Below are 72,089 nucleotides of genomic sequence, written 5' to 3' on the forward strand. Positions count from 1 at the left end.
CATGGTTGTCACTTTGTGGAGTTACACATTCTTTATGTCATGCAACAAAGAAACATTGTGCCACATGTCTATATGGGTCTGAGTTCCTTTGGTGGGTCATCCTTTTGACTGTGTTGACATGTCGATGTCATATTGTGTGGGTCGTAGGGTGCCAGGGTGATGAGTTAGATTGAGCTAGCATATGACATCGACATGTCAACACAATCAGAAGGATATGCTCATCCAGCCTCTGACATGTCTAGGTTGTGGGCTACATGTTCTTGGTTCTACGTTCTACTATCCAATGCAAATAGATCAAGAGTGGTCGCTTTGCTGCTTTGTAGAGTTGCTTGATCTTTAATCATAGTGAGAAAGTGATGAGTTGGCATGCAGTATGGTGGGCCCTTTCCTCTGTGGGCCGTAGTGATGTGGATGAAGTATCAAATAAGTTGGAAAAGAACCATGTTTTTATTGGTTGCTATACTGACTGGTCGGGTATACCTTTGGGGCCCTCAGATGGAGGAAGATCGATGCCTCTCACATTTTTACTATAGGGAGTTGCTCAATCTTTAGTCATAGCGACATAGTGAGGTCTTGCCACGTGTCTTGGCAGCCCAAGTATGATGTTGGCATCGCAGTTAAGGTTGAAAGTACTGTAAACCATCATGGTTAAGTTTAAAGGTGGTGCAGTTAGTTAAACATGATATGGTCAAATGCGTGAAGACTACACGAGGTGGCAAAAGGAAATGATATGGTTGGTGCACATGCAAGTTTTTGTTTGCATGACCAAGTTGACCTATTGACTTTGCTAATTCACGAGTCATAAATAGGGAAAGATTGGGTTTTATTGCACAATCTAATCTTTTTGATCGATTTCAACCACTCCGGAGTTAATGCTAAGTTTTAATAGTACAGAGGACACTCTTCCCACTATCTGGTCATCCATTTTAAGGAGTTTTAGCATTGATTGGTGTTTCTTTTTCACTTCAGGGTTTTCTCTTGTCAGTGTTTCATAATTTTTATGCCTCTATAAGTGTACCAGATCAAATCTTTTAGATCACCTTGATTCTTCGCTGAGCACTTAATGTGGGTAGTTGTGGAGTCACTTCACTTGGAATATCTTAGTTATGCTTGAGCTATAAAGGCAAAATTTTGTAATCCTTGTAGTGTTGATCTTTCTCTTTTTCTCTAGTATCACTCCTATGCATGCTACTATAATTTCTCATGCCTCTAAACCATTGTAATCCTTTTCTAAGTCTCTTTTAGCCATTAACACATTGTGCAAGTTCTCTTTGCCTTTGGTTAATATTTTTGTCTATATTCTCCAATTTTCATGTTTGTATCTACTTTTAACATTTGAATGATATTAAGTGAAGACTCTTCCTATACCATTCTTTTTTTGTCGGATCTACATGTGGTTGTTGAATTAAGCAAAGTCAAAATCTTTATTCTTTGAGGTTATAACTAGTTAACTGTGCATTTATGGGCATAGATAAGGTCAAGCACTCTATTTTGGAGCATCACCCCTTAGGTTAGAATAGGTAGATTTTCTTTCATGCATTCCTTGTCCCTTTTCCTTTCCAAGTGTAGTTAGTTGCACCCTAATAGTAAAGGGCCTGGAGACTCAACCTCACAATTCAAGTCCCACAACTTGGAGGTTGTTTCCATGTTTCACAAGGTTGTCCTTAGGTAAAAACTTTGGACAAGGGTGCAAAGTTTTGTGACAACAAATACCTTTTGGATTAGAGTAGATATTGGTGCAATTGAGGTACAACAAACTTACAAGGAATTATACTTGGTAGGATAAGTTATTGTTGGATAGTTGTTTATTTGCAGTTGTATTATTTAGTGAGGATAGTATTGAAGTTGTTTGGAAAATAGGTACACATGTCTTCCTTTCAACTCCCAATAGGGTCGACACAACTCCTAATAGGGATTCAAAGTCTCCTAACATGGACTCATATGTACTACTTGTATTTCATTGACTCCTAATAGTGTCCTTCTTTTGACAAGGAACATTTATTTTAGTACATCAACTTGTGGGTGGGTGATCCCACAATAATGGGTTCCACTTTTTGACCAATTTTGACACTGAAATCAATATTTTTGCAATAAACGTCACGTTCAAGTGACTATATCTCCAAAACTATAAATAATTTCAAGATGACATAAACTAGTGATTTTGAGTACTTTGTTCCTACTTTGTAACCATATTTTTTAATCTAAAAAAAACAATTATTTATGTCAATTTTTTTATCTCCTCCAAAAAGTGGTACATAATAAAATTCAATATTTTAAAAAGTGACAGTCCATTTGACACACATAACTTTTTTTCTAGAAATGATAATGAAGTAATTCTTTCGGCGTTGGATTTGTAACATCAATATCCAGTGTTTGCATTTGGTTTGATTTATTTTTGTTGAATATTGTATAGTTTATGAAGTTTTGAAGTGACATGAACCGTAATTCAGACATACATTCCGTTTGACATAGATAATCTGAAGTCAATTTATCATAAACCATTTTTTTTTTTTTTGAATAGAAAGGTATCTCAATAAGCCAATGCCTCCATATTTTTCAAAAAAAATTTGACCTAATTTACTAATTTTCCCAAGGTGTCAAAGTCGGTTGATCTTCAATCGGTAATGAACCTATAATGAGTTAAACTCATATTTGAAAGTCATAATGATTAAATTATGTAAAAAAATTATAGTCGTTGGAAAGCTTGCTCCGAGCAGCACATTTTGACAATTTTTATTTTACAGTAGGAGATCATTCTCCTGCAATTATGGTAGTCAAAAGAGCAAAAAAAAAGAAAAAAGAAAAAAAGGGTAAAATTTTTGTGATTTTGCATGTTTTTGTGAACATGGCGTTCGCACGAACATGTTTACCATGTTCGGGTGAACATATGTTCGCGTGAACATGCAAATCATGTTTTTGCGAACATATATATCACATATGTTTGCACAAACATACGAAATATGTTCACGTGAACATGATTAAAAAAAAAGTTCGCGCCAACACAATAAGTGTGTTCGCACGAACATATGGTAAACTCAATTTCTCATTTTGCAATTTTTTTCATTTTTGTTCGTCCCACTAAAGTGGAACCCATTATTGTGGGTTCACCCAGGTACCATCTCCACAAGGGTTTTCCCTCTAATCAAGAGCTTCCCTAGTTAACAAATTTGGTATTATTGTGTATGGTTATCATTTGTTGCATCTATTTTTTAGATGTATCAGAATGAAAGAAGATATTGAAAGATGTTTTAATTGTATAAATCACTACTATATTTGGGCTCAAATTACATCAGCAGGGCATTGCAATTGCAATGGCTAGCAATCACCCAAGTAACAGTAGCATGAATTGGCCCTCATTGGACAGGCTTTAGGTTTTTGCTTTTTCAAATTCTAATGGCAAGCCAGTCGGTGGCAATTAGGATTCCTAAAGCCATCACAATTTGGAAAAAAGACAGGTGAAGAGTACCTCTTCATGCCATCATAATTTGGATGATTAACTATCTCAATTATGATGGCCACAATCTTTAGTTTGTCATCTAACTTGCGATAGAATTGTTGTAGGACCAACAGGCATCCATCTGATTGGACATCACAACAAAGATGGAAACTATATACGTAAAATGTGGGCCTCTTATACTCACAGAAAATTTCACACGGTCTTTATATGTGAAACCATCCTTGAATAAACATTGGGTTATCCATCCAAAATAATTTGGAAAATTGACTTGTTGCCTCCTAACTAGATGGTTTTTGTCATTGCTCTCAGAATGAGAAGCTAGCAACTAGACCTCTAGTACGAAGGATTTAATAAGCTATATGAGAGTGCAATATTAATCTACATGAAATGCATATTAATCTAAGAAATAAAAGAGCATAGTAGACTATATGTATGCATTTTAAGCTAATATGAGATTGTAATGTAAGAAATTAAACTATGGATGTATGAAAATGAGTAAATATTCCAGCATTAATTCAATGCAAAATCAATTCAACTTCCTTAATGAGGAATTGAAGGCTCCTTAAATAGAATCCCAAGATCGATCAATTGTCAAGATCAATTGGAATGAACGGTCAAGATTGAAAATGAGACTTAGTCAGAATGGAAATTTCCCTGTGCAGGTGAGGTTAACTAATTCAAATATGAGTGTGATGAAGAGTTAACTAAGTTTCACCTAAGTGTGAGAACAAGTCAATTGAGTTAATTCCATTTCGAGAGATAGTTCACTCAAAATTCCTATTTTTGAACTGAAGAGAAGATTTGATGAGAATATTTAATCTAATAAAACATGATATGTCCTCGTAAATGCATAAACTTTAATTAATTGAATAATTAAACTTAATAATTAAAATAAGGACATTATCTTATTAAATTAAATATGTTTAATTCCTTTGCACATTAGCTAAAGTGGTAAGATTAACTTAATCAAAGTATGAAGACTTATAATTAAATTAAACTTAATTAGTAGGTTTAATGTAGCTAATTTGAGTCGATGCTTAGGAATTAAATAAAGAGTTGATTAATGCAGATTAAGGTTTTCTACATCTGACACTTAGGTCAAGTAGCGATAATTAGAATTGCCTAGTAAAATATGACTTAGGAATGATTGAATAGAATTGGTTAACATGGCAATGTGCCAATTTTGAGGTATTACATTTGCCCCTCTTTGAATGAATATGCAAGAAACACATTCAATTCAAAGAAATTAGAAGTATGATGCATAGATCAAGAAATGAGATTGTTTCCAAAATTGATGATACAAAGAACAATTGATAAGCTTTTTAAGATTATCTCCAGAACGAAGGTCAACCTTAGGGGATCTAGACAGAACACCTACATACTGAGATTGATAAGTTTTTAAAGGTTATCTCCAAAATGAATTTTAACCTTAAGGGATCTAGATAGAACACCTAGATACTGAAGTTGATAGCACAAAGATTGTCAAACTTTACAAAATTGTTCCCAAAACGAGACTCAATCCTCAAGAGTCAGGGTTTACACTATCCCAATACCAATTTAATAGAAGATGCCAAGATTAATCAAGATTCAAAGAATTATCCCTAGAATGAGGCTTAATCCTCAGGAATCAGGGTTTAGACTATCTCAATACCTGTCCATTAAATAATGATCAAAAGAAAGAGCTTAGAATTATCCCCAAAACAAGGCTTAATTCGAAGCAAGAGTTAGGATTATCTCCAAAAACGAAGCTTAATCCTTAGCACAAATTTGGAATTATCTCCATAATGAAGCTCAATTCCCTAGAGTCCATATATAACATCTGAATATTGGTCCATAAAAGATAACAAGAACCAATCATGAGTCATAGAATCATCCCTAGAATGAGGCTTGATTCTTAGGAGTCAGGGTTTAGACTTTCCTAATACTTGTCCATCAAACTCTGATAAGGACTGCTATAAGAATAATTAGTTGATCAAAAGATAAGACATATGATGACAGATAGAGGGGAACAAATGTCGTAAGTGATGACATGCCTCAAGTGATGAGGACATAAGATTCAGATTGAGTTGCAACCAGTTTTGAAAGATCCAATGATATAATCATCCTACCCCCTCGAGAGAAAAATTGAAAGATGACACACCAGAATTGTGATGTAGACCAGTATGTGGGGACATATTGAAGAAATCAGAGATTTAGAAGAATATAGAAGAGATCATAATGATAAAAAGAAAATTTGGAGTCAATTTAGAGTGATTTTGAGGACCCAAAAGACCAAGTTTGACCAAATTTGACCAGAGTTGACTTTTTCTAGAAATTTTGAAAATTTTGAAGAAATTGTGATTTTAACATATTCCAAAATGCACAAAGTATTAGAAAGATAGATAGCACAAGTGTTCGATCGCGTCGATCCCAAAATTTTAAAATGTGGTTTTGAGTTGTTTAAGTGTGTCAGATTTCGAATTCGATCTTGAAAATGAGTTCATAGCAGCCAAATTAGTTAGGGGGTGATTTTCACACTAATCAAAGCACTTCCAAAAATTTAGGTCAAAACCTATATAAGGGCCCAAAGGGTCATTTTCAATTCATTTGTGCTTTTGTCTTATGTGGAGAAGAGAACTCTGAGGAGAAAGATGATGGTCCCCATGCATTCACATCGATTCGACCGCGCCTAACGACACAACCGACTGATGAAGTATGGACATCTGGTGAGTTATCAACAATCTTTCTTTGCATTTTACTTTTCACACATTTTGAGGTGTTTTTAGCATGTTTTAGGTAGTTTTTTAATTCTTGACATATCAATTTTTGTACAAGGACGTCTCTCCTCGCACGGGCCCAATTGCCCTTCGCACGAAGAAGTACCATGCTAGTACTTCTTCACTAGGTGTAATAGGTTTCCTTGCATGGAAGATGCTCATTTTTCACATGAGAAACCCTAAAAGTGGTAAATTTTTTGCCCATTATTTGATTGCTTTTCACACGATGAAGTGTCTTCTCGTGCGAAGATGTGAAATCTCACGCGATTGCAAAAAAATTTGCATGAAATTCTAGTGTACAATACAAGTTTAAATGTTTGAAATTTGATTTTTAGTTGTATTTTTGTGTCTTCATTCATCTTGTGCATTCAGCTAAGACTAATCGTTTGCTTGTTGTTTTTGTTTGTGCAGGTTACCTTTCCCGATGTCGGATTTAGGTCTCATTACCTGCCTTATAGAGCTTTGTTGCAGCAACTAGATGATGCTGACATGGTACACATTGATAGGCTTAGGTTATCATATCTTTTTTGGATCCTAGCATTACTGGTGAATCACAACCTTTTGAATGCATTGGTGGAGCATTTCCATCTGGAGATGAACACTTTCCATTTGCCTAAGGGAGAGATGACCATGACACCCGAGGATATCTACAGGATACTGGGCATCCCATTCCATGGGCCACGAGTTATTTATGACACAATACCATAGATAGGTATAGAGGCACTGAGGGCCATCTTCCAAGAGGACCTCATCTTGGGCAAAGCCATCAGCTGGGAGGAGCTAGTGTGTACCTATGGTCCCACACACAGGTTGCCATCAGTATTGGCTATATTCATCAGCTGCTTCCTGATGCTAGAAAAAGGGCATCATGGGTTAGAGTTTGGATGGGGTCAAATGTTATAGATGATATTGGATGCACCCAAGAGATATGGATGGTGTCAATGCATGATGTTGGATACACCCAAGAGATATCATGAGGGGAAGAGCATTGTCACTAGTGTCTATGTTCTTCAGGTATAGGAATGTGAGCATTTTTCCATAACCAGATCCATTTATGTAGATCAGAGGCAGCCCATGGAGCCATATATATGTCGATATAGAGGTCAGTTGACCTAGATAGCTCTAGGGAAGACTGAGCAGTGGAGAGCTCGATTTGATGACCTGGTAGCGGTGGTATGGCGATCATGGAGGGAGATAGAGGCATGGGATGATGAACCCACAGAGTTGAGTCACATGTTGACATCTCGACCACTAATAGGTTGCTCAGTATAGGTTGTTGAGAGATTTCCTCTAACATAGGTGTGGTGAGAATACGGTTGACCATGGGATATATCTCAAGAATATTGCTCATATGTGCGGCTCGCGATAGATGTAGATCGAGGGTGATCGACCATATTAGACCCTAGCAGGTCGATGATTGATGTACACATGTTGGTTGTGACATAGTGGGATTACTTGGTGCTAGTAGTAGATGGGGGGATGACTCCCACATATCAGGCCTATCTTGTGAGTCATCCCTTCCCTCGATTCATAGACCCAATAGGGATGGCTAGAACTATTCAGCCAATACAAGCACCATAGACACCACCATAGACCCCCTAACAAGAGAGGGAGAGATAGAAGAGAAAATAAGTTTAGATTCCTCTTAGGAAAATGGGATTAGACCTAGATGTTGGAGGTAGTGGGATGGGTCAAAGGTGACTTCAAGGTGAGATGGGTTCCCTAAGAGCCATAAGAGGAGATACATAGAGGCCTTGCATAGAGGAGCATCCAGCCGAGCAGCTAGAGCAGGGGCTGGGTGATGAGGAGATGCAGGATCAGCCTGTTGCAAGGGCCCACGATAGAGATATCCTAGCACAGACCTAGGAGGCTCTAAGGAGGTCAAGAGATAGGGTGCGGAATGCATAGTGGTAGTTGGGAGATCTGCACATATAGGTTGTAGTAAGGGACACCCAGATTGCAAAGTGGGATCGAGAGATCCACGATTTATGGGTCCAGCTAGAGTGAGAGGCTCGGAGGTCAAAGCAGCAGTAGGATAAGATCTGACTACAATCAATGAGAGTAGCTTACTATTTTGCAACATATGTAGCAGTAGTTCCAGATGAGGCCAATCAGGCGCCAATATTTTCCTAGTATGCATAAGAGTCAGGGGGAGCACAACCTTCAGTGAGACCATACATGCCTTCTTGTCCTCCTCTGTTGCCAGCAAGAGGTGAGGGGGAAGGAGAGAGTTAACTTCATTTTTCTTTGATTTTGGTTTGGTTGTGTATTGATTGGTGTGCTAGCACCATTTTGTACTATTTTTTAGATCAACAACGCTCAAGTAGCATCTTTTTTTGCATCGATGTACACTTTTGACTTGATGTATGTATATATATATATATGATATATACGAGATTTTTTGATTCATGTACCATTTGCACGTGTCATCTTTCCATCTTTTTAGTTTGTCAGATATGAGATGTTTATTCTTTTGATTATGAATGCAAATTTTTTGTGATGTATGAATGTAGTGTAGATGAGATGGATGATGAAATTATATATAACATGCAAAATGTGAATGAACTAACATCTCATGCAGTGTTCCATTTTTGTTGATAGTGACAAGTATTCCATGAAGATCGAGAGGACAAACCAAAGAACCAAATGCTTGTGCAATTGTGAAGAAGCATGATACTTTGAAGAAGCCAACAATCCCTCATCGCAAAGGATGCAAGTAGATCATCGATCAAACCATGTACTTATGCAATGCAACCCTATGCTAGATGTAACCCTAGGCTACATGCAACCTTAGGCTAGATGTAACCCTAGGTCTAGTTACCAAGCTTTGATAATTATCATCACTGAATGTTTAGCTAAATCTGACATGTCATACAATTCCAACGAATATTACAATCATAGAAGTATGAATATGACACATGTTCTATTTTTTTTTGGGATTAAATGTAAGCATTCGAGGCATGAGAAGCTAGAATGACTAGAACATTTGTCCCTTTTAATGTAGCAAGCTAACATGAGCATCAAAGCATAAACGCTAGGACGACCAGAATGTTTTTTTCATGCATACACACCAAACACATGAGAGATCCTTCTTATGTTAAGTAATTAGTAAGTATTTTGTTTGCAACAACCCTTGCGTTTGTAACCGGAGGTAGAAGTGAGATAGGCATACTCGCAGTGACCCATAAATTCACTTAGCAGGATGAGTATCAATATTTACTATAGCATAAAGAGTTCACTCCAACAAGCAAGGAGAAGAACCAACCTCAATAAAGAGTCCATACTAAATGAGTCGAGGTACACACGACCATCCAATATGAGATAAAAGCTCTTAAAGTGGACACCCCTTTTATATGAATGCTTAAGATCATTGGAACTAAACCAAAAAAATAAAGAAAAGAAAAGATCATGCCCCAAGTCCTCACTACTCTAGTCAAAAGTGACATCATCAAGTTTCTCAAAGAGACATGATAAAGAAAAAGCAAAGAAACAAAGAAAAGATCAACGTATCCAAACAAATTCATTGGTTTGAGTTCAGTTTTTTCTTTTTTTTTTGTTATAGGATTGATGTCAAGTGTCAATATTTAGAACATATATGGAATAAATCTCTTTAGTTTAGTGACAATAGTAGATAGCAATAGATAGGACAACTGGTGACTGAAGTCAAAGAGGAATCTTTAGTAAGAAGAACCTTGGTGAGAAACTGGGCGACGATAGATAGACATAGTGAGGACAACTAGTGATTGATGTGAGAGAAGTCTTCCATGAGACTAATCTCTAAAGTGACATGAGTGACAATAGGCAGATGCAGTTTGAACAACTGGTGGCTCAAGCAAGAGATCTTCCATGAGAGGAATCTTAAAAGTAACACAAGTGATAGTAGGCAGACACAGTTAGAACAACTGGTGATTATCGCAAGAGATATTCTGTGAAAGGAATCTCTAAAGTGACACTAGTGATAGTAGGCAGATGTAGTTAGAACAACTAGTGACTAACGTGACAGATTCCTATAACAATATAGAGTGTTGTCCCTATGTTATGATAAGATTCAATTCATGGATACATGAGCAAAAGTAGCAAACTAAAGTAGGAAAGCAAATGTATAGGAGCTAGAAGATGCACTACAAGATATAGCATTTGGAACAAGAGGCATCTGTTTACCAAGTTTTCAACTTCTTGGTAGAGATTCTTTTTCTGCTACCATGATGCCTATTTCCAAGTTTTCACAAAGGCACTTTTTTTTGTTTTTCAATATTTTTTGTATTTTTGTATTTTTCAAAATTTTCCATTATTTTGGTATTACCAAGGTGCCTATTGCTAATTTTTCACCAAGGTATTGATTTTTTCAAGACTTTTTGTAATTTTTAGATATTTTTTCAAGACATTTAAGTATATAGAGAGAGCTTCAGATTAGTTGTAGAACTGCTTAAAATGGAGAGTATTGATGGGCTCCTTGAGAACCTCTCCCTCGGATGTAGAAAGTTTGTAAGCACTAGATCCAAACATTGTCGTGACTATATAGGGACCAAACCAATTGGGTTTTAACTTCCTTTTTTGTAACTATTTTTGTTGATTCTTAGGGTTTACTCTTAGAACAAGATCACCCAGTTGGAAGTCACATGGCTTAACTTTTTTATTGTAGCTTCTAGACATATGATGCTTATAAGCTCGAAGATGATCACATGCCACTTGTTGATGTTCATCTAACAATTCTAGCTCTTGAAGCTGAGATATTCTATAGTCATCGTTAGTAAAGAGACCCTTCATGGAGATTCGCAAAGAAGGAATCTTAACCTCAATAAGAAGCACAACATCTAGCCCATATACTAAAGCAAAGGGTGTTGTACCCATTGGAGTTTTGATACTTGTTCTGTAAGCCCGTAAAACCAAACTAATCTAAAGGTGCTAGTCCCTTCTATATTTTTTAACTATGTGATTCAAGATCTTAAGGATCACCTTGTTTGATGCTTCCACTTGACCATTACCTTGGGGGTAATAAATAGAAGATCAATGTTGCATGATTCTAAACTTTTTTCACAACTCCTTAAGGTCCTTGTTTTTAAACTATCCTCCATTATCAGTAATGATGGAGGAAGGTACACCATACCTACATATGATGTAATTCATAATGAACAGAGCTATAGTTTTTCCATTTGCTATAGAGAGAGGTACTGCCTCTACCCAATTACTGAAGTAGTCTATAGCTATAATGATGAAATTGTGTCCATTCAAAGAGGACGGGTGAATCTGACCCACAAGATCAAAGGCCTATTGTTAGAATGGCCACAACATGATATATGGAATTAGCTCCTTGGCTGGAGCATGAATCAAATTCCCATGGAGTTGGCACTGTTTATAGGACTTGGTGTATTTGATTGCCACTTGCTCCATATTTGGCCAATAGTAACCAACTCTAATAAGTTTACAAGCTAGTGTCAAGTTGTTAGAGTGAGATCCATAAATGCCCTTGTGTATGTCGATTAATGCACAATTGGAATCATTAGGTTCTAGACACCTAAGGAGTATTCCATCAAGACCTCTCCTAAATAAGTCATCAGCAATAATAAAATACTATGAAGCATTGTAGTTAAGGTGATATTTTTTATTTTGGGTTAGACCATTTAAAATTGTTTGGTCATGCAGATAGGAGTATATGTGGTGGTAGCGGGATGAATCATGTCCTACAATAGAACAAATCATCCAAGATTCAAGGGAATTATAGGTAGGGTAGAGTAACATTTCCACTAGGAACTCATGTCGAAGATCATTCTGTGGCATCTGTAACAAGGAAGAAAGAGTAGCCATGGTATCGACCCTTTTGTTATTTACTAAAGGAACTCGTCGAAAGGTGATATGAGAAAAGTATTTCATTAGGTCATCCACCATGTGTTTATAAGGGATCAATGTTTGATCCTTTGTCTAATATGCATCATTGACCTAGTTGATTATAAGTTGGGCACCAAAGATGTTCAATTGATCCACTCTCCATTCAACTACAATCTTCATGCCATTAATGAGAGCTTCATATTCTGCAATATTGTTTGTACAAGGAAACATAATCTTGTACACCTTAGGCAGTGAATACCTTTGTGGTGTTATGAATAGTAGTGCAACACCGGATTATTGTTGTGTAAAGGAACCATCAAAGAACATCACCTAAGTTTGGTGTGTAAGCATTAGAATTGATTAATTAGAAAAGTCAACATTTAGTAGAAGAAGACTCTGCATTGGTGCCTTTGCTAACTGATCAGAAATCATTTGTCCTTTGATAGCCTTTCATTCAACATACTAAATGTCAAACTCACTTAGAATTAGGACCCACTTAGCTAACCTTCTTGTTAAAGCAGCCTTGCTGAGTAAGTACTTCAATGGATCAATTTTAGCTACCAGTCATGTAGTATGAGTGAGCATGTAGTGTATCAACTTTTGGGAAGCAAAGATGACTTCCAAGCAATATTTCTCAATGATAATATAATTCATTTCATAAGAAACCAGTGTGCAACTCAAATAGTAAATAGCTCTTTCCTTGTTCTCATTGTCTTCTTGAGCTAGCAAGATACCAAGAGATGTTTCTATTGCAGAGATTATAAAATGAGGGGCTTCCCATAGATAAAAGGCATCAAGATTGGTGGATTAGCAAAGTATTGGTTTATCTGTGTGAGACTTTGATCATAATCTTGGCTCTAGTTGTATTTCACACCTTTATGTAGAGTCTTGGTAAATGGTTATGACCTATCTACCAGCTCTGAGATGAATCTTTGAATGGATTGAGGTCTTCCTTATAAGCCTCTCATCTGACTAATATTACGTGGTGGAGGCATATCCATGGTTGCTTGAAATTTCTTTGGATCAACCTCGATTCCTTTTGCAGACACAATGTAGCAAAGTAGTTTCCTAGACGTTACACCAAATGCACATTTCTTGGGATTGAGTCTTAAACTAAATTTCTCCATGCAATCTAGACTAGGTCCCAAATCTTGAAGGTGAGCATTGAATTTTGTGCTCTTAACATGAGTATGATCCACATAGTCTTCCATTATTTTATGCATCATGTCATGAAAAATTATAGTAACTGGCCTCTGATATGTTGCACCAACATTTTTCAGACCAAATAGCATCACGTTCCAACAAAAAGTTCCCCATGAACAAGTGAAAGTAGTATTTTCCTAATCTTTTGGTACAATTTTGATTTGATTATAACTAGAAAACCCATCCATGTGTGAGTACATTTAATATCCTATTGTCATGTCTACTATCATATCAATGTTAGGGAGCAAAAAATCATCCTTCGAACATGCTAAGTTCAGATCTCAAAAATCTATATAGACTTTGATAGATTTTTTGTGCTTGGAGACTAGAACAATGTTAGAAATCCATTTAGCATAATCAATAGCACATATCAAACCAACTTTTTGAAGCTTTTCCAATTCAGCTTTGACAAGTAATGCAACATGAGGATGCATTTTCCTAAGTTTTTGTTTGATTGGTTTAACTCTTGGTGTAATAGATAAATGATGCATTATGAGGTCAAGATCCAAGGCTAGCATGTCTGAGTATGTCCACGCAAAATTTGTCCTTTTCTCTTAAAAGAAGGCAATGAATTCCTCTTTTTCTTCTGGAGATAGTGATTGTGCAAGATGTATCCTGTGAGGATGTTCTTCTATCCCCAAGTTGATCGACTATGTTGGTTCTATCAATATTGATGATGTTTCCTAAAAATGACTAGGAAATGCATGAAATATCTCATCCATAAGCACCTCAGAGAGGTTTTCACCTTTGGATATGTCTTTTATTTTTACTATTTTTGATTATGACACTACCACAATGTAGTTTTCACCAATAAACCTTCTATTTCTTTTCTTTTTGATTGTGTGACTGAGATATTTGATGTTAGCTTTAGTCATGTTGATGCTTTGTTCGCTGGTGGAAGGCGTTATAGGTTTGACATTGTTTAAGTAGTAGGCAAGAGAATAGTCATTTTGGAATATAGGGACTTCACTAGATGCATTGGAATTCTAGTCCATGATCTTGGGATAGGTGAGTGAAAGAGATGTGGCAGGTTTGATTGTGTTCATAGTATAATCATTAAATTCTTTGACAAGCAATTCGAGAGCTAGAGTGGCTTCATACACAAGTGTGTTTGAATGCCTTCAAGTATTAACATCATTAATTGAAGACTTGATGACACTAGTTGGATGAGACTCATATGACCTAACCCTAGATGATTCGCCCACTTTGAGCTAATTTTCATATACATTAACTTGATCTATGTCTTTTTCTAGAGTTGCTTCTGAAAGAGAGTCAAATTCATACTGTCCAGAATCTGTACTGCATGGAGATAGACCGTAGAATTCCCCAACAGTGATAGGAACAAATTCTCCTTCATCATCTAAATTTTTACAATAGTAATCAATGATCAAAGCATGACTAGACTCTCCTTGTTCTTGTTGGATACAAGGAGAATCAATGGTATCATTAGAAGAATCACTATAAGCATCTACGGTGGTGACACGTAGTACAAAGGCATCTGGTTCTGGAAAAAAATTAGCAAGATCATCAGGAATTGGATAAGAATAAGGAACCTCATCATTAGCATTGTCTTTATGGTCATCAAACTCATCTTGTGACTCATTTTTAGATGAATTTGCAGGTTCTAGTATACATATGTTAATCCCTAGATGGAATGGAGTCTTCTTAAATCCTAGACTAGATGTATCTTGATTCCTCCTAGCTATCACTTTTATAGGATCAAACAAGATATTTTTGTTGCATCCAATAGGACTAGTCCCCTTATAGCTAAAGCATTTCATGAGTTTAAGACCTGGACCATACTTTTCAGGACTAATTTCACAAGACTATTCTATGAGGTCAATTGGAGTGTCTTCTTTGTTTATCCATGCAACAATAGCTCTATTTTCATCTTCCTCCTCAATAGGTGCAATAGCTTTGAAAAAAATACCCTTGTACTTAGTTTGAGGTGTTAACACCAAAGGTCTCTTCACTTCAGATGGTCTCCCTTAATGACAGGGAGACTCAAGAAGAGATGTCAAAGATAGAATAGGTTCTATGTGATATTCACCCATTCTAGTTTCTTTTAGCTTGAGTGACTGCTTGATTCACTATAGCTTGTTGTCATGATGGTTTGTAAATTCCCCATTAGCAAGTGCAATTTTTTTAGCATGATGCATGTATAGCTAGTAGTTGCAGGTATGGTGACTTCAGAGCCATGAAATGGGAACTTTACGCATTGATGATGAATGGAGGGCATAGCTCATATCTCATGTATCCATGGTATTCCTAGCAGTATGCTGTAAGCTAAAGGAATATTGAGGACCTAAAAAGTGACATCCCTTTCTATAAGACCAACATGAAGAGGCAACATCACAAGACCTAAAGATTTTTGCTCAACTTTTTCATATGCTTTGATAGTTATCTTGCAATGGGGATTAATGGACTCTTTAGAATAGTCCAATTTTTTGATTAGAGCAACAAAGACAATGTTTAAACCAGCTCCATTATCAATGAGCACATGATAGAAATGTTTTTGGTGTATCATGACTTCATTGTACAAAGGTTCGTTATGTGGATGACTCAATGAATTATCATCCTCCTTAGAGAATGACATATAGTAAGGTGAGGTTAGATGACCTACCATAGATTGGAACCTCTCAAGATCAAGATCTTGAGGTACATTTTCCTCAGTGAGGGCTTTGGCAACAATCTTCCTTTAAGAAGGCAAGATTTTGAGTAGTTCAAAGATCATGATTTGAGCATTTGTTTTCTATAACTGATCGAGGATATTGTAGCTAGTAGCTATAGAAGTTGTTGCAAGTTTTTTTACTTTTCTAGGTGGACCAAAAAGAGGTTTGTCTTTATGTTGTTCTAGATCAGGAGAAGAAGGCTCAAGGCCTTTGAGCACTAACTTGGCACAGGAATGCATAACAACATTGGCACAAGATTGTGATGATTTTTTGTCAGATGTATTGGAAGTAGGGACACTTTAGACAAATGGTGTCTTAAGTTTAGTTTTCTCTTGTTTTCCCTTGATGGTGATAATGTCACAATACTCAACATCCACCATTTCAACCATATGGACTATCTCATCATCATTAGAGTATGTATAGTTGATCTTGTTATGAGATTTTAGTTTTGAGTTTTCTTCTTTTTCATAAGATGAGAATGGCTCCTTGCAAGCCTTGTGATTTGTGTTCTTGTTATGTCCATCCATGAAAATGTCACCATCGTTGATTAGATCTTGGACTTTGTGACGTAGGTTGATGTAATTGTTGGTTTTGTGACCTTTTTTCTGGTGCAGTTTCATTCCATTATGGTGGTCATGGTTGTTCTCATAAGGACGAGAGTTATCCAATAGAGAAATGAGCTTGTTTTTTAGCAAGGTCTTGTAGACCACATCCAAAGGTTCACTCAAAGGTGTATATTCTCATTTTAGGTGTGTGACCCAGGATGAGTTATTTGGTTTATTTGCAAACATCTTGTTGTCAGAAGGAGGTTTCTTAACATTCTTGGAAGGTTTGAGATTGTCTGTAAGATTGAAAGCTGCCTTAGCAGGTTTAGGAGTAATGTTGTCAACAACTCCATCATGCACAACCTCTTGGTTTATGTTCACATACTTAGACTTGTCCTTATTAGAGGTTGACTCTTATATAGTGTCCTTCTAAAGGGTAAGTTCACCCTTTTTGACCATGAATTCCTCAATTCAGATAGCTTGTGTGACCATGTCTTCAAAGGTGTGTGGACCTTGAAGTTGAGCTCTATACCCAAAATTAGGTAGGAGATTATCCGTAAAGATATCAAGTTTTTTCGTTTCAAGAATCTTTCATGAATATTTGGTGTAAATTTGTCTCCATCTCTAAAGGAATGTGAGGAAAGGTTCCCTGATGTTTTTTTTAAGGTTACATAGGTCTCGTATGTTAATAGGGTGTTGTATGTTTTGGGAGTACCATTGGACAAATAGGTTAGCAATCTCATCAAATGTTTTGATACTAGTAGACAAGCATGAAAGCCATTCCATAGCCTGACCACCAGACTTCTTGGGAATGTATGCTTGAGGTAGGTCTAATCATGCATAAATTCCATAGACAAGGCCTCGAATTCCTACAAATGATCTTGGGGATTAGAAGTTCCAAAGTATTTATCATACTTAGGTAACTCAACTCCTCTTGGAAAAGGAGGCATCTCTATACTCTTGTCAAAAGGAAATGGACAAAGAGCATCTAAGGTGTACCTTTTTTGTAGGTTTGTCCTTATCACACATCATTTGGGCTAACTATTCTTGCATGATCTTCAATTGTTTTTGCAATTTAGATGTTTCAGTTAACTCTTCTAGTGTAATGATAGTTTCAATGTTAAAGTGATGAGGTATCTTAGCTCCTTCTTGAGAAAGTTTGAGAAAGTATTTCTCTTTCTCTTCATTAAGCAAGATTTCCATGACTTTTTGGAAGTTTTTTTCCTTATGATTTTTTTTGATATGTTCAAGAAGTATTTATACTTCTTCCTCATTCTCATCAGTGAAAGGTTTCTTATGTCTTTCATTCCCATGTTGAACTTGGTCTCTACTATGTTCTCCATGTTCTAGTTCTTGATTAACCATTTTAGGATTGTGATAAGTTTCAGTATATGTTGGTTGGAAAGGTTGTTTGAATAAGAATTCAACTATGTTGTTTAGAGATGTATGACCTTTGCTAGTTTTAGGGTCCTCTTGATACAAGGATTTCCTGGTTTGTCATAAGTTTATGGAAAATTGTTAGGATTTAACTACAAACAAAAAGAAAAATTACATGCAATTATAAAAAATATCATAAAATAATAGATCACACAAAAAAGAACACAAGACACCAAGATTTAACATGGTTCACCCAAACCCTAGGCTACCTCCACCAAATAGCAAGTCCAATATTATTACAATCTAATGATGACAACCTAATTGCAATCTGTAATCTCTTACAACTCAATACTGCCACAAGAACCAATTTTTGCATCACACCTTATCAAATAATCCCTAACCCTAAGCCCTTTTATACACGTATTTTTTTTCTTTAGGGTTAAAATTAGTTACAACATGTCGGCCATAAACTGGTGAATATAAACAATAGCCAATTGGTGAATAGTAGCCCAAAATTTTGTGCTATTGATGAATGGCAAATAGTAGCCCAAATTTTTGTGCCATTGGTGAATAGTAGCCCAAAAAATGTTTGAAGCATGTATAGTACTTCCCTTATCCATCACCACAAACTAACAATCTCCCTCTTAGGGATTGATCAAACTCCACACTAGACAATAATCTCCCACTTGGAGACTAATCCTATAGCATTACTGCTATCACATGGGGCTCCCACTAGATCAAATGACCCTAGAATTTTTTGTTCTTTTATTCTATTTTGTCTAGAAGATTAACTAAAACTAAAGATGAATTCAACTTCTCCCTTGTCTCTACCTTTGTAAACATATCCACTGGATTGTCATCTATATGTATCTTATCCAACTTTAACTATCATATTCCAAAACTAACTGAATGAAATGGTACTGCAACTGTATGTGTTTTTTCTTTGAATATAGAGTTGAATTCTTTACAAGATGAATGACACTCTGGCTATCTGTAAACAAATATTTATCCCTCTAAGGATGTCCTAATTATTTTAAGAAGAACTGAAGCCATATCATCTCCTTGGTTGCCTCTGTAGCAGAAACATACTCTACCTTTGTAGTGGATACAACATTAGCCTTCTGTAACCTAGAAACCTAGCTCACAGTTGCCCCACCAACAATAAATACATAATCTGTAGTACTCCGCTTGGTATCAATATCCCCTACCAAATTTGAGTCAACATAGCCCTGTAAGTCAGTAGTAGAGCCCCCAAAGTGTAAAAACTTACTAGATGTTCTCAAATATCTGAGAATCCATTTGACTACATTCTAATGATCAATTCCTAGATGACTGATATAACTGCTAATGACTCCCACTGCATGTGCAATATCTGGCCTTGTACATACCATAGCATACACCAAGCTTCCTAAACCTGAAGCATAGGGTACTTTGGACATATTATCCTCCTCTTGTTGTGTCTTTGGACACATCTACTTAGTCAACTTCAAATGGCTAGGTAAAGGTGTACTGACAACTTTACCATTCTCCATAGAGAAACATTGCAACACCTTCTCAACATAATCAGCCGAAAATAGCATCAATTTCTTGTTCTTCCTATCTCTGCAAATCTTCATACCAGTGATTTGTTTTGTTGCCCCCAAATCCTTCATAGCAAATGCATGTGCTAATTGGCGTTTCAGCCCCTTAATGTGATCCATGTTAGACCCAGCTACAAGCATATCATCAACAAATAAACATAAAATAATGTAGTTGTCAGAATCCAACCTCTTAAATAAACACAATGATTTGAATGACAGTTACTACATCCATGCTTATACATAAAATTGTCAAGTTTTAGATACCATTGCTAAGGTGCTTGCTTCAAGCCATATAAACTTTTCTTCAATCTACACACTAAGTTCTCCTCACCTTTGACCTCAAATCCCTATGGTTGAGCCATATATATCTCTTCATCCAAATCACCATGAAGGAAGGTTGTTTTAACATCAAGCTACTCCAAATGCAAATCTTCAATAACCATAATATTTAAAATAGTGTGAATAGAAGTCATTTTAACAACACAGGAGAATATCTCATCAATTAATGTCTTTTTTCTATGCAAATCTTTTTACAACTAACTTGGCTTTAAATATTTTCTTACCTCCATCCTCCTCTTTCAACCTGTAAACCCACTTATTCTGTAAAGCCCTTTTACCTACAGGCAACTTGCATAAATCTCATGTCTTTTTTTTCAGCAAAGAGTCTATTTCATCTTTCATTGCAGACTCCCACTACATCTTTGTATCCACTTGCACAACTTCATCATAACATTTAGGTTCACTAGCATCTGTTAGTAAAATAGAATACAAAGAGGGAGAAAATCTTTCTGGAGCTCTAATTAGCCTTGTTTCCCATCTAACATTCACTAGTGTGTGTGATATTTGTTGTTGCAGTTGTTGCACATCATGAGGAATGGCTTGAACATCATCTTTTGGAGTATCATTCAGCACTATGTAATCATCTTCTTTTTTCTCATGTTGCTGCAATAGATCTTTGTACAACACTTTTTCATTGAATATGACATCCCTGCTTCTTCCAATTTTACAATTTTTAAAATCCCAAAGCCTATAACCAAATTTATTAATGCCATATCCAAAAAATACCCATTTCTTTGACTTAGCTTTCAGCTTGGTTTTATTTTTAGAATCTATATGAGAAAATGCTTCACAACCGAAGGTTTTGAGAAAAGAATAACTCACCTTCTTAACAGCCCATGCTTCCTTTGGAATACGATAACCTAAAGGAGTAGAGGGAACTGTATTAATCAAATATATAAAAATATTAATAGCCTCTTCCCACATGTGTAAGAACAACCTAGCATGCAACCTCATGCTCTTCGCATGCTCCATTATAGTCTTGTTCATGCGTTCAGCCACTCCATTTTTTTGTGGAGTCCTTAGAATAGTTTTCTGTCTCTGATTACCATTAGTGGAGCAATAATCTTCAAATTCATGACTACAATACTCACCACCATTATCAGATCTGAGACATTTTAATTTCTTACTAGTCTCATTTTCAAACAAACATTTCCATTTCTTAAAAGTTTGAAATACATTAGATTTATGTCTAAGGAAATAAATCCACACTTTTCTAGTTACATCATCAATAAATGTAACATAATAATGAGAGCCACCAAGGGAAGACACCTGAGCTAGTCCCCATACTTCTGTATGCACAAGCTCTAATTTCTCCCTTTTATTTTCCTTCCTAGTCTTCACAAAACTCACTCTCTTTTGTTTTCACTATACACAACTTTCAAAGAAATCCATATTAACACATTTCAGACCTAGTAAAACTTTCTTTGAATGAAGTAATTTCATACCTTTCTCACTTATGTGCCCAATTTTGTTGTGCCACAATGCTATATCAGAATCTATAGCAGCTATTTGTTCTCTTTGCTCAACTGCAACAATTCTTCCTTAACATTCATGTTTCTCTGAAACAATTAAAGTAGAAGTAACAATATGACCTATACAAAGATATAAGGTGCCTACTTTCACACCTTTTGCTACTACAAGGGAACCTTTTGAATCCTTTCAATTTTTATCATTAAAAGTAAAAACACAACCCTCATCACCAAGTTTCCCTACTGAAATTAAATTCCTAATCAGCCTTGGAACATGTCTTACCTCATCTAGTAGCCAATGATTCTCATTCTACAACATAATCTTAACTTTTCTCTTTCCAACAATCTAACAGGTTCATTATCCCCAAATAAACAAGCCCAAAATCCCCTTGGAGATAATCAATGAAATAACCTCTATGAGGTGTAGCATGAAATGAAGCACCATAATCTAAAACCCTTGAATCATCAACACTTTCTAAAGATAGAAGCAAAGTATCCTCTTTGGATTTGTTACTTACCACATTTGCCTCCTTGTCTCCATTTTGCTTTTCTCCTTCATTTTTATTTTGAGTTCATAAGTTTTTCTTATTATGCCCTATTTTACCACAGTACCAGTAGTCATTTGGCCATCTCGATTGAGACCTCCTCCCCTTTGAATTTTCTCTTGATTTCCCATGATTTTTGAAATTACTTCCTCTCTCAATCGTTCTGCCTCTAATTTGTGTATTCAAAGAATTTCCTGATGTAGATCCACCTAAGGATTTCCTGCAAGTTTCCTCACTCAAAATGACACTGATCACATCATCATATTTTAGGGTATTAAATCCAGAAGAAAAATTACTTATAGTCATTACCAAGCTATTCTAGCTTTCAGGAAAAGAACACAAAATCAAGAGAGCCCTAATTTCTTCATCAAAATTAATAGCCATAGAATATAACTGACTATTAATGGTATTAAACTCATTTAAACGATCTACAACAGATCCATCTTCTATTATTTTCATATTAAATAAATGCTTCATGAGAAATACCTTATTTGAAGCGAAGGGCTTTTCATAAAATTTCACTAGGCTTTCCATCAACTCTTCTATTGTCTTTGCTTTTATAATATTAAATGCCATTGATGGTGCCAAACATAATCAAATGCTTCTAAGTGTGTTTCTGTCTAAAAGATCCCATTCATCATTTGACATAGATCTTGAATTCTTGGTTTTGCCTTCCAATGGCTTCCATAAATCCTTTTGATAAAGAGAGTCTTCCATTTGTATCTTCCATAACTAAAGTTTTGACCATTAAATTTGTCAACCCTTATATTACCCTCATTTTCCATTGCTCCCACTCAACTGTGAGACTTTCCTGTAGAGGATAACTGGAAAACAACCTCACTCTAATACCACTTGTTAGGATTTAACCACAAACAAAAATAATAATTACATGCAAATATATACAACATCATAAAATAATAGATCACACAGAAAAGAACACAAGACACCAAGATTTAACATGGTTCGCCTCACCAAAAAACAAGTCCAATATTATTACGATCGAGTGATTAAAACTTAATTACAATCTGTAATCCCTTACAGCTCAATACCACTACAAGAACCATTTTTTTCATCATACCTTATCAAAAAATCCCTAACCCTAAGCTATTTTATATAATTATTTGTGCCTCTTTAGGGTTAAAATTAGTTACAACATGTCAGCCATAAATTGGCAATTATAAACAATAGCCAATTGGAGAATGGTAGCCCAAAATTTTGTGCCATTGGCGAATAGTAGCCCAAAAAACATTTTTGGGCTTATGCCTCGAACCTCAAAGAATTTATGAAGTATGTACAATACTTCTTTGATTAGTCACTACAAACTAACAAAAACATTCTTTGAACATGAGGTGATTTGACAGGTGAAGGAGATCGTGAAGATTCCTCACTAGACAAACTGGACATAGATCGTGTATAAACTGAGAAGCAACCTCTGCCATGATTATGATCCCTACCTCTACCTAATCTAAGTCTAAGGGGATAAAATATATTTCCACTTCTTGTTTCCATAGTCATAAACAAGGACAAAAGGAAAGAACCTAGACAAGGACCACACTAGAACGTAGTCTCAAAAAGCGAGATGAGAGTGTTGTATACTTAGGTAAAAGTTGTCTGAGTAATGGCTAGAACAACCAAAGATTATGACTATCATGACACAAAATATGACAACCATGAAAGGACAAAGACAAGATAGACAAGTGACGAGACTAGTTTGCATGTAGATCACAAGTTGTCAGCTAAGCAAGAAGTCATTGTTTGCAGATAGAGAAGTAGTAAAATGTTATAGATACATATCAAACTTAGAGCATAGATAGCTCTGACTGATAGTTCGATAGTTTTTAGGACAAGATTCTATGAGAAGATTCCTAAGGAATTATGTGAGAAGGAACAAAGAACCTTGCGAAGACTCAAAACAACAAATTTTGGACAATTTTTTCGCGCAAGGACTTGTACAGAGTTGCATGAGGATGTGCCAGAGTGATAAAAAGATAGGATTTTGGCATGAAAGACAATTTGTTTGCAAGATCTCACATGGAAATTTGTAGGGAGTCACACAAGGACTTATATAGAGTTGCATGAGGAAATGCTAACAGGGTATTTTCTCATGCAAAATTTCACAAAACTAGGCATAAGAATCTGGACAGACTAACAACTATTGACTAGATTTGAAGAGATTTTGCAAGTTTTAGACAATTTGGTATAGATTGTTGATTTTTTTTAGAGATTTAAAATAGGTAGCAAGATAATTTTCAATTTTTTGGACAATATTTTAACTTTCAAAAAGACAGTTTGTTTTCGAATAGACATGGGAAGCAAGTAGTACTCACAAATAATCCAACTAAGGGAAAAACAATTTGGAGGGGCAGGGAAGTCTTGACCTTTAGTTTGTTTGATAGATTTGGAAAATTTTAAGACTCAAAAAAGACATGCTTTATTCCTAACACCAAAAATGGTAGAAAAGGAAAAACCTTTGTCTCACAACTTATGTGCATGCTTGCACCTCACATAGCCATGTCACCCCACTAGAGGGCACCCGTGTTTTTGGTGTATTCCAAGGGCTCAATAACATATATTCTAAATGAACACCCTTGTGGCTAGGGTCAAGTGCATATACCACTTTCCAATGCCTAGGCACATGCCTATGGTGAGTATCTATAGGAGAGATTCTTCCCCTTCCTTGCACAAAGATTATGCCCACTTTCGGATGTGAACCGAGTAGCAACTAACTAAGAGGTTTTTACTAGCTTCCATTCATATCAACCCCCAGTGGCTTTGCAAGTGAACTTGAGGCTAGAAACCTACACCAACATTTGTAAGTGTACACACTTGACTAGCAAGACTAGGGCTACTACGGGCCAGTATAGTTTACAAAGCCTCTTCTTGATATGCAACATCATAATTAAGAAGAGGAAATTAATATGGCTTTGGAATCTTTTTCTCTACAAAGCTTCTTTATTATAGAAAAGGATTGTGCTCACTTGGGTTGTTCCTGAAGGTTGGATTGCTCTAGCAAACCTTCTATGGGTTGACTCAAACTAGTGGTTCAGATCTAAGGGTCCAAGTTTATGATTTCCCTTAAGGGGAAAGTACATACTTCTCTACCTCATCACCTTGCCCATACATACAAGACATGTTAATCAGCAAGTTAGTTTTAATTGATCCCAACTTGTCCTTTCTCAAGATGTTGACTTCCTAAAATGAAATCATCCTCCCTTCATAGAATAGACTCATATAAGAGAACTGCTAACTTGCTTGCCTCTCTCAGGTGCTGTCTTTCAAAGGCATCTAGGTTTCTGATTTTCTCTTGGGCATCACTTCCAAGTAGAAAAGAGAATACTCCCCTATTCCTCTATCTTGCACCCTACAAAGTTCACAACCCCTATTTATACTATGTGTGGAAAGCAATAAAAGAAAACATGATGTTTAAGTGGGTTTGAAAAGATCTCTTTGACATGCATATCTTCAACAAACATTCTACAATCACATAATTAGTACATTTTTCAAGTGTTTCGATAAGGTGTCTTCGACGAACGTCTTGCAAACCACTGTTATGCTATAGAAAATTAGAAATTAGAAACAATAGTGCTTCAGAAACATCTTGTTAGACAAAACATGATGATAAAACTGAGTTTTGAAAACTGCATTTGTATTTGTTGATGCAAAATTTTGCACGAAATATTGCATAGGCCCATGTGAGGAAATGGAGTGTACCACATGAAATACTATGCAATTATACACTTTTTTGTGAGGAAGTGAAATGAGAGGGGCAGAAACTCAATTTTATCACATGAAAATGAGATTTCTCATGCAAGAATTTTGAAAACTATACAGATGATAGTGATAGAATAATGAAAAATGCAGAAAAATAGAATAAATGAGGCTAGAATTTGATTATTTGACCCCACGATGGGCGCTAGATATGTATGCATGAAATGTGGACCTCTTATACTCACACACACTTGAACACAGTCTTTATATGTGAAACCATCCCTTAATGAACATTGGGTTATCCATCCAAACTGATTTGGCAAATCAAATTGTTGCCTCCTAACTAGATGGATTTTTTCATTGCTCTTAGAATGAGAAGCTGGCAGCGAGACCTCTAGTACAAAGGATTTAATAAGCTATATGAGAGTGCAATATTAATCTACATGAAATGCACATTAATATAAGAAATAAAAGAGCATATTATACTATATCTATGTATTTTAAGCTAATATGAGATTGTAATGTAAGAAATTAAACTATGGATGTATGAAAATGAGTAAATATTCTAGCATTAATTTGATGCAAAATAAATTCAACCTCCTTAATGAGGAATTGAAGGCTCCTTAGATAGAATCCCAGGATTGATCAATGATCGAGATTAATTGGAATGAATGATCAAGATTGAAGATGAGACTCATTTAGAATGGAAAATTCCCTATGCAAGTGAGGTTAACTAATTCAGATTTGAGTGTGATGAAGAGTTAACTAAGTTTCACTTGAGTGTGAGAACAAGTTAACTGAGTTAATTCCATTTCAAGAGATAACTCACTTAGAATTCCCATTCTTGAGTTGAAGAGAAGATTTGAAGAGAATATTTAATTTAATAAAATAAAATATGACCTCATAAATGCATAAAATTTAATTAATTGAATAATTAAACTCAATAATTAAAATAAGGTCATTATCTTATTAAATTAAATACATTTAATTCCTTTACACATTAGCTAAAGAGGTAAGATTAATTTAATCAAAGTATGAAGACTTATAATTAAATTAAACTTAATTAGTAGGTCTAATGTAGCTAAGTTGAGTCGATGCTTAGGAATTAAATAAAGAGTTGATTAATGCAGATTAGGTTTTTCTACATTTGACACTTAGGTCAAGTAGTGATAATTAGAATTACCTAGTAAAATAGGACTTAGGAATGAATGAATAGACAAGAATTGGTTAACATGGCAATGTGCCAATTTTGGGGTATTATAACAACAATGTTGTTTGAGCGATGACAATGTTGTTCGAACGATGTTACCATCATAGGTGCGATGGTCTACGATGACAATGTTGTGAGAGTGACAACTTCCCATTGGGCAAGACGTTGCATTTGCAATGACTCTCTACATTATTAAAAAAAAATATTGGTAGTTCTGGTATATTATTGGTAGTTCCTACTATGGTAAAGAACTATAGAGGCATAGGCATCTAGACACACCCTTAATCTCATTTTGACCTGTAGGCCAAAGCACAAGCCTTGAATCAACATATTAATATCTTTTAAAGAAATATTGAAGTCATTCAAACAATATCGATCGTATTGGATATTTAAACAATGCCTAACAACATTACATCAAAATTTTAAAAAGAAAAGTGTGACTTAAGTCTTAAGCAAAATAAGGACCACACTAGTGTAATGATCACATTGTTTAGATCACATTGTCGACAATATGGCCAAACATAAGTTTTGAATGTTTTTTTTTTAAATTAAACAACAAATATTTAACACATAGATAAACTCTTGAACAACTTGACTCTAGTTTCTTTGCTTCATTCAACTTGCAAATAACCTAAATGGAAAAGATAAGTACAAGTTACAAGCCAGAGAGAACAAGCAACTCCAATTTTATAAAATGCTAAATAGAAAGGGAAAGAGAATTAACCTTCATAAAATCTTCCTAGATTACGTAATCATGCTCTACATGGATGGTTTCCATACCAGCTTCTGTAGAAATTTTATGAAGATATTCTCCATTGAAGCCCTGATAAAAGTTGAAATAATCTCAGCTATATAGTAATTAATCAAAAAACAATTACCGACTCTGGAACATACTAGTGTAGTGTAGGATAAAAACTCAAATATTTTGGATAAATTTCAAATTATTAAAGAAAAAAATAAGACCTCGAAAATCTTTACAACAACTTCATAATCTATGTCTCTATGTTTTGTAATCCCAGCAACATGTATCTTTAGAACTTCCATTCTTTCTTATTTATTTAGAAGTGGAATCTCAATCTTTCTATCCAAGCGGCCAGATCTAAGCAGGGCTAGGTCTAGAACATCATGACAATTCATTGCCATGATCATTTTTACCTACATTTAATGTTAAAATTAACAAGATATTCAGGTTGCAATGAAAAATACACTACCTTGAAAAATCTTAAATAAGTTAAATAAAATAGCTTCTTGTTTAATGTAGTTGATTGACAATTACAATAGCTTAAGCACCTTAAAACACAATACCTTTTCTAATTTATCAAAACCATCTAGTTGGTTAATAAATTCCATTAAAGTTCTTTGAATTTCTCAATCAGCACTTGTTCCTTCACTAAAACGATGTCCGATGATTGAATAAATTTCATCCATAAGTATGATGCATGGCTGCAACAAAGCTCCACTATAACATTAAGCATTTCATTTATATTAATCAAAATACTTGTTAGTAGATTGCAATGCAATTATTAAGAAGAATAGGGTTGGAGACATATAGAGAAATACTTTTTATTTTCAATACCTCCAAATTGTTGGATGTGATGAGCTAATAATTCAACATACACAATATTTTGAAATAAAAAAAACTATTATTATATATAAACAAAATATTAGCATTTGTAGTTATATTAACAAACACCAAAAATTAGTCTTTTGATGTTCAAATGAATAAAAAGTCATATCTGGTGATCACATGCATAACTAAACATTTATGTCATCAACCTTGCACTTTTGCCAATATATTTATCTATTATAGCACTTGAAACCACTTGAAAAATAGTATTACAAATAGAAGGCATAAATCAAACCTCAAGTACAAGAAATAGGAAAATTGGATTGCATAAAAGAAAGATGGATATCAAAAAAGATAAGCTACAACCTTAAGGAAATTGGCATCAATGTTACTAGCAATAGCTCTTGCTAATAGTGTCTTTCCCATTCTAGGAGGTTCATATAGAAGTACTCCATGAAATTGGATAAAAAGGAATCAACCTTTATGAAAGAATTCCAACAAGAATAAACAAAATATGGAAGTTGAACTTTACATAAACAAGTAATTACCATGACTAATTTGCACCCCACACAAATTTTACCTTAGGAGGTTTGATTCCAACCCTAAGAAAGAGTTCATGATTCATTAAAGGAAGTTCAATAGACTCTCTCAGCTCCCCGATTTGATCTGCTAACCCTCCTACTACTAAGTAGCTCACATTGATAGGATCCCCATATAGCATATTATAAACAACAAGGTCCACCTGTATCAAATATACACAAACAAAATGATTAGCCATTTTCTAGAAAATCCCTTCAAAGGTTCTAATATAATTTGTGATTATTAATAGCTTGCTGATGTAAAATTCTAATGCTAGGTACCTCACGAAGAAGAGCCCTCATTATTGTAAGCATTGGCATGTCAAGAAAAATATGTATTTCCGCAATGAGATTATCTTTATCTAGCTTATTTTGACACCCAACAACATATCTTGGCCCTCTACTGGCTTTCACAATTATTGTACAAAGAAAAATTCACAATCCCAAAATTAGAAAAACTAATTTACTTCGACAGTACAAGCATGAATAGTTAAATATTAATTTTTTCAAAATCAATCATCCACTAGAGATAGAATCATAGATTCATAGGTGATACATATATTATACTGATAGTGAAATAAAGTATGATCCTACCACATCCATATTCCCCTATTAGAAAAATTTGAGAAATGTAAGAATGTTTGAAGGGGATTTTTTGAAGTACCCTAATTTTTTTTTTTTTGGAAATATGAGCTAGGCAAGGTTACTAAGAGGGGATGGGTGAATCAGGAACCAATAAAACTTAATCTTACTTCACCAATTAATCCTTCATATAATATTCTAATCTAATTGCATGTATGAAAGAATGAAAGCAAATAAACATTCATAGCAATTTGACACAAGATATGGTGACACAAAAATCTTGCAAAATAGAAAGTAAAACTAGGGTGGGGATGATACCCACAAGCTTTAGTACTATGGTATAAAGTTGACATATTAAGGCTTACAATTGATCACTTCTGATGATCTGCCCTATTAGGAGCAATGATTAATGTGGGGTCCACCTTGTAGAAGAATTTACAAAATATACAATGAAGTATGCACTCGGTTAGGAGATTTATCAAAGACCTTTGAGTCTACCCTATTAAAGGATTTAACTGATACACCTATTAGGATGAACCGGTGGTTGATCTTTGATCTATAACTCGAATTTTTTGGTAGAGATTCTTTGAATTGTAATTGTCCCTTATACTACTTGTAGCCTTCTTAATTCACACTTTTGCTCATATCTACTTTTTACATACACTCTTGGATATGATACAATACATTATATATATACCAATCCAAATTATAACTTACTAAAGTTTGTTACAATACAAGTTTCACCAAAATCCACAATATCAACCCAACTATTGTAACTTAGGTTTTGAAGACAAAACTCGATGATGTTCTAATACTCAACAACCACTGTCAACACTTGGTATCATTTGGCACTCCATTGACAAAGAGGCTTGGTTCATACTGATCACTTCCAAGTAACTTGAACTCAGTGAGCACTGTGTGAAATATTGCGAAACTCAACATATACTGAATCACCTAGTTGACACTCCATGGCTTGGTCAACACTAGATTCACATCACTAACATTGTGAGCTCACTAGAAATTAGAGAACTCAGTTAACACTAAAATAACTTGGTTAATACGATGGAGCTCGATTAACACTAGAGTTTCCATCACTTGAATTGATCAACTTGGTAGATACTACTATACTTAGTATGAACTATACATAGGTTCTAAAGCTCGGTAGTAACTGAGAAACTTGGTAGTAACTAAATATTTACTAAGTGTGAGTCACTAGTAGAAAAATTGACCTTAATGTCAATAATCTCCCCCTTTGGCATTAGTGACAAAAACACTTATCATCCCAAAAACTGAATACACACAATTACAAGTCAAAACATTCTTTTATTACCATTCTATGTCTACAACTTCGTAGCATACTCTATTTTCCAGATTTTTCAAAATTGCTTTTGTATAATATGTTTTTATGCTTAGTTCTCTATAATACTATACTTCTCTCCCTTATATATCTAGAGTACTGCTCCCCCATAAATATATTCTCTTACATGTCCTCTATGTACATATATACATTCATCTACACTTCTATGCTTCTCCCCCTTTTCAACATAAATACCAAAGGTGTATACTATATGTTAATACCAAAATGTGATAGGAATTCAGAGTGTACCTTCAAGATTAATGCCATTGTCTTTTCCCAATTTTCCTATAACACCTTACTTGCATGGCATGTAATCTAAACTTTTGCTAATAACTTCATCATGTGATCAGCTATGGAGAAGTTAGTGTCATGGATGAGTATCTTAGAATGTGAAATATGTGTCTGCAATACATCCTCATGCCTTGGATTTCTACAAGTGTGGCCTTGATTATGAAAAATCTCCCTTTAGCATTTCTACTTACAAATTTGTTAGAAATCCAATCTTTGTATAATGTACAGAGCTATAGCTTGGGTCAAGTGACAACTAGTGTACACTTTCCTTCATGTCATCATCTATTTTTGATAGTTTATCTTTAATTTCTTGTGTGAAGGTAGATGTATCACACAACTTAACAAATAATGAAGTGATATTATTTATAGATGTCTCCAATGAAACAAGAATAATAGACATTTCTACTTGGTTTATTGCTATTTTCTGCACCACTTGTTCCAATACCTTGTTCTCAAACTTTATTTATACTCTTTGTAGAAATTTCTGGATAACTTTTGCTAATTGGTCCAAGATAGGTTGTGTACTATCAACCTCAATACCCAGTGCATTTTCAAATATGTCCTTTATATCTTCAAGCACTTTGTTTTTATTTCTCTTCTCTTCTATAAGCTTCTGTTGCTTAGCACTTTTTTGCAATAATTCATCTATTGTGTTCATTTGATTAGGAGTGAGAGTAGAGATATCCCAATTCAGAATAACTATATCCTCATCTAGATTAATTTCTTCTTCTTTACCCTTACCCATATCTAAAACTTTAGTACTCAGTTGAGACTTGTTCTCAACTGTCATTGTACCAACTATGGATACATGCAAAATAAAACAATAGTAGAAACTGAGGGGCTAGAAAAAAATGTAGATATGGCATGAATAGTAGAAATACCTTGTTGTTGTATGAATAAACCTAATGATGGAGGCACTTGTTTCTTGGTAGATGAAGTATTAGGTACTTCAATCAGTGGAATGCTCAGCAGAACAGGTCCTAAGCTTGGTTGGGTGCTTGGTGTTGCAATGGTACCCATGACTAACTTGGTAGAAGCTTTCTTAGAGCCAGATTGTACTAAAACTTTGCTAAGAGAATGAGGAAATGAGGCTATTACTACTGCTACAATATTGTCTACATCAGTTTCCTCAATGCTTTGAATCTCTAGAAGACTTCCTCCAGTGGCTTCCTATTCTTCCTCCTCATCATCTAGATTTACATTATCAGTCTCATTATCTTTTATTTCTATATTCTCTTCCTCATCATCAAAATCTTTGATATCAACATGAACAACATAAACACTAGGTTGATGCAGATTGTAAATGTTTTTCCATGTAGTTGTAGGTTGCCTTCGCTACATATTCAATGTCTTTTATCAATATCATACATGTATTGAATTTAAGAGTGAGATTTTCTTCATTATTCTCCAAAGATTATTTTACCTCCTTTTCACTAACATTTGGCATGAGTTGCCTTAGAGTCTATTCAAAGATGTCTTTTGCAGTTTTCTTTGCATGCTCCTATCTAGGTTTAATTACTTGCATAAACTCATTAGGAATTTTTTTTACAAGTTGATCAAGTGAGTACATCCATTTTCCCAATTTTGACATAAGCATGTCCTTAATCTATTTTTTCTCATTTGCATTCCTGGTCTTCGATAAAAGTACAAACATGTGTCACCCTTTTACAAAGGAAAAGGCTAACATCAAAAAAAGTATTAAACTTCAACAATGTAAAAGTCATATTTCAGTTTTGAATGTTAAGTTGGTGTAAACTAATGAAATGTGTATAAAAGAAAAAAGTTTATGTATGTTATTTTTTAAAAAATTAAAAAAATTAAAATAGTATGTTTTTATAATTTTCAATGACCTTTTTTGAGAATGTTATAAATCAAGCAAATTAGGGGTTATAGTTGCCACCATAGAAATAACTGCACATAAATGTATTTTCATTTGGATTTGAAGTATGTTGTTGATGACATATGTACCTAGAACTATTAAAAATAAAATTTCAAAAATATTGTACATTTTGTTTATTATAGCTATTTAAAGTTGAACTTTCATAATTTAATGATTTTTCATTCCCACCATCTTTCCCTAGTAAATCTATGTTAACAATTACAATGTTATATACTATCAAAGAGGACTCTCTCCTCTAGAACAATTCATCATTTTAATTTTTTTATATTATCATCTACTAATTTTTATATTTTTTCGAATGTGCATCATCTTCAATGTTGAAATACTTGCATTATTTTGTAATTTTGTAATCAATATTGTGTCACCTATAAGAAAAATATTTTGGCATAATTCTGATTGCAAGTTATATCTAGTGGTATTTTTTTTTTGAAACCCTAATTCTAATGATGAAATTGGCCTCTTAAGTGTTAAATTCTTCAAAATTGCAAAAAACATGAAAGAAAGTGCCACATCGGATGACACAGACAATTTTGTCTGGATCTAATCTAGCCATACCAGATCTGGCTTGATCCGTACAACCCAAAACTTGACCGCACAAGGTCACATGTGTGAGCACAAGCTTAAAATATTTATCCAATTTAAACAATAAAATAGGTTTCGTATTTGAAAGTCAAAGTTTTATTTTTAAAATTATTATATTTAATTCAACAAAATAGGTTTTTTATTTTAAAGGTAAAGTTTTATTTTTAAATTGTTATATTTAATTTAATAAAATAGGTTTTTTGTTTTAAAGGTAAAATTTTATTTTTGTAATTATTATATTTAATTCATATTTGTATTTGTAGTAGTAAAACCGTAAAGTGTTAAATGAAATTTTATTGAAGAAACATTTAGGAATTAGATTTTTAAAGATATTTTTGTATTGAGATCGATTAATTAAATTTATTATTTCTTTAAAATTAATTAATTAATTTGATTTAAATAAATTATTGGAATAAAGTTTAGGTGTTTTAAAATATTATGAAAATTATGAAAATTATTAAATAGTTAAATTATTTAATTTATTTAATATATATAATAAATTATTTAATGTAAATTTAGCAAAGCTTTAATGCAACTACTTGTCTTAAGATTTTGTAGTGCTACAAACAGTCAAATGTAATAAGCTTCTAAAGTTGAAAGTTTTTTTCTAAATTGTCTATGATCTACTAGTATTTATGGAATTGAATTTGGAAGTCTTTTGTATGCAGGTGATATCAAGCTCTCTATTCAAGGTTTTGTGCAATGGGGAATAAAGTGAAAAGAGCAAAAAGATATGATCGAGTTAGAGATTACTAGAAGAAAGGATGGACAAAATGTAGTATAGAGCCACCAATTAAAGTTCCATTGATTAAAGTTGAAGAAGATCCTATTGAAGTTCCAGGAAGTAGTAGGACATTTGGAAAATATGGTTTACAGTTGGAAAATTTGGTGGAGATGGACAGAAACTCTCTTTTTAGAGAAATTGAATCATTTGAACACATGATGCCTGGAAGTACAATTAAGCTACATCTAAAAAATATGCGGGAGGAATTTTTTGAAAATAAATCTTTGATTGGTAAAGCACAATTATTTGTTAGATTATTTAGGAAAAGAGAAATGAGTCTTGTTCTAGAGTTGTTAGGTGTGAACAATAAGAAAAGCTTAGAAGATAATGTGAAGGCAAAAATAGTTTAGAATGTGAGAGATGCATTAAATTCTATTGATAATAGAAGCCAAGTAGCCGATTTAAGTGTTGCACAAAGAGTATTGATGACTATGATTATGAAAAAGGACTTGTCACAAAAAAACCAAGTACGAGTAATTTCTGAAATGCTCAATCTATCTAGAAGAACTGTTCAAAGATACATAAAAAGGAGAAATTTGCTTGATGAGAACATTGAAAAGAATCGGGTTAATATTTTTTGACTTCCTCGAAAGGATATAATTTCTAAATATGTTAGAAGATAGATTGTTGAATATTAGACCAGCCAATTACGTGTTTCTTCCAATAGAAGAGACACTATACAAATCAAAGATGAACAGACAGGTATGAAAATAGCACATCCAAAACACTTTGTAGACACAACACAAAGTGAATTATTTGAAGCTTTCAAAAAAGAATTTTCAAATGTGAAAATTTTCCAAAGAATGTTTGAGAGGTTGAACCCATGTTTTGTAGGCATAAATGTGAAACTTATTTTTGTCGCAATCATGTTGAGTTTAATCTTTATTTGCAATCTTTTAGAAAAGCTATGGCAACACTTAAGCCAGATGTGATAATTCATAGGAGCACAACACAATTTATCAAGTCTTTGTTATGTAATTATATTAAAGAGTCAAATGAATTCAATGTACAATGCATAAAAAATGCATGTAAAAATTGTGGAGAGTTGCAAAAATTTCCATATGAAATGGACAATATTGATGTTTCAACACCAGTTGTGTGGAATAGATTTGAATATGAGATATATCAAACAAGTAATGGAGAAGAATAAAAAAAATAGCTTTGAAGGAGAGCAATTTTCCATATGGTTTGCTTATGGATAAATTTGTTAGAGTAAATAATTAATAATTAATTATTTATTCTATTACTTAAGCTTACTTAGGTTAATGCATATTTAGTATTTAATGCATGTAGTGGTTGTTGTTGACAACTCAAGAGTTTTCTCCCTTTTTAGCATATTCCACTTTTTGAGGATATGTGCTGAGTTGTCATTTTTGTCCTCTACCTCCTTCCAGCTTGTTCTACAAGCTTCCATGAGGCCTTTTTGAATGGTCTCTCTCTCATTGTAAATTCATTCCATTCACATAGCAATCTCATTTTCCTATTGTGAAATCTTTCCTCTTGCATTGTTTGCTTCATGCTCTTGCTCTTTCGGTTTCTCTTCAGCAAGCTATTTGCATGTAGGTGATCTTGGCGACTGCGGAGTTGGATTTCATCAACTCCTACATGGTATCAGAGCCTCCCTGCTGCTTCTTGTTTGAAGGATTTTTGAAGCCGTGATTTGAAGTCACAAACCCTAGTTTGTTTGTGCATTTTTTCTTCAAATCAGGGCTAGAGCGAATTTTTGGAGCACTTTCAGCCGAAACGGACATCACCATTGGATCCGGAAGGCCATTTACAGTCAAAATTCATATAAAACTTTCCATTTTTGGAGACAGAGCTTCGGAAGGAAAATTTTTTTTACATCAGGAGCTCCATCATTATGGGGGGGGCTTGGTGTCTATTCTCTTGGGGGGGCTGGTTGTACTTATGATTTTAAGAGAGTCTCTTGAAACATTTCTGGCGGAAGTTGTCCTTGGGGGGATTGTTTGAGGCCTTCCTTCCTTCACTTCATGTTTTTTTAGCATGTTGTTTTTACCTCTTTTTTGGAGGAGGGTTTTTCCCACAGGGTTTTCCCTCTTTCTCCGTTTTACAGAGGTTGCATTGTACATGGGTACCTAACATGGCCTCGTTGCTGGGACCCATTATGCATTTCATCTTAGTTTTAGGAGCTTAAGGCATTCCCCTAAGTTGCACTTAAGGGGGGGTGTTAGAGTAAATAATTAATAATTAATTATTTATTCTATTACTTAAGCTTACTTAGGTTAATGCATATTTAGTATTTAATGCATGTAGTGGTTGTTGTTGACAACTCAGGAGTTTTCTCCCTTTTTAGCATATTCCACTTTTTGAGGATATGTGCTGAGTTGTCATTTTTGTCCTCTACCTCCTTCCAGCTTGTTCTACAAGCTTCCATGAGGCCTTTTTAAACGGTCTCTCTCTCATTGTAAATTCATTCCATTCACATAGCAATCTCATTTTCCTATTGTGAAATCTTTCCTCTTGCATTGTTTGCTTCATGCTCTTGCTCTTTCGGTTTCTCTTCAGCAAGCTATTTGCATGTAGGTGATCTTGGCGACTACGGAGTTGGATTTCATCAACTCCTACAAAATTCATAACTATGATTTATCCGCACATCCAACATTGTCATGGTGCAAGATGGCAAGCAAAATAGTTTTGAGGTTCAAAAAATTGTTTTCCACTAGGATGTATTCTATCAATTGTAGACTTCTCTGAAAATTATGTTTTTTCCCCTAAATCTAAATTCAAGCTAAATATTATCACTCACATCAAATTGCAATTTTCGTACAAGTTTCCTATAAACATGTGCAATTTGAGGTGGATGGGGTAGAAAGTATCGATCCAGATGAACACATTATGATCAAGGAGGTCTATTTTTATCTTAGTTATGATAGGGTTCATGGTAGTAGCTATGTAGCTCATTGTTTTTTAATGTTCTTTGATGATCTCACAAATCATGGGATAAATGCTTCAAAACATTGGATTTGGTCTGATGATTGTGCTGGTACATGTATTTGAAAGTTAAACTTTAAAATTTCAAGCACATATTTAATTAATTGAAAAATTATTTATATATAGATTTAATTACTCATAAATTTATTTTAATTTTTTTCCTAGGACAATTTAAGTCTACAAAAGCATTCAATTGGCTTGCAGCACAACATGCGAGATGAAATGTTAAGTTTCTTTCAAACTTCTTTGAAAGTGGTCATGGAACAAGAGAACATGATGGAGCAGGAGCATGTATAAAGCATGCACTTCGCCAACATGAACTTTCAAGTATAATATTGTTATGTACTAATCAAATTTGATGTATATGAGCATCTGCTAGATAGTTCTTTTATATTTTGTTAAAATTAATATAATTTTCTTTCTTATACAGGTGCAAAGATAAACAAAGAAAATTGAGTTGTTGAATGGTGTAAATCTCATTTTTCTCCTTGTGATAAAACATATAATAAAATTTTTTTTGGGATGTGAAAGGTAAGCTTTCAATTTTTCTTTGACATGATTACTTTAATATTTTGATTATTGACATAGATACTTGCCAATTTAATATGTTACAGATATTGATCGGCCAAATCCTTACAATTGTCAACCCATTGTTGGTATTAGAAGATTGCATCAACTGATGACTATCGAACAACACAAACCTCCAATATTTCAAGTAAGAGAGAAATCATGTTTTTGTGATGTCTACATTCAAAACAATGCAATGTGTCAATGTAAGAATATTGTAAGTGACTGTGTCTCTGAATGAACATGGACAAACATAATCAGAAGTACCCCTTATGAAGAAGATGACAATGGTATAGACATTCATAATCCTATGTACTCAACTGATTATGAATATGTTTCTTATTTAGTTGTTCTAGGTGAGTTTCTACAAACATGTTTCATTTTTATATTTATTTGTCTTCATATTTATTTATTTACCATTTCCATTATTTTTGTGCATTTGTAGGTGACATCTTTGCTATGAATGTGAATCCTCAAAATGTGGAAGGTGTGGATTATTATTTAGTTAGATGCACAAAATTTAAAATTAAATTGATTGAATCATTTACAAATGATGATAACCAATCATATCCAACTAGTTCAGTTGTTATAGAAGGTATAGATTATCCTCTTATGAGATGTGTACAACTAATTAGAGAGTGAGAGATTAATTGTAAATAACTATTTCTTTTCTATATTATTAAGAATAATAAATGAAGTATAAATCTTATTTTGTAGGCACCTATTATCAGCAAATGAAAATTGACCATAATGGTGTTCAATTTATTGAATACACGCCTAGCCAAAAAGTTTCGCATTACAGCCACTTGGTTTTAGCCAAAAAGATTTAGTTTGACATTATGCCAAAAAAAGGATGTAGTAAACCAAAGTGGAGCTTAGATATCAAGGAGCATGAAAAGTTGTTGGAGATTATTAAAGATAAAGAGGATCTTGACCATATGTATCAACAACTTTCTAAGTGATAGATAGGTTTAATGATTCATAAAAATATTTCAAATTTATATATACATAAATTATTTTTCAATAGTTATACATGTTTTTGTTTTTTCAATATTTATACACTTTTATAAAACACCTAGAAAATGATGTAAGATGTATTTTCATTAATTTATAGAACATGAAAATTTATTACACATTAACAATTATCTAAAAAATAATGTATTTATTTCTATTTACATTTACATTTGCTATACACTTTTACAACACACCTAGAAAATTATGTAACACATATTTTTATTAATTTATAGTACACATAAATTTATTACAAATTAATAATTATCTAAATAAAAATGTAGGAGATATTTCAAAAATATGTTTCCACATTTACGTAAAAGATATTCTATAAATGTAAATACCAAATATATCAACATATAAGTTGTTGGAAATATAAGAGGAGTAACTAAGAGGGGAGGGGTGAATCAATTACTACAAAAATAAATCCTAGATCCCTTGGATGTTAGTACAAAATGTTAATAGATAACCATATACTATTGAAGCTTGGCAAACATATACAGAATGTTGTAGCTCGGTAATAACTGGATTACCTCAATAAATGATTAACAAATAAAATTTTTGATGTTATATGTGATTACCATTTCTTTAACTTAATTGAAAACATAAAAGAAAATAGCATGAACACATTTGACACCAGGGTTTAACGTGGAAACCCAATTTTAGAAAAATCACCAATTGCAACTAGTTACTTTTTTCACTCTTCTGAAGTGAGCCCTATTAGGAGCCAACCTTGTTAAAGGTTACAAAACACACTATTAGGTGTGACCCTATTAGAGGATTTAATCACCCTATTAGGAGTGGCCTTGTTAGAGATATTCAGGAAAATTTAATGGAATTGCCACTTGGTTGGAGGATTTACAAATAACTATCAAGCCAACTCTATTAGGAGATTTAGATCACTACTACAATGGTTAGAGAGTAACAATGAGATGACCTGATTTGAATGCAATTGATTTGCTGATTACAGATCTCTATTCTAGCTTATACTTGATCCTTCCTGGTCAAATATATCTTTGCTGCTCCACGTGGATATTCTGCTTATCCTTAAAATTTTCTTCCTCTTCTCATCATTAGATCTTCAATCACATCATCATCTTTTTCAATTTTACACACTTTGCAATCACAACTTGACCTTATACTTATATCTTCCACTTTGTCAAGTCGACTCAAATACAACTTAGAATAATCATTATTCATCACCTTAGTTGGCTGGAATTAATAAATAAATCAATTAAGCTTAGTACATAAAAAAAAAAGAATCCTTTGTTAGCTGACCCAACTTGGTAAAAAGTGATTCATAAATAAATTCCTTTGTTAACCAATAGAAGCTTGATTACCACTGCAAACTTACAAAAATCCTTTGACAATCGAGTGAGCTTGGTTTAGCACTGGTTCTATCCAACTTTCCTTCATTAACTGAGTGAGCTCAGTTAACACTCACTTTCTACAACTTTTACTTTGATGCCCAAGTGAACTCGACATATACTAACATATGAACTAGGCAAACATAGGAATGCTCAATAGGTACTAAGAACTGTCTTCATTTCCCAAGTGAGTTTGACATATACTAATTGATAATGATATAAGATTTGTGTAACATCTAAGACAATAGACAATTAATTAATTGTATCCAACAATAAACATAGTCACATAAATCATGAAAAAATCATGTAAACTATAAATGTAGTTGTTCACATAACTCATGAAAATATCAAATATGTCAACTATAAATGTAAATGGTCACATAACTCATGAAAAATCAAATATATCAACTATAAACGTAAATGGTCACATAACCCATCAAAATATCATATATGTCTAGTATAAATGCAAATGGTTTGATAACTCATGCTAATATGAATTATGCCAAATATGAGCATGTTGTAAATGTAAAATGTCCCATAGCTATAAATCTAAATGATATCATCATAAATCAATATCAAACATCATGTATATGACATTTATGAATATCAAACATGATCACATAATGCTCCATAATGTAATCAACTAAGACAAGATTGCAAACCTTGTGTCCAATATAAGAACAAATGTATCATGAGCATGTCTATAAATTCAATAAATAATAACATAAGTACAATTAAATTTAAATGTGACTCAGGATGATTAGGGTCAACAGCTATCTCTCCATCTCCATCCTCATGAGTTGTAGATGCAGTCTGTATGTAATAGAAGAAACAAATCTATCACAAGTTATGCAGTCTCTATGTAATAGAAGAAACAAATATGTCACAAGTTATACTTTACTAAAGTTTTAAATATAATATCTATAGGCTGCATAGGTGTCTACAAGTCCCTATATGCCATCGTCATTGCAAACATATGCCTACCTATCTCACTCAAATCTATATCAGTAAATGTTATATCTTCAATGTCAATTGTAGGATCTATGAGCATATCTGTAAACAATGAATGTTGTGGTGGGTAAGAACCTACCTCGATAGGGGGGTTGCATCCTCCTCAACTCTGGTCTGTGGTGGAGCTATAGTTACAACATGTATGTCCTCTGGCCCCTGACCATCCTATACCTCTAATGTACCTCTGGTGATACCACTCACATATGATGGCACCATACTAAGTGGCTATCCAATCAATAACTGAATAGCTCAATAGGCTAAAAGTAGATTAGTGGATAAACATGTACTGATATCCTTCAAGCAGTCTATTAAAGACTCCACAGAGATGTCTAATGGATATGGGATGTCAACCTCATGATTCATATCATCACCTAAAGATGATGTAGAAGTGTGACCACCTATAGATGTCAATTGTGACTGTGTCATGTATCTGTGCACTTGGTCAAAAGACATATCATGCACCTAGGTAGGAATAGGGTCAATCCTCTCATACACATATCTATGTGTATCATCTACCACTCTATCTCTATTTGTAGCTAACTACAAAAAGTTTTCCATCACCAAAAGGTTTGGACCAATCAATGCTCATTTATTAATGGGTGTAGGAGTATCTGGGTGTCTGAATTTATCTAAGAACCTGCCCTGACCTTGCCTAGCATGTACAATGATATCAGTGTAGTCAACCTCTTGATGTAGATGAAATTTTGCAAATAATTTTTTGCAAAAATATAAGGGGAAAGCATCCTTTTGGGGCCAACAACCAACTAACGAGGATACATGAAAGGTGCCACCAATGGATTAGTACACCTCATAACGCAATAACCTCTAACCTTTTTGAAAGATCGATAATGTGGTAACATGCTCTTCACACTCTCCACTGAGACCATCTCGTCTATCTCCCTCCATTGCAAACCACCACTGATAGTACATGATAGAGCACTATATAAAAAGCATCCAAACTAACACTATCATAAGGGTTAAAACCCTCAACAGTGTGCATCATGTTAATTAGCTCATCTCTAATCGCAGTCACCTTATCCCTATGTTATAGGGTAGGTGAAGCCTATAAACTCTGGTCAATAGTATCAAGTACACTCTGTAAGTGTTGAATAGTATCACTAAATAATATCTCCCTATCCTGGTTACTAGTATTTGATCTATGGGATGAACCACTATGGGGACAACCATGTATACTAGCCTCTCTAGAATCACTACCCCTCAATGCCATAATGATGAAAGATATAAACAATCAAAACTAGATAGATGATAATATAGATATACACATGCATACATATACATATATACAAAAATTATTATATAAACTAATCAAATCAAAACACACTAAATGAATTTTGCTAAAAAAACCTATTATACAATATATAAAGAAATGTTAGCTATGTTACATTTTTTTCAGTAATAGGTACAAATCAAATTTAGATAACAAGTTTACGGATTATGGGGTTAGAGAGCAGTTTAGGGTTTAGAGAGATGGGGTTTAAGAGTTAGAGATCAGTTTAGGGTTTAAAGAGATGGGGTTTAGGAATTACAGAGCGGTTTAGTGTTTAGAGAGATGGGGTGTACAAGTTACAAAGTGGTTTAGGGTTTAGAAAGATGGGGTCTAGGAGTTAGAGAGAGACAAAGGGTTAAAATTTTGAGATCTAGAAAGAGAGAGCTGAGGTTAGGGTTGGGAGAGATGAAGTTATGTAACTTCTAGAGAGAGAGAGAGAGAGAGAGAGAGAGAGAGAGAGAGAGAGAGAGGTTAATGAATTATGGGGTTAGAGAGTAGTTTAGGGTTTAAAGAGATGGGGCCTATGAGTTAGAGAGAGACAAAGGGTAAAAGTTTGAGATCTAGAAAGAGATATGAGGTTAGGGTTGGGAGGGATGAAGTTATGTAAGTTTTATAGAGAGAGAAGTTTAGGGATTGTGGAGTTAGAGAGAGATTTAGGGTTTAGAGAGATGCAATTTAGGACTTAGAGAGAGGTTTAGGTTTAAAGCGATGGGGTTAAGGAGTTAGAGAACAATTTAGGGTTTAGAGAAATGGTTTTTAGCACTTAAAGAGTGATTTAGGGTTTAAAGAGATGGGGTTTAGGAGTTAGAGAGTGGTTTAGGGTTTAAAGCAATCAGGTTTAGGAGTTAGAGAGAGATAGAGGGGAGAGATGAAGTTATGTTAGGGATTATGGGTTAGGGTTGGGATAGATGAGGTTATGTGTGTGTGTGTGAGAGAGAGAGAGAGATATGAAGTTATGTAAGAGAGAGAGAGAGAGAGAGAGAGAGAGAGAGAGAGAGAGAGAGAGAGAGAGAGAGAGAGAGAGAGAGAGAGAGATTGGAGAGATGAAGTTATGTTAGGAATTAAATGGGGTTAGAGAGTGTTTTAGAGTTTAGAGTGACGGGGTTTCGAAGTAAAAGAGTGGTTTAGGGTTTACAAAGATGGGGTTTAGGAGTTAGAAAGTGGTTTAGTATTTAGAGAAATGGGGTTTATGGGTTAGAGAGCAGTTTAGGGTTTAGAGAGAGATGGCTTAGGAGTGGGAGAGATGATGTAATGAGAGAGAGAGAGAGAGAGAGAGAGAGAGAGAGAGAGAGAGAGAGAGAGAGAGAGAGAGTAGGTTAAGATTGGGAGAGATGAAGTTACATTAGGGATTATGGGGTTAGAGCGCAGTTTAGGGTTTAAAGAGTGATGGGGTTTAGGAGTTACATTAGTTTAGGGTTTACAAAGATACATAGGGTTTATGAGTTAGAGAGGGATAAAGGATTAAAAGTTTGAGATCTAGAGAGAGGAGTTTAGGGTTGGGAGTGATGAAGTTATGTAAGTTAGAGAGAGAGAGAGAGAGAGAGAGAGAGAGAGAGAGAGAGGTTTTGAGATTATATTGTTACATAGTGGTTTAGGGTTTAGAGAGAAATTTAGGATTTAGAGAGTAGTTTAGGTCAACATATTTGGATTTAAGGTTCAATATAGGAGTTAGAGTCTAATTTGGTTCAATGTGAGAGTTTGAGTTTGAGTTTGATTAGGTTTAATGTTGTGATTTAATTACATTCAATGTTTAGCTCTGCTCTTTCCTATAATTTATAAGGTTCGATGTTACGGTTTCAATTAGAATTTATTTGTGTTCACGAGAAGAGGTAAAGTCTAATTTAGTTCAATATGATGGTTTTAGTTACTAGTTTACAATAGTTTCTAAACCTTTACCTTTAGAACAATTTATAATGATTTGTAATAAAAATGAAATAAAAATATTTAAATTCTCTAATTTACATCTAACAAATTTTCTATATTTAATAATTTTTTTCTATTATTTTCTAAAATTTCAAAAGTTTTTAATTGTTGTAGTATTTTTTAAATTTCCTAATATTTTCAAAAAATTCTAATTGTTCTAATATTTTTCTAAAGTTTCTAAATTTTCTAACTGTTATAATCTTTTCTAAATTTTCTATATAATTTTCTACTATTTTCTATGAATAATATTTTACAATTAATCTAATTTCTCTAATAATTTCTAAGCTTTACTAAATTTCAATACTTTTTCTAAACTTTACCTAATAGTAGAGTATTTAAAAAACATAAATGTATAATAATATAAAAAATGTTAAACTTTTTAAAATAATCTACATTAAAAATACACATTTAAAACCATATTTTTACCTAAGTAAACATAAAATAAAATTTAAAACATATTAAAAAATTAGGGGAAATTGCTAACATGCCTCATCTAGCTGAATGACTCTTGTAGCTCTTCCTACACTACAATTCCAACAAGCTTGTATGATGCAAATGACCGATAGATTTTCCTTTTTGCAGCTTATATAATTTTCACTATTTTGGCTGAATATGATCCAATTGGATCCCTACGAATGTGTACAGATCACTTGGTGTCTAGTCAGTGCCACATGGTTTTAGCCAAATTTGGTCCCCTCAGAAGCAGTCTAACTAGATTTGGTCCTATCGAAACCTTAAAGTTAGCTGCAAACGTGACATAGATCTGTGCTTTTGCCCTCAGATCATATCTGAGAGATTTGAAATTTTTTGTTTTAGGTTCTCCTTCCAATTCCTTTAATTTTTCTTAAAGTGTAGGTGGAGGCTTTTTGAGGACAATCTACTCGACATCCTCTTCACCTAAATTCAATTTCTTTCTGGACTTGGGTGCCCTTCTTGTGAATATAGTAGTGGATGACTTAATAGGTCTAGTTATGATAACCTTAACTTTCTTCCTTATAGGCTCTTCTTCCTTAGATTTAGTTTCCTCATCTTCATCCACATCATCACCTTTTCCTTTTGTCAGGAGAAGAGTAGAACTTGCTTGTCTTAGTTTTGCTATCCTTTTTCTTCCTTTGATAACTACTTGAGGAAGCTTAATTTCAAGTTCTATTCTTGCGTTGGCTTCTTCATAAGTTTCAAAATAAGGTGCTTTAGGATCCACAAGCTCATTCAAAAGTGCCTCAATGATATCTTTGGCATCATCAATGTTAACCTCATACTCTAGAGGTTTAACCCATGCCACCCTTGGTCTGACTGCCTGAATATACAGTTTGTCATAGTCCACCATAAAAAAAATATCTTCCTTGTATTCTTCTACAAGCTTCTGAGGTATCCTATATCTATTTTGCATCTTCTCTTTGAATGATTCAAAGTTTTTCTCCATGATGCTATCAAAGTTTTCACCCATTTATGCTATATACTCATTTATTTGATATAAAATGAGGACATCTTTTCTCCAAACTATTGTACCTTTGGAAGGGAAGAATTTTCACACAAAGAAGAATAAACAAGTTAAGAGTGAACTAAATTTACACAAGCTATTCTTAGAACGTCTAATGTTATCTATGTTCTTATTTAACTAATTCAATAGCAACCCGACAAGGTCGAATGCCATGTTATTCTTCACTACTTTGAGAGCCAAATCAATTACCTCACATAACACACTATTGAGATGACTAGAGCTGTAGATCTTATGAGAGATCACGTGGATTCCAAAATTTAGTTCCATGTCTTTGATTCTACTTATCTTCATTCCTTCTCCATCCCACTCAGAAAAATTTCTCTTTTCTAGTTCAACCTAAACTAGGGTTTTGGTTGTTTTGGCCTTGTTTAGCATTGGAAGACTAGTCATTATTTGAATGATTTTCTTTAGGATTTGAATAGGTTTCTCCAACCATAATTGACCATTATGCACATGGCTCAGAATGTATCTTATCCATTTGACCTGGAAGTCTCTTGACATATGTGATATGTGTGTCAAACCCTTGCCTTCCAAATGTTGATGCTCAAATTTTAGAACACCATTCACACATACATCATTCAATGCCTCATTCATCTCATGAGTGCCTAGCTCTTGAATAGAATAGTGATAATATGAACATATATTATGTATGAGAAATCCCTTGGGGAAAATTTTCAATTATGCACCAACTAGGTCAATTGCTTCTGCAATTGCCTTTCTCAACTTGAAGTTTGGTGCTTTGCAATCAACTCCTAAGACCAACATTTTAGACCCTTTCTTGTTTTTGTTGCTAGAAGATGCCATGCTCGGTAGGGTTTCTAAAAAAATTTAAAATTTATTCAACAACAAGCACCCTAAATCATTCGGTGGATCTGAAATCATTCTTCGCACAATAGCTTCTAAAATTAGTGGTGAAACAATGACTTCAATTTCTCCCTTTTAACAAATTTCCCCTTATCAATAACCATTAATACTTGGTACATTTAATTTCTTAGTGACAGGTTGTCTTCCATCTAGTTTCAACCTTTAATGCTTGGTAGATATTTATAGCTCGGTAGAATCATTATCACTCAATAAAGTCTTCAATAACTTGATGTCCATATACAATACTTTAATGTATCCCAACCTTGCTCAACAAAGTATTGAGACTTGACCTAGCTTGATAAGGTCTTGCAACCTGACCTAGCTCAGTAAGGTCTTCCAACCTAACCTAGCTCGGTGATCCTTGTGCATCTTGAATGCTGATATGGATATTCTCTTCTTGACAGCTAGAATTGATGAGAGATGTCTACTTTAGAATTTTAGTTACATTTATTCCTATAGGGATTCAAGTTGAAATGCTTGAGTCACCCAACTCTTGAGTGACATCTACTTCATGACTTGAGATTGCATTCTCAAGAGATTTTGGTATCCATTGCTACTTCATCTGATTTTTGTTGTTGACCTTGGCTTTCTTTTCATCTTCAATTATTCTTGTGTTCATATAGTTCTTGGAAAGATGTCCAAGTTCTATACAAATGAAACATCTTTTAGTAGTATCTCTTCTCATCATGTGATGTTTCGCACAGTTTTCTCCAATGTTCCCAAATTCAACACAGTAGTGGCATCTAGACCATGTGTTATAGTCCCATAAAAATATTGCTTTCACAATCTATTCTGCTAGATTCATTTTCTTGGTTTTGCATTCAGAAGATTTCTGTCCTTGTTTGCAACTATAGCATTTTCCTTCAAACTTAGATTTCTCCTTGCATTTACTTGCTCTATGTCAATGGTTATTGCAGTTGTAGCATTTTCCATTAAATCTTGTTTTACCATTACTCCAACATTTTTTTGATGTATGTCCTATCTTACCACAATGATTGCAAGTAGGTCTTTGATTCTATTGACCTCCTTTCTTGGATGGTTCATGCTCTTCTATGTATCCTATTTCAGCTTTTCCTTTGTGTTAGTACTAAATTTTTTAATTTAGTTGATTCAAACTTTCTTGAGATTTCATCATCCTTCCATTGGTTTTCTTTTCAGTGTTTATATCATTATGTAGTCTTTCATCTTTTGACCTCAGATTCATGAGTTCTTCATTTGCATTAGTGAGCTAATCAATGAAGTCTATTTGCTGAAGGGATAGATGTTGAATTTCATTGTTCTTTCATTCTATCTCTTTTTTTCTTTGTCTTTTTCTTCCATGACTTCACATAATCTCACTGATTGGATTTCTTTCTCTTTTTTCAGCTTTTTGACTCCTTCTTGAAGATTGGAATTCTTTTCTAATAGATCTTTGATTGCTTCATCAACTTAATCTGAATTTCTTTCAAGATATATATCTTCAATTCTTTCTTTAGTGTAGAGATTCTCATTCATTTGCACTACAAGATCTTTCCTTCTTTTTAATGATTAAGAGAGTTTCTCTTTTTCTTTCTGTAGTTTCCCAATAGCCAATTGAAGATCCAACTTTTCATTGTCAATAGCCTTATATAGCCTATATACCTCCATTGCCTTTGATCTTTGTGTTGGTTTTTGAAACTACTGAGCAACAAAATGCTCAATATCACAATGAAATTACTCACATAATCTAAGGATTAGCCAATTCCTAGTAGCAATTACATGGATAAACCACTTTGACCCAACTTCAACAAAACCAAAAATGGTTTTCTACTCTTTAGGCTCTACTAAATGAAGGCAGGTATACCTAGGGATGATTCTAATGCAAATTGTGGTATGAAATTATCTTAGTTTCATTATGATTCTCATCTTTTACCCTCAAGCACATACATAGTTTATCAATTTTCTCTAAAAGCTTCTCAAATCTATATGCATCTCCTATAAGAAGATATGGTTATAAATCTCCTATAGTTTACAAGTATACCTGGAATTAGTGGCTATCTAAGACTCAGAAAACTATATGCAAATGAGTGGTAACCAGCATTTGTAACCTTCAACAAAATGGAATGAAATGGTTTTAATTTTTTTTGAATTGATTTGATATGCAACAGCAGAATTCACCCTTGCTCACTTCTAACTTATGTGACCAGTGCTTTATCCATTGGGCATAGTCTTAACTATTGGCGGGAGATCTAATTCAAATAACTTGTAAATGAATTAATCAATTGTAATCACCCATTTCTATTCTTACGAAATATCCTCTTATAAACTCATAAACCCTACTGATTTATTGAAGCATTTCTATAATTCCTTAAATTAAAAGCAACAGTAAAATCAATATACAACCCATCCAGATTGCATTCAGCCAAGTTAAACCTTATTTAAATGACTTCAAAGTAGACAAATCTATAGAATGGAGACAGAAATTGATGACACAAATATAGTGTAAATAACCCTTTGTATTATCTTTTCAGATGACTAATACAATGACCAATAGAAATCAATGAAAAGCCTAGAACATCTTGTTGATTCTATCATTTTAATATGTCATCAAAGAGTACTATTAGAAGCAAACTCAAAAAAACTACATACTATTGGACCGACTATCTGTACTTTTCTTGAGAAACACAAAAATTATACAAATTTTTGGACCATCACATTGCCTTGAAAACTCATTTATATAGCATGAGTTGCAACAAGAAAAGGGAAAATGTGACTGACAAGTGTCCCTCTACAACAATGAGTACAACAACTTTTACTCCAAAATATCTGGACACTTTTACTCTAAAAGAACAAAAAGGAAGAAGTTATAGATGACAGCAGGAGCATAAAACTTCAAATTTGTCCTTTTCTCTAACTACTCCCTGCTAGAAAAGCCACTCACATGTCTTGGCTATTTCTAATTCATTAACAATGACATCTCATTTAGTGGGCCACTCACATGTCTTCGCTATTACTAATTCATTAATAGACTTTTTCCACTTGGCATTAGTAATCACTCTTCCTTTTGTAGTAAACCTATTCAATTCAGTTTCAATTTTGAATAAGGTATCAACCAACTCATTGAAAAGACATTCATCAATACCATCTTGGAAAATGGATACCACTTGTGGCAAGTCTACAATGTGATATAAGGAATTAGACCACTCATTAAGATCCTTCACTTTTCCATCAGAATCAATAACAAGAAGAATTAAAGAATAAAAACCGTTTGTCAAAATCTTCATTTTACTTTTTACTGCTGATAGCTTACCTCTGCAGAATTGCAATAATTCTCTTACTTTGTCCATACCTTCTTTCACAATAATTACTTTATCTCGCAAATCTAGCTTTTTTACTAACAAGGGTATCAATCTGTCAAAGAATTGCATATAGGGTCCCCACTGTTGGAAGATCGAATCAAGCCATCCTATTGCATCCTTGCATACCTGTTTAGCAAATTGTAAATTGATGAAAGCATTATAGGAATCTTGAGATATTATTTTCAAAATACTTATCCTATGGTTCAATACATTCATCATAACACTTTTCTTGGTTTCATTATCAGGTGGAGGAGTCTTTGTTTCCACATTCATTACAAACACTAGTATTGTTGCTCTTATAGGTACTTCCTCGGTCTGTATCTCTACTTCTGCAGTGTGCCTTTCTTCTTCCACCTACCTTGGTACCTTTTCTGCCTCTGATGCAACTCTAAGTTGTTCTTTGAGAGATGAAACTTCTATCTCCAAACTCTGAATCATTTCCTCTAACTCTTCTATCATCTACTTCTAAACATGTTTTATTTTAAGCTCCTCCTCATACAACTTTCAGATATCTATACATTCATTGTACATAGTAGCTAACCTCTCTTCAATTTGATCAACTTTTTCCTCATTCATGAGTGCAAAATGTTTGACCAAGCTAGAAATTTCTCTTCCAAAAGTATTATCTAATGTCCAAACAATCATATTACCCTGGGTAGTTTCTTGTATATCCATCATTTTTGGTCTCTTTGTATCAGGGGCAATACTCCAAACTGCTAGGGTTTTTGTATCTACATTAAAACCTAACCCCCTCTTCAATCCTTCACTACCACTAGCCTCATAGCTAATAGCTTTGTCCTATTTTCTCATTTGATCAAGGACAAAAGCTCTCTCAATATCCTAGTTAGGTATCAAAATCATACCACCCCTATGTACTAACTCCCTAGCCTCAGCAAGGATCATTGTTTCAGTTTTAGGATCATATGCAAGTAGTTTGTCCACCAGTTCTTTATTCTTCTCAGGGTCTTCTCTTGGCATAAGGCTCAAAGTGAGCTCATTTTGTTTTATTTTATACAAGAAACTTTTAAACTATGATGATTTAATAAAATCATCATCTTCCATGAATTTTTTAGATTGCATGAGCCTACCATCCAGTCTTGAAGCTGCAATTTGTAAATCAGTGGAACCCTTTTCTACTTTAGTAGCTCATTGATATAGATAATTTTTCCTAATTTCAGCAAAATACTCATTATTTCTTGGAATTACCTGCAAAGCTCTACTCACTACCTTCTCGGGGATATGCATTGTTTTTTGTCTTTTATTTCCCTTAGGAACCCATGCTAAGGTTGATGGTTTTTCTTCTTCTAACTCAACCTCCAACTGCACATCTGGTTCAGGAGATTCCCTATTTATAGTGGCCTCTTCTCCTTCTAGTTCATGTGGCATTTGGGACATAATGTAGTCAAAATTATCCACCATTTTCTTTAAATTTTTAGGATAGGGCACTTCTGTGTAAAAACTCTTAAAATCAAGATTTGTTCTCCTCAAAGCCTCTTCCACCTTCCTAATTTCACCATACTTTTCAAGTAGCTCATCAGCCTCCCCTATTGCTACTATATTTGCAATCAAATCCTCGATAGGAATACATTTTCTTGGAGGCAGGACATATCCCCTAATGGACTTGACCTCATTGGTAATATAATTTTTAGGGTCATACATCCTATATGGCCCAGTAGCGAATTTATATTGGCTCAAATACTCACTCAATTCCTCATATGAATTTTTCCCAATTTCAAAATACCCTATTTTAAAAGTTCTACAAATAAATGCAGGCTTGTGTAACATAGGAGGGATCATTTCCTTGTTCATCAATAGAAATTGCCAAAAGAGTTCAATAATGGCCAATCTGGGGGGAAAATATTTGGGTAAAATATTAGGAGGTTGTGGACATGCATATACCCTAATCAATGTGCATTTTGTAGTGCCTCTCCATTTTACTTCTATAAGTCATTTTGATGGATGCAACCTTGTTGATCTTTTGTTGTGTTGGATCATGATTGTGACCATGAGTGGTCTACACCATTGAGGTGTTTGGATTTATGTTTCTGTATCAGTTGCTTTGTTTATGCTTTGATTGATTTATGAGATTATGATTTTATTTATGCTTCACTGAGGTTTGTGCCAGTGCTTACTAGGATTGATGTGGTATCATGAGGTTGTTCTATGATTACCTTGAGATGTGTGCAGAGATTGCACTATGTACTTTTACCATGCTACACTGGACTAGGTTCTTGTAGCAGTGGGTAGTTATGTTTATGACTGTGTTTGCTCATGTGTTTTAAGTGCCTTATTAATGTTGTTTAAACAATCATTATTAAATGCTTAAGTAATTAGAATGGATTGTTCATGTTGGATTATTTAGTTATGTGTTGTGGACATTTACCTTGTTATATTTTTTATTAGAGAGATATTTGTTACTCATGTTATGTTTACATTGGAGAGGACCTCAGGGTTAGATGTTATACTTTGGTTTAAGTATCATAAATGTTAGACTACTATGTTGTTTAGTTGATCATATTTCTTGATGATGCCATTTTGAGATGACAATGTGTTTTATGATGATATCTGGTTATCTGGTATTTGGACTTACCTCTAATTATGTTAGGTGATGGATTTAATGCTATGGTTATTTACTTCATTCCTACGTTGTTATGCTTTATGCGAATGTGAGTGATGTAAATAGATTATTTTAATATAATTAAATAAATAGTTAAATTAGGTTATTTAATGCATTTATTGCTTCGGCTATTTTATTATATGCAATTGTACTTGATCGTGTTGTTTAGTGTGCAGGATTTATATCCCTGGCAGTGGCACATGGAGCCAGTGATTCAGCCATTCATATTTTGCCAATGTCATCCTTGTATGGTCAATGTATCCTTATTTTGATTATTTAATTAAACATTTTGGTGATTATTAAATCGAAACTCATTTGCATTATGTGATTAGACCAATAAGCATGTCTATGCATTTAGAGGTTCGCATTGTCACAAAAGTTATTAAGAAAATTTATGTGTTTTTGGGTTTTTGAGCTTTTTAATTGATTTATTTTAATTTTTGGCAGCTTTCTCATAGATGAATTCCTATTTCTAGGAATAGCCTATTTTCGTTTGGGTCGATTTGAGTTTTAACTAGGTTCGCTAGTTATTTTTCCTAATCGATTATTCACTTGAAAAGTGAATAAATATCCAAAAAGAAATTTAATTCCTCACTTCTCACTTTTGAATTAGAAAGTTGGACAGTAAAACCCAAAATCATCTTCATGAGGATTTATTGTTTTGTTCATTGTGGGAGCTATGGGTGTGGGATTGTCATGAGGTTGGCTCGTTGGATCTAGCTCGTGGAAACCTTGGATTGTCGCGACTTTCAACTACTTCTGTGAGGTATTTATTTTTATGGTTCAAATTCTCATTTTTCCCTTTTGGCTATGAGGTATGGCTTTCCTATTTTATTGTTTCTACTCTATTTCTACTTTTTTTTTTGGTAGCCGTTTGTTTGGAGGCTGAGAACTAGTGTTCCTCTCCATTTCTGTATGCTAGTTCTACCCAATTAGGCGGGTATGAACATTTCCTTATTTTTTGGGATGAGGGTTTGAGATTTTGCACCGTTATGCTAGCTATTTTTGCATAGGGTGTCTGATTCCATTTATTTTTGGTTTTTTAGGGTTTTTGTACCCAAAGGTCAAATAGGTTTTAATTTCAAAGTTTTACAAAATTTTGGAGTTTTTACCTCATTTTCCATGCCACCCCGTTTTCTCGAGTTTTCTTGGCACAATGTGGGTCATGGAACTGGATGATCCATTTGGATATCAGGCAGACCACTATTGCACTTTTATGTTGCATTGGGATGTGTGTTGCATCCATACTCCTGATGTTGTGTTCGGTTGAGTGACTATTTTACCTATTGTTATTGGCTTCTTTTGGACCTTTGATTTTATTTCGTGAACGCTAGGATTTGTGTAGAATCCATACTCTCAGATTGAGGCCAGTCGATTGAGTTTATGATGTTTGGTCTTATTACATCATTGGGATTTGTGTAGAATCAATACTCTCAAATTGAGGTAGGTTGAGTGATTTCATGATGTGTGGTTTTACTGGCTTTGGGATTCATGTAGAATCTATCCTTCCCTTGTTGCTTTCAGTTGGGTGTTTTCTTTCCATTGTGTTCTTATCTTGTCCTTGTGTTTTGATCTTCATGATGGTGGTGCACCATACACAAGTATGTGTGCGTACATTTGTTGGGTGACTTGCGAGGCCCAATCTTTTGTGGATTTTCTAGAAGTTATGATCATTGGGGTTCGGATGGGAAAATACATGCCCACGAGCACTTGTTATAGGATGAGCATGGGTAGGGTAGGGTAGCATATGGAGGGGGCTTCTATCTCACAACTCTGTGTTCATGGTGCCATGGGTTGGTAGAGGAAGCTTTATATAAGTGATAACTAAAACAATGTGTGATTGGTAATAAAAAAACATAAGATAATAAAATGTGTGAGCACCCGTTTAAGTTTGACGACATAGGATCTAAGCTTGGGCTTGTTCATGCCAAGTGACTCTCCATGATGTCAGCCCCTACTTAGTAGCCTATTGAGTGTCTGACCAGGACCTCTATTTCTTGCATTGTCTTAGGTTCTTGATTACAACCATCATACTGTCTGGCATGAGTGTTAACCATGGATGTTGTTTTGTATGTTTGTGGTTGGATCATTATCTCCATCAGCATGGTGCGTGTGGACCTACGAGTGCCACATGGTTGGGAGGTGTAGATACTTTCACCACTGCTAGGGATTGGTGTATAGAGATGGTCTCTTATCCTAGTGCGACCGTTGCTAGATGTTTTCACTTGATGTTTCAGGTTTCAGAGTATTCTTTCTTGTGATTTATGCTTTCATTGGAATGCTTTGTTATCATGTTTAGATGATGTTAGTTTATTTAATGCATTCCCATATTATGATGTTTAGCGTAGGTCTAGAAGATATCAATTGCTGTATTGGATTATCTATTTCTCATTGGCTTAGTATCTTAAATTTCCTTATTATGATGATCAACATGTGATAGGTGATGTTATCTACTTGCAAGTTTATCTTTTGTTGTACTACTAGCATGTTAGATTTCCTTATGCTTTTGGTTATTAGCATGTTTAGTAGTTTCATCCCTATTACAACAGTACCGACAATTTGATTGATGGCTTGGGATGTTATGTGTGGGGGATGGCTAGGACCCATGATGGTCTTATGATGCTTTTGACAGTTGGGAGGAACAACGTTCTTAATTTGGTGTTTTTTTAATGTGATATTATCTTTGTCCATTGCAATGTTGCTTATGTTCACTGTGATGTTGCTTTCAGTACATTCTTTTCTATTATTTTTTTAGATGGATAGATGTATCTCCTTCTTGATCTTGGCATCTTGTTGATTTTGCTCTCGAGTGTTCGCTCCTCGATCTATGTGGATTCGGTACTCCCCGGTGTGGAGGTTCTGAACTTTGTTTTTCTCTATTTTTCCCTTTTTGTGTTTTCCTTAAGTGTTTTTGTGTTTCTATGCGAGAAATTTTATCAGCATGGTGCGACATAAAAATGTATCACACACTGATAGAAACTGTGTCGTACGATGTTGGAAAGTATCACATGCCTCTTTGAGAAATGTCATGCGATACTAGAAAGTATCGCACCTCCTTTGGAGAAATGTCATACAATACCCTGAAAGTATCGCACGCCCTTGAGAAAAGTATCGCTCAAACTTTGAAAGTGTCACCCTACTTCTTTAGAAATGTTGCGCGGTACTTTTTAGTGTTGTATTAAAGTATCACATGGGTTTTATAAAAACTTGCATGGGCTAGCAATGGGCACTTTTTTATTTGATCCAAACTTTTTGAGAGTTGTTTTGGATACCCTTTTTGGTGTTCTTCGACCATATGTTGATGTATATTTAATTCCTTTTACTTAAGATATATTTTAATATATGTGACGAATCTTTTGAGATAGGTTTCCGACCTCTCAGAGATAAGATAAAGATTCTAGAAAATTTCAAGGCTTCAGAAATCTAGACTTAGCCAATTTTCAGGGCTTCAGCATTTTAGGCTTAGTCAAATTTTAGGATTCTGCATTTTACCCCAACTTGGTGTTTTGTTGATGAGTGGTCATTTCTTGAGGCCTCATCTTGTGCATGGGTGTTGTTGGCTTTTGTTTGCGTGTGTCAGTTTGGTAGTGGCATTCAAAAATTCGTTGGTTGCTAGGATTGTGGTGAAGTCTTTCGTTGTGATCTTTGTAATCCCCATATGATGTTGTCATGTGCATTCATACTTGTAAAAAAAAATTCTGGCTTGTATTCCATCCTTGTTTCCAAGGATCTCTAGGTGGGGCATTACATCCCTTAAACAAAAAGATGTCCCCCAATTATGGTCTATCCTTTTTTTCTCATCTAGGAAAGAAGGTCTAAGCAAAGGTCTTAAAACATTTGGTGCTCTAAAAAAGGTATGGTCTACCATGCTCATAATAACAGAACTAAACAAATTAAAGAACACAAGGGTATTTGAATAGTAGAAGTCCTTATGCCAAATACGAGTCCAGAGTTGCACAGGTAACTCACCAAATTCATCAGAAGTTTGATCAATGAAGTCCCCACTGATGTATCCAATGTTGTTATATAGGATAAGGTGCATTAGTAGTGAATAATGGTGGAACTTGAAATCTTTCATCTCTCCCTTCTTTGCATTACAAATCTGCATATGCATATTGTCAATGATGAAGGCTACATAATCATACTCCTTGTGGTGGAAAGGGTCTTGTATATCACATATCATCAGAAAAAGGGAACCATACACACAATCCTTTGCACCATCACTTCCAATCACTTTGTGCAACCCATACACTGTGTTTTTGAAATAATTCTTAAATCTACTCAAAGGTAGAAAATCCCCCACCTTTTTTACCCTGTAAGGAATATGTGGTAGCATAACATTGTTCACAAAGTATGTTTTATTCCTATCAAACTTTCCTTGCAAATCTACAATGTCAATAGGCAGATCCATTTGTCCCATTAATCCAAAGGCCTCAACAAAAGAAGTTATGTCCAACATGCATAATATACTCCTATTATGCCTATGAAATGTTCTGGTTATTGGATTATAGGAATTCATCAGGGCTTTCAACAAATCAACATCAATGAACACTTCTAGAAATATCAAATTTTCCATATTTTTGTTCCATGGGTTACACACTAGCACATTTTCTATTCTATTATGATAGAAGTACATAAAAAGATCATAACCAGTCACTCTAGGCATTCAACATCTCGAACAAAAACATATGGGTCTCGAAAAACATGATCATTTGCCGAAATCGTATTTGATGATCCTAGGACAACTTTCAGCCAATCCTCAGCATGCTTATTTGGTTTCCTGACCCTTGACTTCTTCTCAGTCTTAGCAGCAGATTTCTTCCTTTTGCCTTCAAGTGTGACCTCTACAACATTGTCACCCTTGTCTTCAACTTTGACTTCTTCTTCATGTGTTTCTTCAAATTCCTTGTCTGCCATCTTCTCTACAAGTATGCTCTTGACTTTTTACATAGGATACACAAAAATCTGCAACTAGTAGATTTCAGAATGGAACAGAAAAAAAATTCTTCAAAGTTGTAAATATTCTATCATTTAATTAAATCTTTGATGTTTTAATCATGCAACTACCAACTTTTTCAATAAATTTAGCATGCACGAGCTTTAAAACCATTCATGCAAGTTGTCATCAAGGTATATCAACCACAAAATTTCATTCTGATGTACTTTTGAAATTTCTATTTTACTTGGCTATGGCAATTTTGTCTTTCCTACTTACCTAGCATGACACATTAGCTGCTTTCTTTCAAATTGTGGTCTTCCGCTCTTACGCTGAGTCAAAGCTTCAATTTTTGTAACACCGGAGATACCCTTGATGAATTTCTACATTCACTCAAAGATGCTTCAGCATACCCTAATCGTAAGAACGTAATGATGTCTTTGCATTGTATTGAAAATTCATTTTACATTCTTATGATGCCCTTTACCCCATATGACCTCAAACCTTTTCACTTGATACTTCTATTCTTACGATTTAGACTTTCTTCGTATAAGTGTAAAACCTTTATCATAGCCTTCTTCACCCTTTACGCCTATACACAATTCAGTACTTAGAATATCACAAGACTTATCTCACCCATTCTCCGATCTTACGCTCAAAATCTACCCTTGGTATTGTAATACCCTTTAACTTTTCTTCATTCCTAATTTACACTTACATGCTCATGATCAAAATGTAACAGTGGAAACAAAGTTTCAATGACTTTCGCTCCTATGCTTTCCTTGAAACTGCCAGAATGTAAAGTGAAAATCTTGCTTTAGCCTAGTAACAATCCAGATTCAACCTTAATAGATTGAGAGAAATCATAACCGTTGATTTAAAAAACATGCAGATAGAAAAAATTAAGTCATGGGCCACATTGGCTAGGCCCATCTGTTACATGTGATGTGTCATTACCAAATTTGCTTGCATCATCACCCATTTGACAACTCATCAGGTCCCACCTAACACGTTCACATCAATATATAGCCTTTACAGTTGTCCACATGTCTTGCAAAGTGAAGGCACATAAACATTACTGATTAACACTTTTGATCTTACGAGTCCCTTTCAAACATAAGACCGTAAAGGACTTTATGCCTTTTCATTGTGCAAAACATTACACTCTTACGCTATCCCCTAGATCTTAAGCATGTAGATCAAGACCCAACACATTTCCACTTATTTGCTCAAAGGCTCACTTGTAACCACATAAAACAATATAATATCTCCCTTTAAAACCTTTACGCTCACTCGAAAATCACTTTAAGTGTATGCTCGGGAATGCCTTTTCAAACCGTTTGCGCTCACCCGCTCAACCCTACACCATGAGACCATAAAGGGGCAGATTTGAGTGCTTTTCCAAACCTTTTGAAAAGTCAACAAGAAATTTAGGGTCCTTTTTATCCAGGGTATTTTGGTAATTGCTCTGATAACAACCCTTAAGAAATTAGAAAGAATTTAAACAACACAAAGAAATAATAGGGCATAATGACAAATAAAAATCATAAAGTTGGCACCCTAATTTGCAAGAAATAAGGACCTAATTTTTTTTTCACCAAAAATTTATTTAATCTCTGCCCTATGAAAAATTAGACCAACACTTTGCTCAAGTTGTTAATCTTATTCTGTGAGAACCACAAAAATTTGATACCAATTATTAGAGATATAAGGTAGGTAAGGTTACTGAGAGGGGAGAAGTGAATCGAGAACTAATAAAACTTAATCTTACTTAACTAATTAATCCTTCTTATAATATTCTAATCTAATTGCATGAATAAAAGAATGAAAGAAAATAATCATTCATAGCAATTTGACACAAGATATGGTGACCCAAAAACCTTCCAAAATAGAAACTAAAACTGGGGTGGAGATGATACCCACAAGCTTTAGTACTATAGTATAAAGTTGGCATGTAAAGGCTTACAATTGATCACTTTTGATTATTTTCCCTATTAGGAGCAATGAGGACTATAAGGTCCACCTTGTAAAGGGATTTACAAAACATACAATGAAGTATGCACTTAGTTAGGAGATTTATCAAAGACTGTTATTTCTACCTTGTTAAAGGATTTAATTGATACACCTATTAGGATGATCTAGTGGTTTATCTCTAATCTGTAACTTTGATTTGCTAGTAGATATTCCTTGAATTGTAATGATCACCTTGTTTTGATAGATAAATATTTCTTGTCCTTATATTACTTGTAGCCTTCTTAATTCACACTTCTCCTCATATTTTCTTTTTACACACACACGTGGATATGATACAATAAATTACATATATACCAATCCAAATTATAACTTACTGAAGTTGGCTACAATACAAGTTTCACCAAAATCCACAAAGTCAGCCCAAATTCTGTAACTCTAGTTCTAAAGATAAAATTTGGTGATGTTTTGATACTCAACAACCACTGTTAGCACTTGGCATTGTCTAACACTCGATTGAAAAAGAGGCTTGGTTCATACTGATCACTTCCAAGTATCTTGAACTCAGTCAACACTATGTGACTTGGTGAACACTACAAAACTTGAGATATACTGAATCACTCAATTAATACTCCATGGCATGGTCAACTCTAGATTCACATCACTAACACTATAAGATTGGTATAAATTGGAGAACTTGATTAACACTAAAATAACTTTGTTAACACTATGGAGTTAATTTAACACTAGAATTTCCATCACTTGTATTGATCAACTCAGTAGACACTACTATACTTGGCACTAACTGTACATAAGTTCTGAAGCTTGATAGCAACTGAGAAACTTGGTAGTAACTGAATACTGAGTAAGTGTGAGTCACTAATAGAAAAATTGATCTTATTGTCAACAAAATTATGGGAACAATATTTCAAAATGGAAATAACAAGGATCAAGGATAGGAGCCAAGGATGAGGATGCATCCAAATGGGGGATAAGGAACCAAGAAAATAAATATGAGCATATTTGTTAAATTATATATTTTTGTCACCTATCAAACTATATTTATTCATTTGACTGCATGTTGAACATGTAAATATCATATAGAAGAATATATGATATTGATGCAAAGTAATAAAGAAAAAACTATCTAATGGTCCTTGATTAATTTTCCTATTGTAGACATACCAAAACATGTTATTTTTACAATATTATATCAATCACTCACCATTCCAACAATATTTGTGCATTTGATCGCATGTCAAATATGTAAATATCATGGATACTGAATGTGTGATATTGATATTAAGCAATCGAGGAAAAACTATCTAGTGGACTTTGATTACTTTTCTGGTTGTACCCATGTTAAAACATGTCATACTTACTATACTATATCATCAAGTCACCTTTTAGAAACTATTTAAAAAGTTGATTGAACATAAAATATGTAAATATCAGAACTATTGAGACAAAAAATGACAATCGAGGAAAAACTATCTAATGATGATTGACCAATTTTTTGAGTCTAACCATGTATGACAACAAACTAGCTACAAATTTAAGGTAACTATTAAATATTAAACCAGTATGATAGTATGTTTGTATATGAACGTTGTCACCTTCCAAGGAAGATATACTACCCATACACACTAGCACATTTAATAAAATGAGAGATTAAGCATGGAACTATATATTGGTCTATTATAGAAAAAACATGTATCTATAGGACTTAATTACACTTCAGTTGTTATTTGGAAGTGATAATAAATGGAAAAGGTTACATGTCAAAGCTAAAAACTTAAAAGGTTCATGTTCACCTTTTTTTCCCCTTCTTCCAAAATCCAATTTATCCATGGTGATAAGCCATGCTCACATTCATTTGACTATTATTCATAATTTCCATGCATGCTAATGGGATACGAAAAGTCTTTTAATGTTTCTTTTAGTCTTAAGTCTCTTAAGAAGTTTATATCGAATGAGCATTTTTGAGTTGCGATGATGTGATCATTCCTCTTCACATAGTCATAGACAGTCAAAGGGTAACTATTAGTCAAGTTGTGAAGGCACGAAATTGTCATCTCAAATTGTCAGTCCAGCTCCATAGGTTAGAAGGCTAACTTTTATTTTCAAGATGCGATGTCATGATCTCTAACTCTAGAAATTCACAATGGTAGTCATTGCATGGTTGTGGATGGTTAAGCATAACCCATGGTCAGGGTTGTGATGCAACGATTTCCTTTATTTCTCATTCGCAGGGTTAACATATGAGTTAACATTTCATGTAGTGACATTGAGATACTCCTCCTGTTCGTATAGTCACAAAGGGTTAATAGATAATAATGGCTCAGACCAAGAAGTGGCAAAAACCTTTGGTCACCTCATCACATGGTTAAAAGTATAAACCCCAATTTTTTTTGTGATGCTACAATTTCCTTGATCTCATGTTTGCACAGCTAAGAGATGGGTTGATAGTTAAGGATATGATGCTATGAATGGTTATAGGTCACAAAGAGTTAGGGGTTAACCAAAGTTAGAGCCGCAAAGAAGTGAAACACCTTTGTTGCATCATCCCTAATTTAGTATCAAGGTTAATAGATAAACTCACGATGGTGTAATTATGGTTAATTGGCAGTCTTTGTAGAGTTGTATGTATCTAGGGTATAGTTCATGTTTAAGTTGCAACCATGAAAAAGGAAATACTAGCAATGAAGATAACATCAGCCATAGGGTCACAAGCATTTGATGTCATCCAGGAAATAAACTACAAAGGAGTGACTAAGAGAAAACTAACTATAGTTGCACCATTGTACGGTTAGAAGACTATTAATTCTAAGCTATAGTGACGACATGAAAAGATAATTAAAATTTTCACACGGGGTCACAACAGCTAAGGGAATATAGTGAAGATAAGCTGTGTAGCAATGATAAACATAAAAAGGAGTAGTTCACGATTTTGTAGGGTCAGACAAGTAATGAAGGAAATAAGTCACAAAGTCATGAAACAAGGTGATGAGCATGGGTCAATAGATAGTTGAAATTATAAGCAAGATGGAAAAATACTTTAGTATTATTGGGCCACGTAGAAGGTTTACAGTTTAATTGATGACATATTCAATCTAGGGCATCAAAAACACTCTTAGAGGCAACTCTTTAATGGCAAACTAATTCCTTGATCATCTGCAACTACTTTTTTATGATCTCCACACCTATTTGATATAAAGGACACCCCATCATTGCTTTGAGTTAGCTTTCTTAGCTAGCTATATAATTATCACCATTGTTTCTATCTCTTCAAGGTTAGAATTAGTATGAAAGACATCATTTTCTGCATATGGGCATGCGCTCAATCAAATCTTCTTTGGATTAGCAATAATTTTTCTCTAGGAATTTAATGGTAGTAGTTGAGCTTTGGCTTAAGGTAGAAGTTTCTTAGTTATGCTTGAGCTATAAAAGAAAGTTTTCTAAACCCTCCAAGGCTCAATATTTTCTTTGATTCTATAGAAATAGCATTATATGCTCTATTATTATAATCCTCCTTTTACATGTGAATGAATATAATTCTCAATTTTATGTCCTTCTTCCATTAATATATCATCCAACATCTTTTGCGTTATATTGATGTATTGATTTCATTCTTTTGTTATATGTTGTGTCTATTTGTCTTTGAATGATATAGAGTGAAGTCCTTACTTATACCATTTCATTCATTTCTAATCTATGCATGGTTGTTGAGTCAAAGCTAAGATAGAATCTATCTATTTGATAATTATATTGATGAATTGTGCTTCCTTGGGCAAGGATAAGATTGAAAAATACCAATTTGTGCTACACCCCTCTTAGATTAGAATAGGTATTTTACTTTCATGCATTCCTTCTCCCTTTCCCTCTCAAGAAATAGTTATGTGCACCCTCATAATAAGGAAGTCAGCCTTCTCTAGAGAGTCAATCTCTAATTTTGAAGTTCCAAACTTTCAAGATTGTTTCCATGTTACATGAGGTTTCCTTTAGGTAAAAACTTTAGGCAAGGGTGTAAACTTCTATGTCAATAGTTTTTGGCATGCTTGGTGGGACTCTCATATTGAAGCATTCTAAAGTCTATTGATTCACTGGTGTCAAAGAGAAGAACTTTAAATTATGTTAAGGAGATAGTTTGTTCTTAGCATTCTAGGCCTTCAAGAGGCTCACTTTCAGCCACTTAGTGATTCTACTCTACTTCTACATCTTGGTTTCATACTAGAATTTTTGGGATTCATGCCCAAATCACATATAAGGGCATCTCTAAGAGGTTAATTTCAATATATTGAACTTTCATTTTCAAATCCTAGAAGAAAGAGAAATAGATTACCTCTATCACTAGTTAGGAGTGTAGAAGTAACACATACACCTACAAGATCTCTCTCTACTCCTCCTATTGATAGGTCATAGACTAGGATACCATCTGTCCATTCAAATAGATCATTATTCCACATAGCCCAACCTAGAGTGCATGATTTTTCCATCTTCAATGGTGGGAGTCCTCTCATTCTAGCTCAAAGACATGATATTCCAGTTGTTACATTTAAAAGCTTGCCTAACTTTACTGGTGAAACTTCCATCTCCCCTATAGAGCTTATGCAAGAAGTCTCAAATATCTATAATATACATTGTATTACAGAAGATGATATTGTTGTTAGGCTTCTAGCTTCATCTTTAAAAGGAAAAACCTTACAATGGTGTAGAGGGTTGCCTCATAACTCCAGTAATAACTAGGATGAGCTAGGAGAAGATTATATAAACACTTTGAAGATAAGAGTGATCACTTATCACTCTTGGAGAAGCTAACTACCATCAAAAGAGCACCCCATGAGTATATATAATAGACTTCAATTATAGAATTCAGAAGACATGGGATAGAATACCTGTTGTAGCAAAGCCCACTCCTAATAATGCCTTCTTGTATTACCTTAGAGCTTTTAATAGTGATATTACTACCACAGTGAAAACCATGGGAGGAGACACCTTGCTAGCTACCTATGAAATATCATAAGGGTAGAGAATATCCTAATTCAAGGAGGGAAATTAGCTCCAAGGCCTCTAATGCCTTTCTTGCAAGACATGCCTAATCATTAGACTACAATTAGCCCCTATCCCTACCACCCCTATAAGTCAATCTCTTATTGTAACCTCAATCACATCCTAATCTTCTAATAGACTAGATAAGATTGAAGCCATGATGCAAATGATGATGTAGAATATAGACAAGAATTTGAAATATTAGGAAAAAAAGATGGAGGAAAATTTCTCAGTGGTGCAAAAGATGATCAATGAGTTGGTGACCATTAAGAGACAACAAGCTCAAAGAAATAGGCCTCCCCAACCTCATTATCAAGGCCCCATATATAATAGACGACCAAATCCAAATCAAGGTTATGCTCCACACAACCAGAACAGACCTATTGGTAATACCCATGCTGCAAATGCAAACACAAATCAAAATAGGGCATTAGTTCCTCAAAACAACCTTTCTCAAGAGCACAATTTCTATCCCTCTTGCATCTATTCCTATGGGTTTTTTATGTGCCAAAGGAAAAAATCATCTCAGGAATTAGTCACAATGGATCAAGCAACATAACAACAATGTAGTTCTCATCAATCTACTGAAGCTTCTCATATATAGCAATAGTGTGATTATTCTTTTATGAACCATCAACCAAAGGAGAATTTTCATACCAATAATGATGTCATAGATCACAACACCATAACTAAAAGAAGAGCTAAAGAGGATGCTATACCTCCTCCACCAAATAAAGCTTCAACCATAAGTATTGTCTCTCACATATCTATGATGAATGCATAACCAAATGTTTCTCCCCAACATAGGCAAGATATGGGCAACAAGAAGTCTAATGAGCCTCAGATTGCTTACTTTTATTCATTAGTCCCTATAGTTCCCAAGGCTCCAATCAAAGTAGTTATCACTCCTTTCAATTTAAAAAAAAATACCACTATTGATATCTTTATATGGGATGGTGTTGCCACTATGCCATCACAAAAAGAAGCAATAGAAGCAAGAGTTAGAGGGCATAAGAGTGGAAGATCACTTATCTAGAGGGGAAAATGCAACAAGCCTAGTGCAACCAACAAAAGAAGGAGAAAAAAGTAAGAAAAATAAACCTCCACCTTTTTATATCTCTTTAATCATAGGGGACAAGCTAGTCCATAATTGCATGATTGATTATGTGGTTAGTAGCTCTATAATGCCTAGGTGTATTGTTGACCTCCTTGGTATTAAATATGAGCCAATGATTAGGGATGTGCTCCAATTGGATGGTAGCTCTGTCAAAATAGTAGGAATCTTTAAAAATGTAGAAATGGCATTGCATTCTTGCCCTAGTTGTACTTTCACACAAGACATATCAGTAGCTAAGGTCAAGCCACATTTTTTCATCTGCCTTTCTTGGGATTTCTCTACACAAATAGGTGACTATATTGCATCTGATAGGTCTTATATGTTCTTTAGAACAAGGTATGGGGCGAAAGCTTCTATAAGGGCAGAACCTCTAGCCCTCAATCATATAGGGACCTATACTCCTAGCCCCATAAATATGAATTGCATAATTTCAGGGGAAGATAAAAGATGCATAGCCCATGATCATGTCACTTCCTTAGTAGAGGTACCTGATTATCTTTTAGATGAGTGGGCCACTATTATCAATTTGATCCAATACAAGAAGCTAGGGAGATAGGTTTTGGAACCTATTGCATATTTGAAGAGAACGCTCCTATTCCCAATCTTATAAAAATAAAAGAAAATACTAATGGATTATGGAATATGTTCTTTGATGGTTGAAGGAACAAAAATGGCTCAGGTGCTTGTGTCATGCTCATTTTGCCTAAATTGGAGAAATACTATTTTTCTTACAAACTTCAATTCAGTTGCACCAATAATGTGGCCAAATATGAAGCTTTGATCCAAGGTCTCCAACTTGCACAAAGAAGAGACATTAAGCTCTTGAAGGTATTTGGGGATAGTGAGTTGGTTGTTAATCAAATTAGAAATCAAAATGTCACAAAGAACAACCTTCTCAAATCATACAAGCACAAAGTGTGGGATCTTCTTGAAGGTTTTCAAGCTCTCAATATTCAGAGTGTCCCAAGAAATAAAAATAGGCATGCTAACAAGCTTGCATCCATTAGTGTTCATCATGATATACCAGAGCATGTTGCTGATGAAAAGAAGAAACAAATCATAATTTTTGTAAGGCCTGCTATCCTAGACATTTGATCAAATTGGCAAGTGTTTGATTTTGATGTGCAAATTGTCAATTTCTTGCAAAATGAAGCAAAATTATATACTAGAAATGAATCCAAGATGCAAAGCTAGTATGGGGACCAGATCATGAACCTTATCTCCAATAAATTACCTAAAGGTCTAATCACCTTGGAAGGCATTTCCAACTCTTATGATCAAGCAAGAGGCAAAGGTTAAAACCTAACTACAAGGAAGGATGATTACACACCTATGACTATTGTTGATGGAAGGACTCTCAACTTGGTAAAGGTATGCACTAATATTGAACAAGAAGTCTTCATTAAATTATGTTATTGCTTGGACATATGAAGACTTAAAGGGTTTTGACCCAAGTTTATTTCAACATACCATAGGTTTAAACAATGATGCTTAGCATATTAGGAAGAAAAAAAGGCCAGTTAACCCCAAGATTTAACCATTAAAGAGAAAAAAAAATTGTTAAAACCAAGATTTATGTAGTTGTGATGCAAAAATTGGTTTCTTACGGCAGTATTGAGCTATAAGGGATTATGGATTGCAATCAGGTTGTAATCACTGGATCATAACAATACTGGACTTTTTGTTTGGTGGATGTAGCCTAGGGATTGGGTGAACCATGTTAAATATTGGTGTCTTGTGTTCTTTTCTATGTGATATATTATTTTCTGATATTGTTTATATTTGCATGTAATTATTATTTTTGTCTGTTGTTTGTTCCTAACAAGAGGCTAACATTGTTTTCCTTATCAAGTACTCCTCATGGGTGGCTAACTTTGTTCCTATTAGGAAGAAAAGTGGATAAATTAGACTATGTGTAGATTTTAGGGACCTTAATAAGGCTTCTCTTAAATATCACCATACCCTTCCTTCTATGGAACAAATTTTATCCAAGGTTAGTGGTTCAAAAAGATTTTTTTTCTTAGATGGATTTTTAGGCTATAATCAAGTGTTAGTCTAGGAGTCAGATGGATATAAAACAACATTCACTACCAAGTGTGGTACCTATGCTTATTGTAAAATTTCATTTGGACTAACCAATACAAGTGCTACTTTTCAAAAGGCAATGGATATGGCCTTCAAGGGTGTACTAGAAAATTTTGTGCTAGTTTATCTTAATGATATAACTATCTTCTCAAAACATGGAGCAGATCATTTTGATCATTTGAGATAGGTATTCATTACATGCAAAGATTATGGTGTGTCCCTAAATCCCAAGAAGTGTGTGTTTTCCACTGACCGAGGAAAGATCCTAGGACACATTGCGTCAAGAAATGGGATAACAAAAGATCTAGAGAGGATAGAAGAAATTATCTTTCTCTCACTTCCTAACCATTTCAAGGGATTACAGATCTTCCTTGGTAGGATCAACTTTGTATGAAGGTTCATCCCTAATCTCGCCTCCATGGTGAAACTTCTCACAATTATGTTGAAGAAGAATCTGATGTTCACTTGGACTAAGGAAGGGAAGGCCAACTTTGAAGAGATCAAGCAATCAATTGCATAAGCTCCCACTCTTGTCAACCCCAACATTGACAAGGATTTCATCCTCTACTCTCTTGGAGGAGAATAAAGAATTTTAGCTATCCTCACATAGTTGAATGATAAGAATTTGGAACAACCCATTGCTTTCTTTAGTGAAGGGCTTAAAGATTATGAGGGTAGATACAACTATGTAGAAAAATAGGCCCTTGCTATTGTAAGTGCTCTAAAAAAATTCAAACACCTTCTATCTCATAACAAGATCCAGCTTTTGGTCCCACATGCTAGTGTGAAAGAGTTCTTGCTAAACAAGGATATCAATGAAAGGAGAGTTGGATGGATTACCAAAGTCATGGAATATGATGTTGATATCAAGATCACCAAGCTTGTTAGAGGAAAGGGTTTGTGTGAGTAGATGGCTTCATATTTTGAAACATGTGAAGAGGCTTCCCTCTTGATTCAAGGTGAGCAACCAATGGAGAATGAAGATCATATTGATTGGTTGCATGACATGACTACCTTCTTGATAGAAGGAAGATATCCCCAAGGCCTAGACAGAGCCAAGAGAAGATGATTCAGATTATAGGTTGTTCCATATGTCTTCATGGATGAAATATTATTTAGGCATGATTCTGATGGAGTCCTACTAAGGTGTATACACTGACCATATCAGCAAGTTGTTGAAAGAGTTCTATGATGGCCCTGTTGGTGGTCATTTCTCATCCTGAATTATTGTAATGAAGAAAATGAGGGTTGGCTATTGGCCAACTCTATTCAATGACTATCAAAAGTGGGTAAGGAAATGTGAGAAATGTGTTTTCTTCTTAGGAAAACAAAGATTAGCTACCCTTCCTCTCCATCCCATCCAAGTTGACCAACCCTTTTCTTAATGGGGTTTGGATTTTATTAGCCCAATAATTCCACTCTCTGGTACTAGTCACAAATTGATCTTGGTAGCCACAGACTACTTCTCGAGGTGGATAGAAGTAGAATCTTCAAAAGATGCAATAGAGGCTTTGGTGGTTGAATTCCTTGATGGAATTGTGACTAGATTTGGTGTTCCGTCAACTGTCATATTTGATAATGCCAAATCTTTTGTTGGAGCTTGTATATGCTCTTCAACTCTAGAAAATGGGATATATTTGAGCACTTCCTCAAATCATTATCTAGAAGGTAATGTCTTGGCCAAATCCTCTAATAAGAATATCAAAAGAATCATGAAGAGGACAATTGAAGATAACCAGAGGTGTTGGCATTCAAAGCTAAAAACTACCCTTTGGGTTGACAAAATTACACCCAAGAGAGAAATTGGGAACTCACCTCTCATGTTGGTATATGGAAGGGAAGCCAAATTTCCTATTTCACTTGAGTTTCCCTCTCTTGAGTTTTCTCATCAATTGGAGCTTGAAGAAAATGATCCCATGACAATCAAGTTAGTAGAACTAATATCAGGCTATGCTTACACTTGAGGTTCGTCCACAAAAGGTCAAAAGAAGTTTTGACAAAATGGCTACAGCTAGAGTTTTTAGAGAATGAGACTTTATTCTCAAGTGGGATATAGATAGAGCTAAACATGGTAGGCACTCCGAGTTTGATGCTATGTGGAGTGGTCCTTGTGTTATCACTAGTTGTAAATAGGCAAATGCTTTCTAGCTAACTAGGCCTAATGGTAATATTCTACCAGTTCCAATCAATGGAATTCACCTTAAGCCTTTCTTTTAGAGAAGTTTAAGGTTTTCTATATATAGTAGATTAGTTTTCCTATTTTTAATAAGTGCACAAGAAAAAGCCTTCTCTATAGGAGATAGTGAAGTTTTGAATTTTTGTAGTTGCAGAGAAGAAGCAGAGTTTATGGTTTCAGACAACATATGAGGTTCATTTTTTGGTGCCTCTAGGATAATTGATTGCTCAAGACCACTAATCTCATGCTTAGTAGGAAAACATCCCCTCTAAGTTGCCATATATGTTCACCATTTTTGCCCCTCCTTCCAAAATCCAATTTATCTAGGGTGACAAGCCATGCTCACATTCATTTGACTATTATTCATAATTTCCATGCAGGCCAATGGGATATAACAAGTCTTTTGAATTTTCTTTTAGTCTTAAGTCTCTTAATAAGTTTATATCAAATGAGCATTTCTAAGCTGCAAGGATGCAATCATTTCTCTTCGCATGGTCATAGGCAGTTAAAGGGTAACTACCAATCAAGTCACAAAGGCATGAAACAATCAACTCAAACTGTCAGTAGAGCTTCATAGATTAGAAGGCTAACTTTGATTTTTAGGGTGTGATGTTATAATCTCTAACTCCAGCAATTCACAATGACAATAATCACATGGTCTTGGTGGTTAGGCCTAACCCATGGTGAGGGCTGCAATGCAGCGATTCCATTTATTGCTCATTCATAGAGTTAACATTTTAAGTAGCGATATTGAGATCTTCCTAATGTTCGTACAATCACAAAGGGTTAATAGATAACCATGGTTCAAATTGTGAAGAAGCAAAAACCTTTGTTTACCTCATTGCATGATTAAAAGGCTAAACCCCAATTTGTGCCATGACGTTGCGATTGCCTTGATCGCATGTTCACGAAGTTAAGAGATGGGTTAATAGTTTAGGCTGTGATGCTCCAAATTGTTATGGGTCACATGGTTGCAAAGAGATAGGGGTTAATCAAAGTTGAAGTTGTGAAGCAACAAAACACTTTTACCACATTGTCATTGAGTTAGCATCAAGGTTGATAGATCAAGTCGTGATGGTGCAATTATGGTTAAATGGAACCCTTTGCAGAGTTGTAGGTATCTAGGTTGTGGTTCATGTTTAAGTCACAACTGTGTGAAAGACAACAGATGCAATGAAGATAACAATAGTTGTAGGGTTTCATGCATTTGATGTGAGCTATAAAAGAAAGTTTTCTAAACCCTCCAAGGCTCAATATTTTCTTTGATTCTATAGCAATAGCATTATATGCTCTATTATTATAATCCTCCTTTTACATGTGAATGAATATAATTCTCAATTTTATGTCCTTCTTCCATTAATATATCATCCAACATCTTTTGCGTTATATTGATGTATTGATTTCATTCTTTGGTTATATGTTGTGTCTATTTGTCTTTGAATGATATAGAGTGAAGTCCCTTATACCATTTCATTGATTTTTGATCCGTGCATGATTGTTGAGTCAAAGCTAAGATAGAATTTGTGTATCTAAGGATTATATTGATGAATTGTTGTTCCTTAGGAAGGGATAGGATTGAACAATACTATTTGGTGTATCACCCCTCTTAGATTAGAATAGGTAGTTTAATTTCATGCATTCATTCTCCCTTTTCCACTCAATAAATAATTAGGTGCACCCTAATAGTAAGGAAGTTGACCTTCTCCAAAGACTCAATCTCTAATTGCAAAGTCCCACACTTTCGAGATTGTTTCCATGTTACACAAGGTTTCCTTTAGGTAAAAACTTTAGGCAATGGTGCAAACTTTCATGTCAAGAGTTCCTTATAATATTATTCAACGTATCACCATGCTAAAAAGAAATAAATAGAATAGTTCATGAGAACACTATGAAACAATAGAATGCACAAGCACATGAATTATGGTGTATTCATATACCCACATAGTCATAACTTAGAAACTACCATAGATGTACTAAAGCACAAAAAAAAAATCATATGAAGAATGACA

General features: G+C 34.4%; 1 pseudogene; it reads right to left on the bottom strand.

The window, feature by feature from the left end:
* Positions 1-27,177: 27,177 nt before the first annotated feature.
* LOC149580187 (26S proteasome regulatory subunit 10B homolog A-like) lies at positions 27,178-51,548 on the bottom strand (annotated as a pseudogene).
* Positions 51,549-72,089: the final 20,541 nt, after the last annotated feature.

This window comes from Cupressus sempervirens, chromosome 1 (assembly GCF_028749045.1).
Source record: "Cupressus sempervirens isolate cs-2001-9-10 chromosome 1, ASM2874904v1, whole genome shotgun sequence".
NCBI classification, from domain to species: Eukaryota; Viridiplantae; Streptophyta; class Pinopsida; order Cupressales; family Cupressaceae; genus Cupressus; species Cupressus sempervirens.